Source organism: Manis javanica, chromosome 17 (genome assembly GCF_040802235.1).
Source record: "Manis javanica isolate MJ-LG chromosome 17, MJ_LKY, whole genome shotgun sequence".
Taxonomy (NCBI): domain Eukaryota; kingdom Metazoa; phylum Chordata; class Mammalia; order Pholidota; family Manidae; genus Manis; species Manis javanica.
This window is the reverse complement of record NC_133172.1, coordinates 4,892,904-4,964,814: the sequence shown is the minus strand read 5'-3', so window position 1 is coordinate 4,964,814 and position 71,911 is coordinate 4,892,904. Positions and strand designations below refer to the sequence as shown.

The window sequence follows — 71,911 nt, the reverse complement described above, 5'->3', positions numbered from 1 at the left end:
AAAAAGAAGAACACATGAGGCCTAAAGTCAGCAGAAGGAGGGACATAATAAAGATCAGAGAAGAAATAAATAAAATTGAGAAGAATAAAACAGTAGCAAAAATCAACGAAACTCAGAGCTGGTTCTTTGAGAAAATAAACAAAATAGATAAGCCTCTAGCCCAACTTATTAAGAGAAAAAGAGAATCAACACAAATCAACATAATCAGAAATGAGAATGGAAAAATCATGACAGACTCCACAGAAATACAAAGAATTATGAAAGACTACTATGAAAACCTATATGCCAACAAGCTGGAAAACCTAGAGGAAATGGACAACTTCCTAGAAAAATACAACCTCCCAAGACTGACCAAGGAAGAAACACAAAAGTTAAACAAACCAATTACAAGCAAAGAAATTGAAATGGTAATCAAAAAACTACCCAAGAACAAAACCCCGGGGCCGGACGGATTTACCTCGGAATTTTATCAGACACACAGAGAAGACATAATACCCATTCTCCTTAAAGTGTTCCAAAAAATAGAAGAAGAGGGAATACTCCCAAACTCATTCTATGAAGCCAACATCACCCTAATACCAAAACCAGGCAAAGACCCCACCAAAAAAGAAAATTACAGACCAATATCCCTGATGAATGTAGATGCAAAAATACTCAATAAAATATTAGCAAACAGAATTCAACAGTATATCAAAAGGATCATACACCATGACCAAGTGGGATTCAACCCAGGGATGCAAGGATGGTACAACATTCGAAAATCCATCAACATCATCCACCACATCAACAAAAAGAAAGACAAAAACCACATGATCATCTCCATAGATGCTGAAAAAGCATTTGACAAAATTCAACATCCATTCATGATAAAAACTCTCAGCAAAATGGGAATAGAGGGCAAATACCTCAACATAATAAAGGCCATATATGATAAACCCACAGCCAGCATTATACTGAACAGCAAGAAGCTGAAAGCATTTCCTCGGGAACCAGACAGGGATGCCCACTCTCCCCACTGTTATTTAACATAGTACTGGAGGTCCAAGCCACGGCAATCAGACAAAACAAAGAAATACAAGGAATCCAGATTGGTAAAGAAGAAGTTAAACTGTCACTATTTGAAGATGATATGATACTGTACATAAAAAACCCTAAAGACTCCACTCCAAAACTACTAGAACTGATATCGGAATACAGCAAAGTTGCAGGATACAAAATTAACACACAGAAATCTGTAGCTTTCCTATACACTAACAATGAATCAATAGAAAGAGAAATCAGGAAAACAATTCCATTCACCATTGCATCAAAAAGAATAAAATACCTAGGAATAAACCTAACCAAAGAAGTGAAAGACTTATACTCTGAAAACTACAAGTCACTCTTAAGAGAAATTAAAGGGGACACTAATAAATGGAAACTCATCCCATGCTCATGGCTAGGAAGAATTAATATCGTCAAAATGGCCATCCTGCCCAAAGCAATATACAGATTTGATGCAATCCCTCTCAAATTACCAGCAACATTCTTCAATGAATTGGAACAAATAATTCAAAAATTCATATGGAAACACCAAAGACCCCGAATAGCCAAAGCAATCCTGAAAAAGAAGAATAAAGTAGGGGGGATCTCACTCCCCAACTTCAAGCTCTCCTACAAAGCCATAGTAATCAAGACAATTTGGTACTGGCACAAGAACAGAGCCACAGACCAGTGGAACAGATTAGAGACTCCAGACATTAACCCAAACATATATGGTCAATTAATATTTGATAAAGGAGCCATGGACATACAATGGCAAAATGACAGTCTCTTCAACAGATGGTGCTGGCAAAACTGGACAGCTACATGTAGGAGAATGAAACTCGATCATTGTCTAACCCCATATACAAAGGTAAACTCAAAATGGATCAAAGACCTAAATGTAAGTCATGAAACCATTAAACTCTTGGAAAAAAACATAGGCAAAAATCTCTTAGACATAAACATGAGTGACCTCTTCTTGAACATATCTCCCTGGGTAAGGAAAACCACAGCAAAAATGAGCAAGTGGGACTACATTAAGCTGAAAAGCTTCTGTACAGCGAAAGACACCATCAATAGAACAAAAAGGAACCCTACAGTATGGGAGAATATATTTGAAAATGACAGATCCGATAAAGGCTTGACGTCCAGAATATATAAAGAGCTCACATGCCTCAACAAACAAAAAACAAATAACCCAATTAAAAAATGGGCAGAGGAACTGAACAGACTGTTCTCTAAAAAAGAAATACAGATGGCCAAGAGACACATGAAAAGATGCTCCACATCGCTAATTATCAGAGAAATGCAAATTAAAACTACAATGAGGTATCACCTCACACCAGTAAGGATGGCTGCCATCCAAAAGACAAACAACAACAAATGTTGTCGAGGCTGTGGAGAAAGGGGAACCCTCCTACACTGCTGGTGGGAATGTAAATTAGTTCAACCATTGTGGAAAGCAGTATGGAGGTTCATCAAAATGCTCAAAACAGACCTACCATTTGACCCAGGAATTACACTCCTAGGAATTTACCCTAAGAACACAGCAATCAAGTTTGAGAAAGACAGATGCACCCCTATGTTTATCGCAGCACTATTTACAATAGCCAAGAATTGGAAGCAACCTAAATGTCCATCGGTAGATGAATGGATAAAGAAAATGTGGTACATATACACAATGGAATACTACTCAGCCATAAGAAGTGGAAAAATCCAACCATTTGCAGCAACATGGATGGAGCTGGAGAGTATTATGCTCAGTGAAATAAGCCAAGCGGAGAAAGAGAAATACCAAATGATTTCACTCATCTGAGGAGTATAGGAACAAAGGAAAAACTGAAGGAACAAAACAGCAGCGGAATTACAGAACCCAAAAATGGACTAACAGGTACCAAAGGGAAAGGAACTGGGGAGGATGGGTGGGCAGGGAGGGATAAGGGGGGGGGAAGAAGAAGGGGGTATTAAGATTAGCATGCATGCGGGGGAGGGAGAAAGGGGAGGGTGGGCTGCACAACACAGAGAGGACAAGTAGTGACTCTACAACATTTTGCTAAGCTGATGGACAGTAACCGTAATGTGGTTGTTAGGGGGGACCTGATATAGGGGAGAGCTTAGTAAACATAGTATTCTTCATGTAAGTATAGATTAAAAATTTAAAAAAAAAAAGAAAGAAAGAAAGAAAGAAAAGGGGGATTACTCCTTGATAGCATAAAAGTATTCGTAAATCAAAGATCAACGCATGCTTTAAATATCCTTAATGTTGATCACTTAAAGGGTGTCAGATGATCAGCTATGGAGGTACTCTTTTCTGATAATACTCCTTTCTCTTAATAAAAAAAAAAAAAAAGCAGTTACTGTGTGCTGACCTCCAATGAGTTCTGCACAGTGGTATAGAGGGCATGTCAAAGTGTGGGCAAAGGGTCTGTTTGTTTCTATGCAGAAGATCAAGGCCTAGCTTGGATACCCAGAAAATGAACTAAGATACGATATGAGGAGGAGCTTCCGGCATCAGCACTCTCTGGAGAACTTGTGCCGGGGGATGATCATCAAAAAGCCTCCACAGGGATCCGGATGATGCTGCGGTTGTGGCTGCATCCAGCCCACCGTCTCCTGGACTTGCCATAGGAATGAGGAGGGAGATGTCTAGGCTGGCATGTGCATACAGTGAGACAACAAATTTGACCGGATCTGTACTGTTGGAACTCAACCAGGAGTTGGGAGGGGTGCAAGTTGTAGCACTCCAAAATCTCATGACTTTAGACTATCTATGGTTAAAAGAACATATGGGATGTGAACAGATCCCAGAAATGGGCTGCTTTAATTTGTCTGATGGTTCAAGTACAGTTGGACAATATCCATCATATCATAGATAAATTTTCACAAATGCCTAGGTGCCTAAATGGTTTTCTTGGCTTCACTGGAGATGGATGGTAATTATAGATTTGCTTTGTTTATGTCACCGTATTCCTATTATGTTAATATGTGTGTGCAAATTAGTTAGTAGTTTAAAACCTATACATGCTTATGTTACTCTACAAGAAGATATGTCAAAGAAATAATCAATCCTCCCATGTTTCCTTCATATGTTACATCTATAGCTTTTCTTCTTCCTTCCTAATTACAACCCTTAAATAGAATTCGTGCCTCATATCGAATTTACCGAGCATCATAATTCCTCCAGGTGGTAAAGATACCTCGAGACAAGTGCTGGGCATAGAAGCCACAGGGCATAAATCTGCAAAGAAGTAAAAAGCTAACCTTTGCAAACAATATGGCTTCTCTCTCACTTACCAACTTGACATTTCCCTGTATGGCCCCGGAAGATGACTGGTTAGCCAGAGACGGGTAAGATTCCTCAAGGGAGGAACAACCTAAGACAGGCACAGTCGCAGGGGGGCCATCAGGTGAGAATTTGGGGATCAACAGAGGTGAGGCTCAGAACCTCACCCCCCCTGCTTTGAGAGAAATCTTCTGCATCCGTGGATGTCTTGCTGCCCTTGTCTAGCCTGGATTAATACTTAGTCCATAGGCACACACCTGATCATCTGATCATCTACATTTGCCTTCTTACAGCACTAAACTATGTTTTCTACCTTTATCTTGCATCTACCTACCACTTCAGCATTTTATTAAAAATAAAAATAATAATAATAATAGGAGAAATGTGGGATCAACATATAAATCAAGTACAAAAATCAAACGAATATTCATATTTGACCTGATTGTTTATAGGTCATAATGCGTGATCAAAACCGAAAGTTTCTGTGATGAATGCCCTTGTACTGTTCACCATGTAAGAATTTATTCACTATGTAAGAATTCGTTCACCATATAAGAACTTGTTTGTTATGCTTCAGAAGATTGGAGACTGATGAGAATTAGGCTTGAGATGGATTAATGATTGTACATTGAGCGTTGACCCCCCCTATACTGAATTTTATTGTTGTTAACAACCATTTGATCAATAAATATGAGAGATGCCCTCAAAATAAATAAATAAATTAATAATAATAATAATAATAATAATAATAATAATAATAATAATAATAAAGGGAGAAATGTGGGATCAACATATAAATCAAGTACAAAAATCAAACGAATATTCATATTTGACCTGATTGTTTATAGGTCATAATGCGTGATCAAAACCGAAAGTTTCTGTGATGAATGCCCTTGTACTGTTCACCATGTAAGAATTTATTCACTATGTAAGAATTCGTTCACCATGTAAGAACTTGTTCGTTATGCTTCAGAAGATTGGAGACTGACGAGAATTAGACTTGAGATTGATTAATGATTGTACATTGAGCATTGACCCCCCTATACTGAATTTTATTGTTGTTAACAACCATTTGATCAATAAATATGAGAGATGCCCTCAAAATAAATAAATTAATTAATAATAATAATAATAATAATAATAATAATAAAGGGAGAAATGTGGGATCAACATATAAATCAAGTACAAAAATCAAACGAATATTCATATTTGACCTGATTGTTTATAGGTCATAATGCGTGATCAAAACCGAAAGTTTCTGTGATGAATGCCCTTGTACTGTTCACCATGTAAGAATTTATTCACTATGTAAGAATTCGTTCACCATGTAAGAACTTGTTCGTTATGCTTCAGAAGATTGGAGACTGACGAGAATTAGACTTGAGATTGATTAATGATTGTACATTGAGCATTGACCCCCCTATACTGAATTTTATTGTTGTTAACAACCATTTGATCAATAAATATGAGAAATGCCCTCTCAAAAAAAAAAAAAAGTTCCAGTTTCTGCAATGTTATTCTTAATATTAGTAAAGCAGCAAGCATTTTAGGAAATGCTGAGAGGAAATGTTTGTAGTGCCCAAGGACATGTTTTCATAATAAATGCAGCGTTCCCGTGTGACACCGTACTAGAAACGTACAGACATGAACTCACCACGTGTAACACCAAGTCTTTTCCCCCCTTAAGTCTCAAGTGTTCCTTGTTTTCAGTATTTCATGTAAATCTTTTATTACCTTTGTATGTTTAAGAAATAAGTCTCTAGAGACATACAAAGAATCCATCAACCCATGTCTCAGCATGAAGGGTTGTCTCTGGGCACTGCACAGGGTGGGGGCAGGTGGATGAAACATTCTCTTAACCTAAAGTAGATGTTCCCCCAAATGAGAAACAGCAGATTGACATTCTCAATAGAGATACGAGGACTCGTGTTTACCATATGACCCTGAATGTTCCGTACACACACACACAATAAATGGCGGCATGAGAAATGAGGCAGAAATCTCCTCCCCAAACCACATGTAATACAAAAGTACAGCAAATACAACTAATCCTAAAAGAGTGACCAGAAAGAAGACTGCAACAGATGGCCTACATCTGGGGAAAGAGGAGATCTCATGGAAAAGGTATATGGAGTCTTTGGTCTGACCCTACCAAAGGTTGGTATGAGCACAAAAGTCACTTCAACAGTCAGTTCGTAATGTAGGAGGATGTGGTGAAAGACCTCAGAAGTAGTGCCTTGAAAGCCTGCAAATTTCTGGGGAAGGAGTTGAGTGAGGAGTACATGGATGCTGTTGAGGCAAGCTCCGTGTGAGAACATGAAGTCTGACCCCCTTGCAAATTTTGAATATGCACCGAATGAACAAGTAGAATCTAAAAGAGGCACAGTTGTTTTCTTTGCAAAGGTGCCAATGGAGAATGGAAAGATCACATGACTGTTGAAGAGAATGAAAGGTTTGACAAGATTTTCCAAAGGCAGATGGAATATTTACTCTTGAAGTTCCATTGGGATAGAAATGAAGAATAGAATTCTAAGCTCAGCCCAAATACTTCAAGAAAGCATGTTCAGACAGAAGCATATGTAACGATACAGTGTAATCTTTGACTACTGTTGGGTCACTGTTGAAAACTTTAGTGATTAATACATACTAATACAGGGATTTTACATTTTTTCATATATGGCCTGTTTTCCATTTCCAGGGATTCATCACTTTCTGATGAAAAGAGGATTCCCTTTTTGTGTTAGCATGTAAGTATGGAAAATTTTATTTTACTTACCAGTAATTCCTTAGTTTTTGAGCAAAAGAGGAATTCATAATATGTGATCAATTTCCTATCTTAAGATGGAAGTCTTGACAGTTTTTAAGCACTGCTTAAAGCCTTTTTTCATGCTCTAGGGCTTGATGTTTTCATAACCATATTAGTAAATCTTTTGTTTTAAGGTTTTTAGGTATTGTGTTTAATTTGGGAGGGTTGCCATCACAAATATTTTCACGTATTCATATATCATGACTTCAACGGATAAAGATAATATTCTTATCTTGTAAGAAAACTACTTTTTTTAATTATAAAAAATTGACCCAAATTGTTTATTGAGTAGCCCCTTATTTTCTTACTGATTAAAACAGATACCATGTTCTAAATAATTGTATGTACATGAGTTGTGAAAATGACATATATTTTCTCCTAATATGCTTTTCTCTTACAAAATCATGACATTTAAATTTCTGAAATAAAGTTATAAACTCTCAGAAAAAAAAAAGAAATAAGGCTCTAAAAAATGTAGGCTTCTGCTGGCAAAACTGGACATCTACATGTAAGAGAATGAAACTGGATCACTGTCTAACCCCATACACAGAAGTAAATTTGAAATGGATCAAAGACCTGAATGTAAGTCATGAAACCATAAAACTCTTAGAAAAAAACATAGGCAAAAATCTCTTGGATATAAACATGACCAACTTCTTCATGAACATATCTCCCTGGCAAGGGAAACAAAAGCGAAAATGAACAAGTGGGACTATATCACGCTGAAAAGCTTCTGTACAGCAAAGGACACCATCAATAGAACAAAAAGGTTTCCTACAGTATGGGAGAATATATTCATAAATGACAGATCCGATAAAGGCTGGACATCCAAAATATATAAAGAGCTCACACACCTCAACAAACAAAAAGCAAATAATCCAATTTAAAAATGGGCAGAGGAGCTGAACAGACAGTTCTCTAAAGAAGAAATTCAGATGGCCAACAGACACACGAAAAGATGCTCCACATCGCTTGTCATCAGAGAAATGCAAATTAAAACCACAATGAGATATCACCTCACATCAGTAAGGTTGGCTACCATCCGAAAGACAGACAAAAACAAATGTTGGCAAGGTTGTGGAGAAAGGGGAACCCTCCTACACTGCTGGTGGGAATGTAAATTACTTCAACCATTATGGAAAGCAGTATGGAGGTTCCTCAAAATGCTCAAAATAGAAATACCATTTGACCCAGGAATTCCACTTTCAGGAATTCACCCTAAGAATGCAGCAGCCCAGTTTGAAAAAGACAGATGCACCCCTATATTTATCACTGCACTATTTACAATAGCCAAGAAATGGAAGCAACTTAAATGTCCATCAGGAGATGAATGGATAAAGAAGATGTGGTACATATACACAATGGAATATTATTCAGCCATAAGAAGAAAACAAATCCTACCATTTGCAACAACATGGATGGAGCTAGAGGGTATTATGCTCAGTGAAATAAGCCAGGCGGAGAAAGCCGAGTACCAAATGATTTCACTCATATGTGGAGTATAGGAACAAAGAAAAACTGAAGGACAAAACAGCAGCAGAATCACAGAACCGAAGAATGGACTAACAGTTACCAAAGGGAAAGGGACTGGGGATGATGGGTGGGAAGGGAGGGATAAGGGTGGGGAAAAAGAAAGGGGGGCTTACAATTAGCATGTATAGTGTGGGGGGCACGGGGAGGGCTGTGCAACACAGAGAAGACAAGTAGTGATTCTACAGCATCTTACCACGCTGATGGACAGTGACTGTAATGGGGTTTGTGGGGGGGCCTTGGTGAAGGAGGGACCCTAGTAAACATAATGTTCTTCATGTAATTGTAGATTAACGATAACAAAAACAAAAAAAAATGTAGGCTTCAACAACCTAAGTGTCCACAATAGATGAATGGATAAAGATGTGGTACATACACACAATAATACCCTTTAATCCCCTTCTCCCTCCCACCCACGCTCCCTAACCCCTTCCCTTTGGTAACCACTATTCTCTTGGAGACTGAGTCTGCTGCTGTTTTGTTCCTTCAGTTTTGCTTTGTTGTTATACACCACAAATGAGTGAAATCATTTGGTAGTTGTCTTTCTCTGCCTGGCTTATTTCACTGAGCTTAATACCCTCCAGCTCCATCCATGTTGCTGCAAATGGTAGGATTTGTTTTCTTAGGGCTGAATAGTATTCCATTGTATATTTGTACCACATCATCTTTATTGGATTCTGTCTTTTAAGGCTTTCAAGTAGGGCAAAGGTAAAGTGTCAGGGACATAGTCTTGTCAGGTGGTCTCATTTCATTATTATATCTCTGGTGAGAGACAATATGTCACTGTCTATAGCTAGTCCTCTAGGTAATTCTGTAGGACAAACCTTTTCTCTCTAAGATAGTGGCCACTCCCAAGTATTGGGAACACATCAGTAAAGACTGTTTACCTTGCCTTAAGGTAAGTCATTGGCTGAGTACCAAAGAATCTAACATCCCAATTCTCTTTCAAAGTGGAATCAAAGCTTAAGTAAGTCCTTCCTATTCTTGTTATGCAATCTCAGCATTTTTTAGGAAAATTGATCATGATGCTTGTCCCTTGTCTCTGCCCTACCTCACCTGCACTAGCTACAGCAAGCCTCAAGGTCAGCCCAGATTCAGAGCATGTGGAATGAACTCACATTGCAAAGGGCATGAGTCCTTTCTGGCTATCTGGCTTAATCTGATTAACTCCCTAAATTCTTGATGGTCCTCACCCTCTTTTCATCATGCTCATATTGATGTCAGGGTTCTTGTTTACAGAGTTGAAGAATGAACTTTGCAAACACTCAAAGTAGGAGAGAAAGTGAGAGGCTTTTATTTAGAGATAAAGTAAGAGGAAAGAGTTCCTGGCTTGAGCCAGGAGGGGACAAGAGAGCCCAGGGTGGTGCATTGTCTAGGGGATTTATAGGTGGTTGAGAGACAAAGGACTAGGGATGCAGACCTGCCAGATGGTCCCAAAATGTTTATTTTTTAAGAGATACTATGTTTCTTATCAGTGGGTTGTTCAAACTTAGCTTAACACAAGAAATTTACTACTGTGATTCTTTCCTAGGATAGCCTCTTTTAGATCTGGGAGCATATCAATTAAGACCACTTGTCATATTTCCAAGATGAGCTGAATTATTGTTTGTTTGATTTAAAATGCAATCTTAGCTCTAAGATAGAATTTTTCCAAAATAAGCTGAGCCTTTGAGCAGGCTAAAGTAAATCTTAAATGGTTATGTCCTAATTCACACAGTAAAAACATAGGCTATGCTGAGATACTTTTCTTTATCTAGGGAGTATGCAAATTTCTAGGCCAAGTTGCTCCTGGCTTTTTATTTTTAATTAATCTCACTGAAGAATGCTTATATTCCTAGTTTGATATTTTTACTTTAGAGAATTAATGTGACTCTGGCTTTGCTTAATTGTTTAATCCAGAGTTTGGTAGGGGTCTTTTCCCGGAGGCCCTCACCCTACTCTGTGTAAACCCATGGTCCCTGTCTCAAAATCTGTCTTTCTGCCTAACAGTATGACTTAAGTTGTATTTTTATTAGTTATATATTTCAAAAAGTTGAAGAACCATAACAAAAAATTAAATTCTCCATATGTGCAGCTGAAAGCCAGTGATAAAAACACTCATTAAGAGCAAAAATGGGGTGAATGGATAAAGAAGATGTGGTACATATACACAATGGAATATTATTCAGCCATAAGAAGAAAACAAACCTACCATTTGTTACAACATGGATACAGCTAGAGGGTATTATGCTCAGTGAAATAAGCCAGGTGGAAAAAGACAAGTATCAAATTGTTAGGGTGCAGGCTTCCGAGGCTTCCCCAGAGAACAAACTACACAGGCATAGAGATGTAAATTCAAGCAAAGTCTTTATTCAGCCAACTAGTTGGGGTCCAAGTCAGCCCGATGCAGTGGGTCTCAACAAGGACCCCTAGCACTCTGAGCCAAGGGTTTATATAGCAATTTCAAAGCACTTAACTCATAGCAATTTTCTATAACTATACATTATTCTTGCAAGACATATATCCTGGGGTTAAGCAAGGGCAGGGTAAGACTACTCCTCAATGGTTAGGGAGGTTCTGCACGATAAGCTTGGTATGGAAGATTTACTGACCAAGGTTAGCTGACCAAGGGTCACAGCTGCCCACCACCCGGTGCTCATGATTAACTTGTTTTTCAAGGCCTTACCCAGGCCCAGGGTTTGTTTTTTTGTTTTGTTTTGTTTTTTTTTCCTCTGAGTCACACTCTCAGAAAATGGTTTCTAGGTTTCTAAGATGGCTATGCTTATGCTAATTTACTAATCTTACTAATGCTTAGATTCTACATTTCCCCACTTTCCTTTGACCATTCCAATCATGGAATGTTTGTTTCTTCCTGCTGTGTGAGTGAATGATACTGCGGTCTCAGCATTAGCACCTGAACAGCACTCACTCTTTCCCTAACAAAGGCTATTAGCCGGTTCAAGATACAGGGACCTAAAGTGAGAAGCAGTATAAAAATAAGCAAGGGCCCTGCCAGGGTGGATATCAGGGTTGTAAACCATGGGGATTTAGTAAACTAGGATTCAAATAGCCCTTGGCTGGCCTCTCGCTCTCTCTTCCTTTGATCTGGTCTCTCTCTAAGTTTAGACATTGAATCTCTTACTATTCCGGAATGGCCTGCTGTTAAGGTTTAGCTAAGTTTTATTAGTTCTTTTTCCTGACTCTTAATGCTCTCTGCACTCCTTTACATTTCCCCCCTTTTCTTGATTAGACTGTGGAATCTTCCACAGCGGCATCTGGGTCCTGATACCTTTGACGAAGGACTAAGAGTTGGACAGTGTCAATTCTTTCCTGCACAAACTTAACAAGCCTGTTAATTATGCACGGGCCAATCGTAAACAGCAACAGCAGGATGACGAGCGGCCCCGCAACGGCTGAGAGAAGGGTAGCAAACCAAGGCTTGTATTTGAACCAAGACTCAAACCAGCCTTCGCTACTTTCATATTCTTTACGCCTCTTCTCTAAATCTTTTTTCAGTTTGGCCAAGGAATCTCTGACTGCACCTGTTTTGTCTACATAGAAACAGCACTCTTCTCTTCAGGCTGCGCATAACCCACCTTCCTTTAAGAACAAGAGGTCCAGGCCTCTTCGGTTCTGTAGGACAACCTCGGACAAGGAGGTGAGGGATTGCTCTAGGTCTGATATTGTCTGTCGGAGTTGTTCTAGGTCTCTGTCGATTGCCAGCCTCAGGGCTGTGAGCCCCTTTTCTCGAGTTACAAGGGCTGCAACCCCCGTGCTTGCCCCTGCCATCCCTAGGGTGAAGAGGGTTCCAATGGTCAGGGCGGTAACAACCTCCCTCTTGCTCCGGTGGGGGCTCAGCCTTTCTTCCCAATAAGAAAGGAGAGATTCATGAGAATGATACATTAGGCGAGGTAGAAGGGCCACCAGCACACAAAACTCACTGTTAGCATTGAACACAGAGGTGGATAGGGCCGGAGTGAGGCCTGTCTTTGAGCAGAGCCACCAGCCCGAGGAGGGTATAATCCACTTTCCCTGCTCCCACGTAGTGTTATTATAGGAGGAGCATAACTGGCTCTGGGTCGTCGGGACTGTGCCTACACACGTACCAACGACTGAGACTTGAGCGATTGTAAGTCCCCACGGTCTCCCGTCCCAGTAAGTGGGATGGGAGTTGTTGATAGTGTAGGAGCCATTTATCCCGATTGCCTCATAGAAGGGGGGTGAACCTGGGTAGCATAGCCAACAGGGATCGGTGAGGGAGGAAGTGGTGTGGTTAAGAGTCTCTACAACTGCCTGCACCATTTCCCACATGGGATTATCTAACCCGGAGGGGGTGTGCTGGGCCCATAACCCAGAGGTCGATGGACTCGGTCCTCTCGTGGGCTCTGGAGCAAGCGTTCTGGTCGGCATTTTCTCATCCTTTTTGCTCAGGCCCTTGTCCTGGATTGAAGGTTTCTGGGGATTTATAACCGAGTTGGGACCTACGGCAGCGGTGGGAGTTGACACGGTTAATTTAATGATGAGGGTCGAGCCAGCATGCCCCCCATATTTATAATACACTATTCCCCACGCTAGTCCATTTATCCAGCGCGATACCTCAGTGTTTTTGCCTGTCTCGGTGAATTGAACTCTTACCCAATCCTGGTCCGTTTTGTCACAAGCCTTGGTTTTGTAAAGGGTCATAGGCTGGTGACGAGGGATGCCCTTGTTGACATAAGTAAATTTGACAGAATCGATTTTTGTAACTGTCCATCTCCAATCCCCATCGTTCGAGGTTACACAGTCCCAGCTGGCACAAAAGAAGTCATGCCCCCCCCCACAGTGCCTTCCTTTACCTGTTCCTGGGCAAGCATAAAACCCATCAGAGCAAGCCAAATTTGGAGGGATGGATCGGTAAACGGGGTTGATCTGTCGAAAGCAGAAATACAGGTCAGGCCACCAGGTTCCGATTGGCGCACTGTGTTGTGTGGAGTTGATGACTTCCCCATTGTCACTATCAATCAGCATCCAGGTCAGGTTCCTTGGTTGATGGGGGTTGGTGCCTCTGATCCCCACAGATGTGGCTCTCGTGAAGATCCATACTAAGGAGCTTATTAGCAGGATCTCTTTCATCTTCGGCTTAAGTGTAGTTTTAGGGGATTGGCAGGATGCTGCTGCACCTTCCACTTTTCCTTACAGGCCCCTGGGTCTTTATGAGGCAGGACTTTTCGAACGTGGGTGTGGTGTACCCAGGGAGCGATACCATCAACCTTGAGAGCAGTGGGGGTGGTAAACAATACAACATAAGGTCCTTTCCACCTGGGCTCGAGAGTCTTCACTTGATGTCTTTTGACCCATACTATATCCCCTGGGACTATGCCATGTTCCGGGCTCGGAATTTTCCCGCCCTCATAATATGCTCTGATCAGGGGCCAGATTTCTTGCTGCACTTTAGCAAGAACTTGCAACACATTCAGATAGTCAGGGGCCGGGTCCTCTGCATCGGGAAGCTGCACTCGTCGAGTTATAGGTGGAGGGGCCCCATACATTATCTCAAATGGAGTTAAACCATGTACATAGGGGGAGTTCCGAGCGTGGAAGATGGCTAAGGGAAGGAGAGTCACCCAGTCCCCACCAGTCTCCAAAACCAATTTAGAAAGGGTCTCTTTCAAGGTCCGATTCATTCTCTCTACCTGCCCAGAGCTTTGTGGGTTATAAGCACAATGTAACTTCCAATCTACTCCCAAAGCTAGGGCTAGTCCTTGCAGGACTTTGCTAATGAAAGCCGGGCCGTTATCGGAACCTATTGCTTCAGGGACCCCATATCTGGGGATGATTTCTTCCATTAATCTTTTTGCTACTACCTGGCTAGTCTCATGCTTGGTTGGAAAGGCCTCCACCCACCCAGAAAAAGTATCTACCATAACTAGCAAATACCTGTATCCATACTTCCCTGGTTTTATTTCGGTGAAGTCTATTTCCCAATTCCTCCCTGGAGCCCTCCCCCTTTCCCGGGTACCTGCTGGGTGCAGCCCTCTTGGGGCTGGTCTTAGCATTGCACAGCTACTGCATTCTTTCATGATCTGGCGAGTCACCTCATTCTGGTGGGGAAACACCAACTGCGCAGACTGGAAAAGGCTGAGCAGTTTTTTTCCACCTAGATGGGTGGACTTATGCAGATTAGCAAGCAGGTACTGTCCTAATGCTTCTGGCAAGATCAATCTACCCTCCTGGTCCCTACCCCAATGTCCCTCTCCAAACACTTCCCCCGGGACTTGTTTCCTAATCCACTCAAGATCTTGAGGGGAATACTCAGGTTTGGGCGGCAGTGCGGGCAGTTCAGGTATGGGTATTTCGAGGGCCGCAAGCACAAGAGAGTCCGAGAGGGCTGCCCTTTTAGCTTCTGCATCTGCATGGCTGTTGCCGATGGCCTCGGGTGTCTTCTTTGATTGGTGGCCCGGTACATGTATAACTGCTACCGCTTTAGGTTTTTCAACAGCAGCTAATAGTCTTTGGACTTCTTGCAGATTCCTCAGTCCCTTCCCTTCCGCGGAACGGAATCCTCTTTCTCGGTAGATGGCACCATGGACATGGACAGTGCCAAAGGCGTATCTGCTATCTGTGTAAATGTTGGCCCGCTTTCCTTCTGCTCTTTCCAGGGCCTCAGTGAGAGCAATAAGTTCCGCCTTCTGTGCTGAGGTGCCAGGGGGCAGAGCTGTGCTCTAGACAACTTCCCCATCGTGGGTTACTACTGCTGCCCCTGCTCTCCTGACCCCCTCCTGCACAAAGCTGCTCCCATCCGTATACCAATTTAGCTCACAGTTCAGTAACGGTGTGTCTTTCAGGTCTGCTCGCACCTGGATAATTTCGGAAAGGATATCTCTACAGTCATGGATGGGGGTCGTCAGATCTGGGTCCGGCAGAAGGGTGGCAGGATTTAGGGTTACCGGGTCAGAGAAGGCAATTCGGGGAGAATCTAGTAGGAGCCCTTGATAGTGGGTGAGTCTTGCGTTCGTCATCCATTTTCCTGGAGGATGCTTGAGGATCCCCTCCACAGTATGTGGGGCTGTTATTCTCAGATTTTGGCCAAAAGTCAGCTTGTCTGCCTCTTTTACCAGTAGAGCGATGGCTGCTAGGATACGCAGACAAGGTGGCCACCCGGAGGCCACTGGGTCTAGCCGCTTGGACAAATAAGCCACAGGTCTCTTCCACGGGCCCAGCTGCTGAGCCAGAACTCCTTTAGCTACTCCCTTCTTTTCATCTACAAACAGGATAAAGGGTTTTTCTGGGTCTGGCAGAGATAGGGCGGGGGCCCGGAGGAGAGCTTCTTTTAGTCTGTCAAACGCCTCTTGTTGTTCCTGCATCCATTGCCAGCCCGGCCCTTCTTTGGTTGCTTCATATAGTGGTCGGGCTATTTCTGCGTACCCTGGAATCCAGAGCCTGCAAAACCCGGCTGAGCCAAGAAATTCTCTCACTCCCCGGGGTGAGGAAGGGATGGGGATAGCCAGGACAGTTTGCTTCATGGCCTGTGTTAGCCACCTGGCCCCATTAGATATTGTGTACCCCAAGTAGACTACTGACCTCTGACAGATGTGGGCTTTCTTGGCGCTGGCTCGATATCCCAGTTCACCTAGTTCAGCCAGCAAGTTCCCCGTGGCTTCTTCGCACTCTTCACGGGTTTCTGTGGCCAGCAACAGGTCATCTACATACTGCAACAACGTCACGTGGGGGTGGCTCCTGCGAAAGGGCTCCAAGTCCTGGCTTAGGGCTTCATTGAATAAGGTGGGAGAGTTCTTGAAGCCCTGAGGCAGTCTAGTCCAGGTAAGCTGCCCTTTTCTTCCTCCCCCTGGCTCTTGCCACTCAAAGGCAAACAAAGGCTGACTAACTTCAGAGAGTGGAATACTAAAGAAGGCATCTTTCAGGTCCAGAGTAGTATACCACACATGCGTGGGTGGCAGGTGGCTGAGTAAGGTGTAAGGGTTAGGCACTGTAGGATGGATGTCTTCTACCCTCTCATTGACTTTCCGCAAGTCTTGCACTGGCCTATAATCTTTACTGCCAGGCTTCCTCACTGGAAGCAGAGGCGTATTCCATGCAGATTGGCAGGTCTTAAGGATTCCTGTCTCTAACAGTCTATGGATATGGGGTGCTATCCCTTTCCTAGCCTCTTCTGGCATTGGATATTGCCAGACCCGGATGGGTAGAGCTGCGGCTTTGAGTTGAACAACAACCGGGGATAGGTGTTTAGCGAGACCAATTCCTCCGGTCTCGGCCCATGTGGAAGGGAACTTCTGTACCCAAGAGTCTATCTCTCCCTGGCCCCCCTTTTCTTGATCCGCCTGAAACAGACGATGTTCATCGGCCAGGGAAAGAGTTAACACATGCGCCGGTTGTAGGGGCTGCCCTTCTTTGTCCATGATTTTTATTCCTTCGAGTTCAAAATGAATGCGAGCCCCGACCTTGGTTAATAAGTCTCTGCCCAGCAACGGTGCGGGGCTTTCGGGTACGACCAGGAATGAGTGAGAGACCTGATGCCTTCCTAGGTCCACTTTTCTGTTAGTAGTCCAGGCACATTTCCTGGACCCTGTCACTCCCTGGACTATACTTGTGCGTCCTGGGTTTAGGGGGCCGTGGGCCTGGTTGAGAACTGAATACTGTGCCCCAGTATCTACCATAAACCCAATGGGAGTCCCCTCCATGCACAGGGTTACCCAGGACTCGGGGAGGGGTGCCGAGCCCCGTCCCCGTCAATCCTCCTCTCCTAGGTGCAGGGTCTTAACAGGGTTCCCTCTCCCTTGTTCCCTCCTTTGGGGGCACTCCCTCTTCCAATGTCCATATTTCTTACACAGGGTGCACTGATCTTGTCCTAGTCGGGATTGACGGGGTCCTGTTCCTTGAGGTGGCCTAGGGCCTTCCTTCACTCCGGCCAGGAATATCCTGGCCATCTCTTCCCTCTGCTTCTTGTTCTCCCTTTTCTGAAATTCTCTGTCTTCCTTCCTATTTTTCTCCTGCATTACCCATTTCTCTTTCCTCAGCCTTTCTTCTCTATCTTCCGGAGTTTCTCTAGCATTGAAGACCTTCTCTGCCTGCTGCAGCAGCTCTCTAATAGAGATCTCCCCTAGGTCCTCCCGCTTGTGGAGTTTTCTCCGGATATCGGGGGCTGCCTGGTTGATGAATGAGAGGACTACAGCTGACCTATGTTCCTCTGCTTCCGGGTTTATGGGGGTATACTGCCGGTAAGCATCAAACAGCCTTTCCAGATACGCGGCTGGGCTTTCCATTTCCCCCTGAACAATAGTTTTTACCTTAGCCAAGTTAGTGGGCCGTCTGGCGGCCGCCCGGAGACCGGTCATCAGAGTCTGGCGGTAGACCCGGAGACGCTCCCTACCTTCTGCAGTTCCGAAGTCCCAATCTGGGCGCGTAAGTGGGAACGCCTCGTCGATGATGGGCTGGAGGGTAGTGGGTCTTCCATTTTCTCCGAGGACATTTTTCCTGGCTTCATTGAGGATACGCTCTCGTTCTTCCGTTGTGAAGAGAGTGCGGAGTAATTGCTGGCAGTCGTCCCATGTGGGACGATGGGTAAACATAATGGACTCCACTAAACCTATAAGACACTTGGGGTCCTCTGAGAAGGGAGGATTCTGAGTCCTCCAATTATAAAGGTCACTAGATGAAAAGGGCCAATATTGATATTGCTGAGCAATGCCGGTACCGATGGCACGCACAGGCAGAACTGGCACTGCTCCTTCTGAGGTGGAAGAGGGAGCCTCCCCTTCTTGTTCCCTGGCCCCTCGAGACCTTAGCTGCATTCCTCCAGTTCTACCTGGCGCCCAGCGTGGGGCCAGGGCGGGGGAGTGTGAGGAAGCTCTTTCCGGCCTCCCGCCTCCCTCTGCTGAAGAATCTGGGGAAGCTGCAGCCGCCTGGTTCCTGCTGGGTTCCCTAGCCGCATTTTCTATCCCCCCGGCAGCTTCACCCCTCTCCTCTGCATACGGGGGTGGCTGCTCAATCGGCGGGAGGGGGTAAAGAGGAGAACTGTTGGGGAGGACAGGCGGCGCACTTGGGCACACAGGATTTCTGGCCCTGCGATCAGAGGGCTTTGATTTTTCCTGGGCAACTAGGATGGAGGTCTTTTGTGGGTCAGTATGAGGTTTCTCCACCAAAAAGGGCTCCAACCAGGAAGGGGGATTCTAGGCCAAATTTTCCCAGAGAAGAATATAGGGAAGTTGGTCAGGGTGGCCCTCAGGACCTGGCCGGGAGATAATGGCTTTGATCTTGCCAATAAGGTCCAAAGAAAGAGACCCCTGGGCCGGCCAGCCTACTCCGAAGGAAGGCCACTCGACTGAGCAAAAGGTGTCGAGCTTACCCTTCTTGATGCCAAGGCTCATACTTAAGGCCTGTTCCTTGACCTTGGGGAAATGGGAGAGGATCAGACTCTTAGGAGTAGCCTGAGTCTGACCCATGGTGAGAAAGAAGAAGGAAAAAGAATATGAGGGAGACAAAGGCGAAGGATGAAGATGCCACTTCAAACAAAATGACTGTTGTATGTGCTTATAAACGAGTGCCTGTCGTTGCACAGTTTTTCTTCCGCGGGGGACGTGAATTTATCTGGGATTCGCGGCTGTGACCCCCTTATCCTGTCACGGGAGTCTTCTAGCGGCGGGCGCCCTAATGGCTCTTAATTGCCTGACCCGTGCCCACAGGAAATGATGTAGTGGCAGAAAGGAGGAACAGACAAACAAAATGACTGTTGTATGTGCTTGTGAACGAGTGCCTGTCGTTGCACAGTTTTTCTTCCGCGGGGGACGCGAATTTATCTGGGATTCGCAGCTGTGACCCCCTTATCCTGTCACGGGAGTCTTCTAGCGGCGGGCGCCCTAATGGCTCTTAATTGCCCGACCCGTGCCCGCGGGGAATGATATACTGGCAGAAAGGAGGAACGGAGAGAGCAGGAGAACCTTAGAACAAGGAAACTTAAAATGAGAAGTGCAAAAAGAAATATAAACCAAAACCAAAACACAGTAAAACAATCAATGATAACACCAAACATACACACCACATCTGATCGCACTCGTTCGGACCGGTCCTTCTCTCACTCTGGTGCGCACCACACTCACCACTTTCAGGGTCCTCAAAAACTCTCGTGATTCTCCCGAAGGGCGTCCACTCGGACTGCCGCAGGGTGACGAGCTCGATCTTTTCCTCCTCGGGTGCCAGTTTTCTGCCGATCGGATTTGCCTTCCTAAGGCCGAGTCACTCGGACCCTAGGGCCAGGATTGGTTACCTGGACTTTTACCCAGGGTCACTAACCTGGGGGCCGGGACTACCAGCCCGGACTTCCTCACTCGGGACCACTAACCCGAGACCATACACGGGATGGCGACTCCCGCTTTATAATGGATTTATGCAGACACGAGGGGGCGACCCTCGAATTACACTGCCCCGTCCGGACAATTAGACCTTGCCTCCAGCTGTCCTTTGTTCTCAGGGAATCCGCTCGAATCCCGGGCGAGCCCCCAAATGTTAGGGTGCAGGCTTCCAAGGCTTCCCCAGAGAACAAACTACACAGGCATAGAGATGTAAATTCAAGCAAAGTCTTTATTCAGCCAACTAGTTGGGGTCCAAGTCAGCCCGATGCAGCGGGTCTCAACAAGGACCCCGAGCACTCTGAGCCAAGGGTTTATATAGCAATTTCAAAGCACTTAACTCATAGCAATTTTCTATAACTATACATTATCCTTGCAAGACATATATCCTGGGGTTAAGCAAGGGCAGGGTAAGACTACTCCTCAATGGTTAGGGAGGTTCTGCACGATAAGCTTGGTATGGAAGATTTACTGACCAAGGTTAGCTGACCAAGGGTCACCGCTGCCCACCACCCGGTGCTCATGATTAACTTGTTTTTCAAGGCCTTACCCAGGCCCAGGGTTTGTTTTTTTGTTTTGTTTTGTTTTTTTTTCCTCTGAGTCACACTCTCAGAAAATGGTTTCTAGGTTTCTAAGATGGCTATGCTTATGCTAATTTACTAATCTTACTAATGCTTAGATTCTACATTTCCCCACTTTCCTTTGACCATTCCAATCATGGAATGTTTGTTTCTTCTGCTGTGTGAGTGAATGATGCTGCGGTCTCAGCATTAGCACCTGAACAGCACTCACTCTTTCCCTAACAAAGGCTATTAGCCGGTTTAAGATACAGGGACCTAAAGTGAGAAGCAGTATAAAAATAAGCAAGGGCCCTGCCAGGGTGGATATCAGGGTTGTAAACCATGGGGATTTAGTAAACTAGGATTCAAATAGCCCTTGGCAGGCCTCTCGCTCTCTCTTCCTTTGATCTGGTCTCTCTCTAAGTTTAGACATTGAATCTCTTACTATTCCGGAATGGCCTGCTGTTAAGGTTTAGCTAAGTTTTATTAGTTCTTTTTCCTGACTCTTAATGCTCTCTGCACTCCTTTACAAAATGATTTCACTCATCTGTGGAGTATAAGAACAAAGAAAAAAAACTGAAGGAACAAAATAGCAGCAGACTCACAGAACCCACGAATGGGCTAACAGTTACCAAAGGGAAAGGAACTGGGGAGGATGGGTGGGAAGGGAGGGACAAGGGGGGAAAAGGGGTATTATGATTAGCACACATAATGTAGTGGGTGGGGGGCATGGGGAGGGCTGTACAACACAGAGAAGAGAAGTAGTGATTCTAAAGCATCTCACTATGCTGATGGACAGTGACTGTAATGGGGTATGTGGGGGGACTTGATGATGGGAGGAGTCGAATAACCATAATGTCACTCATGTAATTGTAGATTAATGATACCAAAATAAAAATAAAAATAAAAAAGAGCAGAAATGGGGTACAATATCATTATTTTTCAGTACTATTCTGAAAATGTTCCTAATATAGTTTGATAAAAGAATCAAATTAGAATTATTATTAGTGTAGAGATTAGTATTATTAGCATTGGCTCAATATGACTATGTAATGGCAAGTCATATTGAGTTGACTTGAACACCAAAAATAAAAGAGCATTGTTAGATGACTGTGGGTAAAATTATATTTCCAGAATATTTCACCTGCCTTTAGTACATCTGCATATCAATAGGCATTCAGAGGTGGAAAGAAGTATGGCTTTATTGTATTTGCATATCCTCAGGGGTGGAGAGAAGTTCATCTCCATATAATGGGTAATTATCTGGGCAATGGAGGGCTTATCTGTACCTGACAGGTGAGAGGAGAGCAGATTTTGCTTCTGCAGGAGCAGGAAAGAGAGAAGGTCCCAGACTGCAGTTTGTAAGCAATAAACAGATTTTAAACTTTATTTCTCCCTTTGACTGATTTCAGTTTTTAGAGGTATTTTGCCCTGGGACTTCCTTTCCCTGGACTTACATCTGGCATAGTCTGCAGGATTCCTCTCAACCCAAAATCTGTCATAATGGGTGTGACCTTTGGGAGGGCCATCCCTATAAATGATGGGGAGAAGTGGCGCTCATGCCATGTGTCTACACTCATGTGGTCGTGGAGGCACCACCACTGCTGCTGGCTGTGCCGACACTGGCCTGTGGTCCAAGCCTCTGCCACTGCTGCTGCTCCTGGGGGCAGCCATCTTTTGAATATTTGTCCCACAGAACAGAAATGGTTGTTTTTCCACCACTAACCAGGATGGCTTGAGACAGTGAAAAGGCACTGAACTGTTCCCCCCCAACAACACTTCAACTTCTGAGTGGTGAGGTTGGAAGGCTTGCAAATAGTGCTACAGAAACTGTGCAGATTTTCACAGGCTGGAGCTTATGTGAAGCATACTTGGTATGGGATGCATCCAGCTCGTCCAATAAGAAATTGTTAGAAGTGAATGGCCCCATGAATGTGGCCCTCTGTGGGTAAAATTATAATATTTGCAGAATATCTCACCTGGCTTTAGTACATCTGCGTATCAACAGGCACTCAAGGGTGGGGAGAAGTATGGCTTTAGTGCATTTGCATATCCTCAGGGGTGGAGAGAAGTTCATCTCCATATAATGGGTAATTACCTGGGCAATGGAAGGCTTATCTGTACCTGACAGGTGAGAGGAGAGCAGACTTTGCTTCTGCTGGAGCAGGAAAGAGAGAAGGTCCCGGACTGCATTTTGTAAGCAATAAACGGGTTTTAAGCTTAATTTCTCCCTTTGATTGATTTTGGTTTTTAGAGGTATCTTGCCCCGGGATTTCCTTTCCCTGGACCTACACTGTCTTAGAGGAATTTCAGGTGTGGGTAATGCAGAGGACAGGCCCCGAGAAAGAGAAGAGGAAAACAGACTGCTAAGCTTGGATAATGAAAGGGCTCAAGACAAATTCTGGCATCTCAGCCAGGGAGGTTATACTTAGAAGGCACGAGTTAGGGTCAAAATTTAGTACCTTTTCATATTAGTTGGATATTCAGCCACCTCTTCTGTGAATATTCGGCCATTGATTTTTACTCTGTTGTCATTTTCTTACTGACTCATGAAGAGCTCTTTGTGTAGTCTAAGTTTTCATCCTTTTTCAGGTAAATGTTGCAAATATATTCTCCCAGTCTGCAGCTAGTGTTTTGGATGTCTATTATACAGAAACATCTTTGGCTACTTCCTGGCTTTGTTCTGTTCTGGTTGGGAAGGCTTCGACCCAGCCAGAGTACGTACACACTATTACTAGGAGGAATCTGACTCCCCTGCTTGCCTGGACATCTGTGAAGTCTTATCTCAAGGTCTTCAAAGGGAGCAACTCCCAGTCTTTGGACACCAGGTGGGAGTCGTGGTGCAGACCGAGTATTATTTCTGGCACAAGTTACACACTGTGTACTCACTGCTCGGCACAGCGCTGGTAACTGGCTGACGTAGTATTGCTTTTGAGGAGGGCCTCCGGTGCAGTTTTTCCCAGGTGGGTGAGCTGGTGGTATTTGCTGACTAGTTGCCTCCCGGTTGCAGTTGGGACAAAGATACGTCTGTCTGGCAACATCTACCATCCATTTTCAGTTAAAGTGTCTCCTTCAGTTATGGCCCAGTCTTTCTCCTTTTCAGCATACCTGGGTGGAGGGGCCTCTACCGGGGGTGTTAGGGCCACAGTGAGGGAAGGAGCTTCATCTGCCACCTGATTCCCCTGTGCTGTAGGGTTGTTTTCCTTTTGATGATCTTTGCGATGCAGAATTGCTACCTTTATTATATACAAAGAGGTTGAAGGGCCTTTTCATATCTGGCAGGCCTAGGGCTGGTGCCTGTTCTGAAGCAGTCTTTATTTCCAGGAAGGTGGCTCTTGCCTCTTTGGTCCAGAGAGGGGCTTTCAGTCTGGCCTCTCCAGGAGGTTGCAGAGGGGCCTTGCCATTGCTGACAATCCGGAAATCCAGATTTTTGCAGAACCCGGCGACCTCTAGGAATTCTCACATGCCCCCCTTCGTCCTGGGCTGGGGTGAGGAGTTAATGACCTTTTTCTTCTCTGGCCTTAGTGCCCTTTCTCCCTGGGTGAGGAGTAAGCCTAAGTACCGGACTTGCTGTTGGCAGATTTGTGCCTTTTTTTATGAGGCTTGGTATCCTGAGTCTGATAGGAGTTGCAGGAGGGCCTTTGTACCTTTTGCACAATTTTCCTGGGTGTCACTGGCAAAGAGGAGGGCACAGCATGTGGCATCTCTCGGAAAGCTGGCAAGGTCTGCAGCCAATGCCTCTCCAAAGAGAGTGGGTGAGTTCTTGAACTCTTGTGGAAGCCACCTCCATGTTAACTGCATCTGCCGCCCTGTATCTGGTTCAGTCCATTCAAAGGCAAATAAGAGCTGGCTTTGGGGGGCCAGGCGGAGAAAGGCATATTTAAGTCTGGGCAAGTGAACTATTTGGCAGACCCCAGGATCTGGCTGAGGAGGGTGTACAGGTTTGGAACCACTGGGTGTAAAGAAACAGTCACTCTATTAATGGCTCGCAGGTCTTGAACAGGCTGGTACTCTCCTCCTGGCCTTTTGACTGGCAGAAGCGGGGTGTTCCAGGGCAACTGACACTCGATTCGAATGGCTGCCTCTCTGAGTCTGATCAGGTGTTCCTGGACGCCTGCCCTCACCTCTGGTGAGAGGGGTGCTGCCGCTGTCTTTGTGGCTCTGAGAATAGTTGCAGTCTTTTTCACTGAAGGGGACTACAGGGAGAGTGACCACACAGTGTTCTGCCCCTATGTTAACTATAAAGTCATGTTTTGGCCCCCCCACTTTCATTCTGACGTGGGCTCACGGGGACCAAGTGCGAGAGGGCCTGGTCCTTGTCAATCTGAGTCTGTCCCTGCCCGGCCAGTGAGCCTGTCCCCGTGGGGCTCCTGGCAGGGACTGGGTCTCGGGGCTTTGCCTCAGTTGGGGCATTCGTTCTTCCAATGCCCCTTTTCTTTACAGTAAGCACACTGGTCCCTGGCTAGGGGGGTCCTGGGCTTCCCTCCTCTTGGTGACTGGCTTCTCTCTGCCTTTTGCTAATCTCTTTCTTTTAAGATAGCTGCCAGGAGGCTGGCTTTTTTCTTCATTTTTCTTTCAGCCTCCCTGTCAGCTTGAACTTCTCTGCTCATGTATACTTTGGTGGCCATTTCAATCAGCTGAGTGATATTCGCCCCAGCGAAGCCCTCAAGTTTTTTGGAGCTTTCATCTGATGTCTGGGGCAACTTGGGCTATAAATGAGGTGTTTACCATCTGCTGGCTCCCTGGTGACTCAGGAGGGAAGGGGGTGTAGATGTGATAAGTTTCACACAGTCTTTCATAATAGTCCTCAGGAAACTCTCCTGGTTGTTGAGTGACTGAAGAAACTTTAGTCATGTTCATAGGCTTTTTGGACCCAGCTTTGATCCCCTAGAGGAGGGCACCCTGATATTGGTGGATCTGGTGCTGTCCCTCAGGGGTGGTGAAGTCCCTCTTGGGGTGCTCCTCAGGGACAGCAATTCAGCCTATGCACCCCGACCAAGGACCCCAGCTGCCTCCTCTTTTCCATTGTGAACAGGGTGCGGAGAAGCTATGGACAGTTTTTTTAGGTTGGCTGATGGATTTGGAAAAGGGATTACATAAGATCAACCAGGGCTTGTGGCTTTCTGACTGGGTGTCAGTTGTGGAGAAGGGCTGATAGTAAAACATGGACAGGCTGGGCTGGATGGTCCTATACTTACTATGTCTTTCAGGCTCCCGCATCTCTTGCACTGGCATCTGAAGGGCACCTGCTCCTGGCTGAGGGTGCAGTCTGGCTGCTGGTCTTGGTGGGGGGGTTCACTGGTTCTGGAGTCGGCAGGGAGGCTGAGGGCGGCAGGGCATGAGGGACCAGGGGCGGGGTGCTAACGGCCTTGGAGGCACATAAGGTGGGGCCAATATTAGCTCTTCCTCTGGGTCACCAGTAAAAATTTACGGAGGCTCAGGCTTCTGTTCATTCTTTGCAGGCTTCTTTGTTGAGGAAACTGAGACCCTACCCTGTCCCTGTCTGCTTCAAGCGAATCGCACCCAAGGGGGAGCGTCTGGGCAAGTGTGGGGACTGATTAGGATGACCTGGATCTCTAGGGATGACCCGCCAGGCTCAGCAGATTGTTGGGACATCTAGGGGTCCTTCTGGAGGCCACCCTACACTAAAGGTGGGCAATACAGATTCCCACAGGGTTTTCAACCTGCCAGGAGTTAATTTTACTCTGTTTTCTGAAAATCCCTTCCTGAAATTCTTGATCATAGTGTCAAGGACTGTGCCCTGACCCCATGATGTGTCCATGGACGGTGCCGTGACAACAGACAAGGGAGGGGTGCCTCCTCTAGAGACCAGTCAGATGCCCGTCCATTCGCGCTCCTTGTGGAGACTATGGCCAGCCTTGGCTAAGGTGCACCCGTATTAAGTCCAGGGCCAGGTCAGCCAAAGCCAAGTCACCGATATGCCCTGACGGCTGACCACGAAAGCGGATGAGGGCCCACGCAGATTCCGTAGCGCAGGCCGTGGAATCACATTCAGTGCAGACTGAATGACTGCAGCTGCCCTGCACACACACACACACACACACACACACACAGAGTTTAAACATTCTCCCCCTGGGAATATCTAGAGGTGATCAGGCTCCCCTTCCACCCCAAGGGGTGGGACTGGCTGGATCAGGTGCCCTGGGGACTTACTGGATTCGACATCGGAACCAGGTCCTCACCTGCCAAGCCTCCTCGAGTCCGACGGGAACAGCAGAGCGGGGCCAGCCCAGGGCAACTGGGTGGGAGACTGCCAAGGGGTCAGGCGGAGCGCGCCTTCTCCGTTGCCACGTCCTGTTCCATCATGGCCCCCTATTGCCCCAAACCAGTGGCAACGAAGGGCCAGCGCAGTTGGGTTTCCCACTCAGGGAAACAATTGTTACGGAAAATACTGAAAAAACCTGGACTGGATCACTGACGGAAAAACCGAGGGGCCCTCGGAGGTCCTGGAGTGTTGAGGCTTTATTTCACACCGGCGGGCTCAGAGGGGAGTCATCTCCCAGACATCTGAGCCCTGAACAAAGGCAAGGGGAGCAATATGTATCTTTCTGCTTCCTTATCTGCAACATTCCGATGTGCCCAGCAAGCAAGCAGGCAAGCGGGGAGGGAGTGAACCTTGGGAACCAATGCTTGGCAGAGCAGGAAACCAAGGGAGTGACTTGTGTTGTGTTGAGGGGTGGAGACAGAGGGGAGCAGCCTGCTAGCCCTCCTAAATTACTCCATTTGTAAATCTTCCCTATCACTTGTTCATAGTTCCTGTGGTTCCTGCAAAACTTCACCTACTGGGACCCTGTCTAGTATCTTGAACATTTCAGTAAGCTGGGAAGTACTCACTGTAGGTAATGATTTCTCAATGAATGTGGTTTGGGGTGGGAATGGGTGAGACAGTGTGTGGGCCCATTTCAGTAAAATACTTTTGCTGTGTCTCAGATAAGAATCTGTCTTCAAGAGAAGAGCTCCCTAGCCAACTCCACAGGCTTTACACTCAGGACAACAAAGAGTTCTATCATTCCTGAACAAATCCTTTGGAGATGCAGACAGCAGAACAGTGGTATTTGTTTCCCTAATCAGTGTCACGTAGTACTTTAGATCACCTCTCATGCCCTCCAAGGTTCTCAGACCTTCCCAATGTGTAAGACTACTGATTCCTGAGTTTGGAAGAGAAAGTCTGTCAGTGTCCCTGAGATTCTCTGTCAGCCCTTCTTGTTCTTTGTGCATTTTTTTTCTCATATTATCTTTCATTGTATTGCTTAAAGTGCAAATACCAGCTTGTCTACATTGCTTATTAAAAATATGAAGATGGATGGTTTACCTTTCACAAAGGCTGATTCTGGCATGTGACCAGTGTGTATAACACAACCTCAGTTACTTGGGCCCTGGTTCCCCTGAAACTGAGATACTTCACGTATTATTTTGGTGGCTTGTGACTTGGAGACGTATAATGTTCTGTGTTAAAAAGGTCCCCTGAATCTGTGCCTGCATGCTGCAGAACACCTATCTATGTCTTGTTTTTCCCTCTCAGGCTATAGTCTTTCTTGGAATCTTACATAAGTGTGATTTGTGGAGTCCTGTGAGTCCATTCAGACACTGCAACTTCACTTGCAGTTCCATTTCAACGTGAATCATGTTTGAAAAGGAAACCTATTTTTGTAAAATTAAAATCAAGCTCATTGTATCTTAGAATTTAATCCTCACTTAAGAATCTGAGATTTTCAGCTACATTCTAGAGAGGGATTAATAAAAACACCTCTGAAGTTCAGATTATGCTCCTCCTAAGGGAAGCATATGAAGGAAATAGAAGCCTATTTTATTTAACCACAGAACAACCCACATTACCCAATCAAGCAATACCAGCACTAAAACTAATACTTAATTCCCACCTTCTGATATCAGGGACTCTCTCCAACTGTTTAGAACTCGATGGGGCATAAAACCTGTGAATAATCATCTTAAACCCTAAATATTTGGCTGGTTTAGAAGAAGTCTAAAAAGATTTAGACTTCAACTGCATTTCACCCAATTGCATGCAATAAAATACCTTTGGTTAAGTGACACACCACTATTTTATGTGTACTAAGTTCTCCATTTAAATATATCAAACCATCAACTGTATGTTATGTTTTAACTTTAGTCTAGTTAATATATGGTTAATGTTTCCACCTTGGAATCAATGCAAAAGTTTTACTTAAAAGAGACTACAAAAATCTTCCAGGCCCATTTACTCATACCAGCAAATGGGCAAAGAGGAGAGAGAGAATAACCATACTTAATTATTAAGATTTCTTACTAAAATAGTGAACCATGTACTTCAGTTTCAATTTATATAGCATTCTACTGATACAAAGATTCAATGCGTGTATCCTATGCTTAAGTTTTATGTAGTTTTAAACACAAGTACTAGGGAGTTACCATTTTTATGCTAACATGCAATTCCCAAATGTGAACAATCATTTTCATAATAAAAATACAGAACACTTACATATTCTCACATAGTTCTAATTTTTACTGTTTCCTGGCAGGTGTATTTACATATTCAGTAATTTCTATAATGCTGCTTATATCACAATAGCAGAAACATGACTTCTCATAAAATGATACCCATGAAAGCATGATCCCCAGATCCTTTAATATAGAATTTTTTCCTCAGTATCAATTCTGACACCAGTACCGCTCTGTGTCATGCCAACACCACTCCCATGATCAGCACATACACAAATGTTCCCATTTTGTCCCTCTGGGGTACATTCAGTCAGCATATACAGGGGCAGGTTTCTTCCTGTCTGGTATTCTGCCCAGTATCATTCTCTGATGAGCAGCGAGGTGAGATAGCGTGTCCCCACCTGCCAGTCTTAAGGTTTCACTCCTGTCTATACTCTGGTATAATAAACGTCTGGATATTTGCTTCATGATTTCTCTCCTCTGTGAGTTTTCTGATGTAAAATGAGGCTGAGTTTGTGGGTGAAAGCTCTCTGACACTCACTGCATCCAAATGGTTTCTCACCTGTGTGAGTCCTTTGATGTACAATCAGATGCGACTTCTGGGCGAAAGATTTCTGGCATTTGCTGCATTCATGGGGTTTCTCTCCTGTATGTGTTTTCTGATGTAAAACAAGCCTAAATTTGATAGGGAAGGTTTTCCCACACTCGTGGCATCCATAGGGTCTCTCTCCTGTGTGGATCCTCTCATGAATGATGAAGCTAAACTTGTGAGAGAAAGCTTTTCCACACTGGAGGCATTCATAAGGCTTCTCTCCCGAATGAATTCTCTGATGAATAAAGAGATACGACTTCCGGGTGAAGGCTCTGTGGCACTCACTGCATTCGAAAGGTTTCTCTCCGGTGTGAGACCTCTCGTGAATGATGAGGTGTGACTTTTGGGTGAACGCTTTTTGACAGTAACTGCACTTGAAAGGTTTCTCACCTGTGTGAATTCTTTGGTGTAAGTTGAGACTAGACTTGATGGAGAACCTCTTTCCACATTCACTACATCCATAGGGTTTCTCTCCCATGTGAGCTCTCTGGTGAATATTGAGGACTGATTTCACACGAAAACCTTTTCCACACTCACTGCAATGAAAAGGTTTCTCTCCTGTGTGAATTCTCTGGTGTTTCAGGAGCTCAAATTTCTGGATGAAGCCTTTCCCACATTCACTGCAGCTGTAAGGTTTTTCCCCTGTATGGTTTTTTTGATGTAAAATGAGGCTAAACTTGTGGAGGAATGTTTTCCCACATTCACTGCAACTGTAGGGTTTCACTCCTGCGTGAGATCTCTGATGAGCAACGAGCCGTGACTTAGTGATGAAGCTCTTCTGACACTCACATCTGTAGGGTTTTTCTCCTGTATGAGTTCTTTGATGTAAATTGAGTTGTGACTTGTCAATGAAGCCTTTCTGACATACATGACACTCAAATTGTTTCTCTCCTGTGTGAATTCGCTCATGTTTACTAAGGCATGACTTATCAGAAAAAGCTTTTCCACATCTGTTGCATTCATAAGGTCTCTCTCCCGTGTGGGTTCTCTGGTGTAAAATGAGATGGCACTTCCGGGTGAAGGCTTTCTGACATCTACTACAACCATAGGGCTTCTCTCCTGTGTGAGTTCTCTGATGTTTATTAAGGCATGACTTATCAGTAAAAGATTTCCCGCACGTATTACATTCATAAGGTCTCTCTCCTGTGTGGGTTCTCTGGTGTAAAATGAGATGGCACTTCCGGCTGAAGGCTTTCTGACATCTACTACAACCATAGGGTTTCTCTCCTGTGTGTGTTCTGTTATGCTTACTGAGGTCTGACTTTTGGGAAAAGGCTTTCTCACAATCAGTGCAGTTATAGTGTTTCTCTCCTGTTTGAGTTTTCCAGTGTTTAGTAAGTTGTGACTTACGGTTGAAAGCCTTTACACATTCATTGTATTTTTCTGCAGTATGAATTTCCTCATGCTTAGTATAAAGAAATAATTTGTCATATCTATTAAATTCAGTTTCACTTCTTGCATAGCTTTTATTCTGAAGAATGTACTGTAGATTAGGTTTCAAATATCTCCCAAGTATGTCAAGAGTATATCTTTGTGCTAAAGGGACATCAAGGCTTACGCCCAGAGGAGATATTTTTCCTACTGCACTATTTTTCTGATGACTCTTTATAGTTTCAAGGTTGCCTTGGTTTCCTTGATGCCAGTCTGTATGATTGTCAATTTGCCAGGTGTCTTCTAGAAAGGAGAGCAATGAATCCATGACTATGTAATAGAAGTACAATCTCATAGGAAAGGCCAAGGAGAGAGGAGGAAATGAGACTGTGGGTATACAGTAAAAGTCTGAGATATATTTAAGTGGAAGGAGAAAAAACTGGAATAAACTACAAGAGGTATGGGAGATACACAACATGGAGAAGGGAGGGAGAATTTATGAATGCTTGGGTATATAATAAAAGACAGCTATAATCATAGATTAGGGAGATGGAGACAAAGAGAAACCAGGAACACTGAGGGAACCAGGGATAAGGATTAATTAGGAGAACAAGTTCCAAGATGACCTAGAGAGAGATCTGAACAGAGTATATAAAAAAGGAAATGTATTAAGCAAGAGTCTTAACACAGATTAACGAGGGGAGTCAATATTAATAATATATGTGGCAACTCACGTCAGTTGCTCTCCGAGTCACACTCGGGACTTAAAAAGTTCAAGACAATTTCTCAAAATACTTCAGAGGAGTCTCCCTACTTCTGACCAACTCAGGTTTTATATCCACTTATGCCACAGGGCTGGTTTTACACTCACCTGGATGAGTCTGACTTCGGGTTTCTTCCACTGCTATCCACGGCGTTCCTGGCTCCAACAGGTAGACTCCATCTGCTCTGGTAACTTGGTGCCCTACTCAAGGAAAATCATAGCAGACCCACGGACCCAAACACACGGGCTACAAAGCCACTGAGACAGTGGGGAAGATCACATCGAAGGGGTTGGACAGTTTTCATCTGGGCCAAGGGAAGACTTTTTACTTTGGAAATAAGCAGAAAACACTCTGCTAGAAACCAGAAGGCACTCATGTGTGATGTATGAATCTCAAGTCTAAAAAGGCAAGGCAATGTGATGAGAGAATAGGCAGCAGTTTGCCCACAACCGAGGAAAAGTGCTGCTTACCCACTGATACTAGGTTGCTGTAATTTTCTAACATCACGTTTTGATACAGGTTCTTCTGACTGGAGTCCAGTAACTGCCACTCGTCCCAGGTGAAAACCACAGCAACATCCTTGAATGACAGCGAGCCCTGTAATAGAACATTTCTATTCATTCTAAAGGGATTATCATTGGTAGCACTATGAAAATACATGGGAATTTCTTACAGTTTTTCCCATGTTAAGTCATTTGACTGTCTTCCATATAACTAGTTCTACATTATACTTTGCAGAAAAAAAACAAATTTTACATTTTAAATATTGTATCTTTGTGCTTCCAGCCAGTCTTTCACTGACTCACATGTTCTTTCATTTGCAAGAGAGAAATAGAACAGGGCATCTTTGTCCTTTAATCTAGAAACCATCTACAACCTATGTGTATGCTGTACTGGGCATTCCTTTATAAATAAGACTCACAGCTATCCTGAAGGAGAATATTAGTTTTCAAAGAGAGAAATATAAGTGTACATGAGTACAATGCATTTATACAGAGCAAGTAAGAAATATATACCAGGTGGGCACCAATGGGAAGGAGAAAAGTCATAAAGGTTGGACTTCACAGGTGAATCTGAAATGTATTCTTATGAGATCAATTCTGTGTTTTACAGTGAGCTGCAGAGGGGAGAGGTGGCATGGCATTCCAGAAAGGAGTAACATGACAGTAACATGAAGCCAGGAACCTTCCAAACACTGCAAATATGTTTTCCCCTAAGGTCCTGTGAAGTTAAATGAGTGAATTTAGAGCAGGTGGGTACTCAAAACTTTTTTCACTTACTATTGTTACTTACATACTAATATGGAAGACTTCCAAGGTACCGGGTTAAGTACATGTAAGTTACAGAAAAGTGCATAAACTGTAACCTCAAAGTTATGACAATGCGTACACATAGGTTCTGAGCAACTCAAATTCATACCAATTCACAATGACATATGTAAACGCTGACAAGGGAAGGCAGAATATAAGTTTTTAGACTGTTCACCTGGATTGATGGGGGATTTTAGAGTTTAGCTCTAAAAACTTTTGTACTGTTTGAAACTGACATTGAGAATATTTTAAGCAAGATTGGGCATTTTAAAAAATGAAATAGACTAAGAACTGATGATGCTACATGTCTGGATGTGAAGAAATTACGAGGGAATAGTCTAAGACTTTGCTGATGGATGGAAACTTAGAAATGTTTGCTAACCAATATAAACTGGTGTTTCTCAGCCGTGGCACATTTTGACACTGCGGCCTGCATTAATTATTTTGTTGTGGAGGCCTGTACTATGTGTTATAGGGTGTTTAGCAGCAGCCCTGGCCTCTAATCATCCGATCCCATTAGTGTCCCTCCCCAGTTGTGACAATCAAAACTGTCCCCAGATATTGTCAAATGTCTCCTGGAGGTATAAAATCATCCCCAGTTGAGAACCACTGGTTAAATACAAAACCAGATTTTGAAGGCTGTTTGTGGAAAACCATTTGATAGTCACAGAATCCATCTACCCTTCTTGATAATCCGGGTTTTACCTCTGGATAAAGTCAGACCACCAGGAGGCTGTGGCCTGGGGCTACAATGTTTTGAAACCTTGAAGCACTCTGATCGCCGAGTCTGACTGTGGTCAGACACTTCTGGCCTATCTGAAGGCGGGTGAGCACAGCCAAAGAAAACTTCCCGCTTTACTTACTAGTGGTTTGCTGTTGAGGACACTGAACACTGGATGACCTAAAAAATGACTCAGCAAAAACATTTCTTCTTACGTAAGTGACGTAACTACTTTTCTGGAGGAGCTTTCTCCTTAAGGCCGTTAAATCATCAACAATTTTTTATTATGGTCATGTGGTAGGTTACCCTATTTCCCAGAGATGACCACAATAACATCTCCCATTCCCAAAAACATTTCCAGCACGACCTTGGCACCCCCGCCATCACGAGGTGGAGCTTACTCCCTTCCCCGTGAACCCAGCCGGTCGTAGTGACCTGCTGGTAACCAGAAGGGACAGTGCGTGACTGCCAAGGCTAAGGCAGAAGGGTCCATGTCGTCTCCGTCTGGTTCTCTCAGCATGCAGCATCATGCTGGGGAGGCCCCGGCCACACGGGAGGCCATGCCTAAGTGCTCTCTCTAGTCCACAGCTTCGGCTAAGCCTGGTCCTTGAGTCACGTCATCCTGGGACATAATCACAGTTATGAAGAAGACACCAGATGATTCTGGCAGGGACAGTCCGGTTCGGGGACGCAGGAAGTCAGAGGGGTGGGGGGGAAGGCATTCATCAAAGCGAGGGTCAGGGAAGGACATCAGAACGGTAAAGGAAGTTCCCCGAGCAGCTCCTCAGCGTGGGGCGCGACCCCTGCTAGCTCCCTAAGCCAGGGTCCCCTGGCGTGCAGCCTCTGCCTGGATCTGCACCCCTGGGGACTGAGTCCCCACCACCCCAGGCTTTGGGGGAGCCGCAGAGCACTGGGTGGGGGGAGACTGCGTTCTGCGAACTTCCTGTAGGTAAAGAAGGGAGACCCTCAGGCAGGTGACTGAAGAGCATGACAGTGAACCGCGGGCCCCGGCCACCCAGGCGACGGTACCTTGCAAGCCCAGGTCTGAGCTCCCAGCAGCCCCTCCCTGCGTGTCCGGGAGAGGACAGGGGGAAGGCCGAAGCCGGAACGCGGAGGACTGGGGTGACAGAGCGAAGTAATAAGACACTCACTCCCGGAAAGGCGCAGAGACAAGGCGTTTCAGTGAGAAGCTTATTTAAGGCAAAAGGGGCACTTGGAGAAAGGGGGGTACGGGCTGCCCTGGAGAAGAGGCGCCCCTGAAAGGTCGGGAAAAGGTGAAAAGGATATGCACCTAGAAAGTGCGGGCGACCCCAGAGAGGGGCGCCCTGAAAGGTTGTGGATTCCCCCCGTTTAAGGATTCTTTAGGAATGTGACTAAGGGCTGGGGGTGCAGACGTGTTAAGTGGTCTTTGAATACTTAGAATTAACTTAACAATTCCAGCTCCCAACATCCTGAGTCTTCCCAGCTGAGGTTCCAGACATCATGGTGTGGAGGCAAGCTGCGCAGTAAAGCGCTAACACGGCACGTCTGCATAGTCCACCTCCTGCATCTGCCAAAGAAGCTGGTTCTTGCCTGTTTATGGGAAGTAACCTCTAAGCCCTTGAAATATCTTTATTTACCAGGAGCCCTGGGCCACACCAGATAGTCTAAGCTATAGTGTGATTCTGGGACAGGGACGATGGGCTTCGACAGAATAGGGTGAGGGCCCCTGGAGGGGGCAGGGCAGGATATTTGCAGCCAGAGCAATGTACCTACGTGCAAGGAAACCCCCTACCAAAACTCTGTGTTAAACATTCAGCTCTAGAGTCATTCTTCAGTGAGATCAGTTGATATTCCCCAGATAAAGGAAAGTAGCCCATGTTTTTATTATGCTAATTGTAATCATGTATAAGATTCATTTTAGCATGCTAGAAGGGACTTAATGTCTCATCAAAAACAAACATCCTAAGACCACTTTTAGCAAGTCCACACCCTGAGCCCTCTATCAGTTCCCAAAAATCCTCAACTGCCTATAAATCCCCTAGACAACGCACCACCCCAGGCTCTCTTGTCCCCCTCCTGGCGTGAGCCGGGAGCTCTGTCTTTCTGACTGTACCTCTAAATAAAAGCCTCTACCTTGCTCTCCTACCTAGAGTGTTTGCGAAGTTCATTCTTTGACTCCGCAAACAAGAACCCCGGCATCAATTTATGGCAGGGGTCTTAGGCCACCAGTAGCAGCTTGACTTCAGAAAGGGCTGGAGACTAAAGTCAGTCATTCATGTGATCAGCCTTGATTATGTGACCAACTTCAGACAGAAACCTTGGACACTAGGCTCATGTGAGGTTCCCTGAGGAGCAATACTCAGCATATGTTATTATAGTCACTGCTGGGAAGATTAAACACTGCCCACAGGACTTTACTGGGAGGACACCGGAAGCTTTCATCTCTATCTTCCTAGACCTGACCCTGTGCACCTCTGCTGCTGCTTTTGATCTGTACCCTTTTGCTATAATAAACTATAATTGTTAGTATAACACCACTGCTGAGTACTGTACAAATCACGAAGTCTGAGGGTGGTCTTGGGAACCCAAGAACATACAAGCCATCACCAGGGGGCCTTGTCTCACTTCCGGAACCAATGAATCAATGAGGATGATAAAAATAAATGTGCACCATTAGGTTTGGGGGTGGCCTATTATACAGCAATAGATAACAGAACAGGGAATACTAGAGACAAGTGTGCAGATTAATTTTTTTAACTATTTAGACACATGGACTATAATCTATGTTCTAACTTGAGTATAAATCTATGATTTATATTTTTTTATTACAACCTGGCTATGAAATTGATCTTTCATCTCAGTACTTTCCCCCAAACTCTGACATTTATCTTCTCATGCTGTATCGCATATAGAGTCCTCATAAATATTGAATAAACATATTCTTTTAATATATCTATCATTAAGCCTCCTCAAATCCACTGGAAAGCCAAAGGGAAAATAAATATATAAACAAAAACTCACTTGGGACTTTGACATTTTCTGGAGCAAGCACAGCCAGCAAATGTAACATCTGTTCTATCCTTGTTTCTGGGCTCTTCCGTGAAGCTCTATTTTGAGGTCTCTGGTGAAGGATGTAGTGTTGCTTTTGGTACCTTTACCTCCTTCCCTTATAAGGAACTATTCTATCCCAGGAAGTCACGACCTGGGGATTACAGACAATAAACTGTAACTATAGCACAGTATAGATACCCCAGCAGTTAACCTTGCTGTAATTTAGTTCCTGCTTCACCTTAATCTATAGCCGAAACTAATCTAAGATAAAAGAACAATAGGTGCTGCGTCTTGGAATCTGGTGCGAGTCATGAGCGGTGTGACAAAGACTGCAAACGGTTCTGGCGATCCTTCCGAGGCAAACCCAGATAAGGAACACGCCGAGACTCACGTGGCCGGAGACTTGAGACATAAGAGAAACCTTAAGAGGGGTAGTTTGCAATTGTTTTAGCTTGATTAAAAAAACTTTTCCTATAATCCTGTCTTTCTGCTTGCTGTAACTTAATACAAGCGCAGGGGAGCGCTGACTTGGTGCTTAGTCTCCAGAGGAAGTCAGCTCTCTGCATTAAACATCATTCTGACTCGGTTTCTCATTTTTGTGGTTCCCAACTGCAACAACAGAGTTGTTGAGTTCTGCCAAGTCCTTATTTGTATCCAAGTAATGTGTTTTAGATAGACACACACATATAAATATCTAACATTTAACTGTGTTTTTTAGGTGGTAGTTAATAGGATACAGGTAATATATGTTACCTAATGATTTATTTTACAACACAAAATTATATTATAATACATACAACAAAGTTACCTTCATTAAATTGTGTAATTTTACCAGGACAGTACTGGAAATCAAGTCTATATTTAAAGAAAGACTGTCATAAAGAAATGGGAAAAAAAAGTCAAACGAGAAATTCTTAAATGACTAAAAAACCCAGAGAGAAAGGTATGAATACTGGTTAGCAAGCAATTAGTACTGATCTTTTTTTTTAGCAAATGAGAAGAATCTCAGAGAGGTTGAGACACTTGCCCAGGTTCACACAGTACCTAGGTATGCCAATCCAAACTCCATATTCTTTTCTCCAAGTTAAACTTACCTGCTGGTGTTCTCACTGCTGGAAAACCTTATAAGAATCAGTTGAACCATATTAATTCAGTAAATAAGAATTCCTTAAAGAGAATGTTTCTTTTTTTTTAATTAGCTGCTTTTGTAGCTACAAGAAAATTAAAAGTTCAAGAAAAAGAGAAACCATTTGCAATGGTTTGATATGACCTAGGAATAAACTTAGCAAGCAATGTCAGACCTAATAAGGCATGTCTCTCCAAATCACTGCGAATGTTTAACGGAACTCCAGTAAACATTAAAAAGAGATGTGCATTACAGAATGCCATACAGGTATCAACAAGACTTTGTGCCAAAGTCGCTAATACTGGAGCAATTTGAACCTCGTTCAGTTGAGTTTTTCACAAAAGCAAAAGCAAATTATAAACCACTTAGGCAGTGTTGTCACCCTTTGGTAATAAAACAAAGCACAGAAAAGCGTGCAAAAGGAAATACCAAACAATTAACAGTGTGTATCTCTGGCTGTTAGGATTTTGGGTGTGAAAATGTCCTCTCATGTATCAGAAGGACCTAGAACAGAAGATCCCCCAAAATATGCAGTAAATTTGAAGACCAGAGGGCCAGACACCACTCTTGCAAAATAAGCTTTTACCTTAGATCTGTTTAGACCTTGATCATTTCAAAGCGTCTTTCATTGTTGTGGAAACAGAGGAGGTGCTCTGAAGGACAGAGGAAGCTGAAAAGGAGGTTTTGAAGAAGACACCGATGTAACCTATGAGAAGTCAATAGCCTTTTAAAACTCCAATGCCCTCTAAAAACGCACACTTCTCGAGCTTCAATTCCCATACATCTCTCAGATGTCAATGCCTAACGTCATAGCCAAAGCGGGCTACAGGGCCACTTCAGTTCAGAATTCATGAATTCTGTCAGCAGATTATCACTGGCCTATCCAGATCCGAACACCCCGGACTCCCATGATTCTCGGTAACCACTGGATACCTTCAAGACAAGAAACAAGGCTGCCCGTGCACTGACCTACCCACAAGGCCACCCATTCAGTAACCACCCCCAAGTATGTCTCATTCACTGACCTAAGCCCACAGACTCTGCAAAAGGTCACTCGGTCACTGATCCCCCACCATGAACACTGCAATCAGTGACCCCTCTCTCCCGAGTGCGTCCCAGTCACTGAAAGTTCCAAGGATCCTGCCGCTGACCTTCCTCCAGGGATGCTCCAATCACTGACACCTCGCCTACGCTGTCCTAATAACTGATATTCTCCCACAAGGCCTTTTCAGACACTGACACACTCTCAAGTCACCCCAATATCTGACTTCCCTCAAGGACACCCCAATCACGACCTGTCATTCGCCCCCAATCACTGACCTATCCCCCAGGTACATCCCGATCACTGGCACACCCACTAGCTCACGCTGACAACTGATTTGCCTCCAAAATGGCCTCAGTCACTGAGCGCTACCCCGAGCTCTAACCTTTCTCCAGGACACTGTGATCCCTGGCCATCCCCAAGCCGGCACCATTTCCAACCATCCCGCTCCCTCAGACCCGAAATGAACCCCCCGCCCCACGACAGCTTGCCCCTCCCCCACGGACTCCCCACAGCCACCCCCTAGCACAAACCCCAAATCTCCACAAGTCCAGCTCAACCTGATTCAGCTCCCAGAACGCGAAACCGAGATCTCTTAGATCCTTTCTGCACCAGCTGGGTGTATAGGAAGAGGGATGGCCCATCACGTCCACTTCGGACTCATTAACGCTGCCGTCCCACCTCACAGTCAAGTTTAACCTCTGTAGCGTCTGAGTCTGTACACCGCCCACAGACGAAGATTCCGTTCAGTTTTTTCTCTTAGACAAAGACCCTTTGACAGAGTATGGCGGCGCCGTTTGCCGATTTATGTGGGAGCCGCCATCTTGGAACAACTGCCGTACAGCCGCTTTTCCTAACTAAAATGCGTCTGTCCGTCGGCAGCGTCACAAAGCGCCCAAGATGGCCGCCTCCGTTCCGCCGCTTGTACGTGCCAAGCGGCGCAACATGACAGCGGGAGAGGCCTTCTTGAAAGAGATGCGCATGTCCGTACAGGGCAGCGAGGGTCTTTAGGAGCCGGGAGCCGGTGGGGCTCCCCTGGGGAAGGCTTCTGCAAAACGGTGGAGTTTGGAGACGCCAAGGGGGTGCGAGAAAGGCTTCACGGTGCTCAGAGTAAATGAGTGTAGCTGAAGGAAAAGATTTCCAGCCAGGATCTGTGGTGGCGGTTGGGTGACATCTCCAGGCTGAAGGGTGACGGGGCGGGTGGGAGGGTAGAGCTAACTGGGAGGTGGAGCGGGGTCGACTGGGGGGGATGGAAGACCAGAAAAGTGCCGGTAGAAATTTCTCTATGGGCTTTATCTTGACTTCAGTGTTTTCACATTTAATCTCTAGGGAAGAAATTTTTGTAATTTGGAGTTGTCTAGCCAAATTTAATGAACTTTTAAAATTTGGTAGATAATTCCACATTGTTGTCCAAAAATTGTTCTATTAATGAATACACTTTACTGTTCCCATATGCTCTAGCGTCATCTTTGTGTGTGTGTATATATATATATATATATATATATGTAAATATATAAATATACATATATATACAAATACACATATAAAAAATAACAGAATTAAACGTAACAGTAATAGTAGTATAACTCCATTCAGATTCCCGGGACCGATTCCAATGTGTTTAAGTACGTGGGAGGAGGGTCTGACACCAAGTAATTCTTGAACACCAAGCGGGGTGTTGGAGAACTCAACTCTGATGCTATCTGCCCAGGGGCAGCACCAGACTCCCCCCGTTAAGGGCTCCGTCCTACAGGACTGCCCTCCACCCCCGACTCCAGATGCTGGTCACAAGCCCCAGGCAGTTCCCGTGCTTCTGACCTTCTGGTCAGGTTTCCACGACCTCCCCCTTAGGTTCGATTAATCTGCTAGAGCGGCTCACAGAACTCAGGAAAACACTTACCTTTACCGGTTTAATAAAGGACACCATAAAGGATACAAGTTAACAGCCGGATGGAGAGAGACACAGGGCAAGGCCCCAAATAAAGGAGCTTCTCTCCGCGTGGAGCTTGGGGCCTGGCTCCCCAGGTATTGAGGCTCTCCGGAAAGGACTGCAGGATCTGACCGAGGAGAAGGCACAAGCCATCAGCTCTTCTCAGGGTTTGTGAGCGCTTCATTGCATAGTAATGATTGACTAAATTATTGGCCATTGGCTGATTCAACGTCCAGTCCCTGCCCTGGGGTGGGGAGTGGGAGTCCAATCTAACTCTCATTAACAGGACAAACACCCATTTCACCTTAAAGACTGCAGTGTTTTCAGAACTGTGAATGCAGACCAAATATACCTAGGAAATACATATTTGGTTGGTCATATGAATGACCAAACATGTATTTCTTACGATTCATTATATTGCACCACACCAAGCAATTTTCCAGTTAAAAATTCTCCAGAATGAAAATATTTGTTTTATAAATTGCTTATTTACTTTCTCCAACCCCCATTTCAGGTTGCTTTTCTTAATTATATCACGGTTATTTATACCTGTCAATTATACACCCATTCTTCCCACCTTTAAGCAACCAGTAATCTACTTTCTGTCTCTATAGATTTGCCTTTTCTGGGTACTTTATAAGGAAAATAATATACAGTCTTTGTGATTGGCTTCTTTCACTGAACATGGTTTAAAGGTTCATCTATTTTGGAGCACATTTTTGTACTTAATTCCTTTTTATACCTGAACAATATTCCATTGTATGGATATAACATTTTACTTTTTCCTCCATCAGATGATGGATCTTCGTGTTGTTTCCACTTCTGGCTATTATAAATTATATATATATATAAAATGCTGCTATAAACATTTGTGTACAAGTTTATGTGTGTACTTACGTTTTCATTTCTCTTCGATATAAACCTAGGGGTGAAACTGTTGGGTCACATGGTAATGTTTAACTGTTTTAGGAACTGCCAGACTATTTTCTAAAGTAGCTGTATAAAAGGAACACCAACAAAAGGAAAACTGTTTCTTCTACCGTGTGATACTTATGACACCAAATATGTGGGTTTGTTTCCACACCAAGCAATTCTCCAGGGATCTGGGAACACGAACTGAGTGTCCTACAGTTCAATTCAGTTCTGACACTGCTGGAGTTAGTACAGACCCCAGATGTTAAGGGGCCAATCCCACAGTAATGTTCCCCACTTCAGACACCAATTGCAAAGCTGGGCCTCCTGTATTTCTGACCCACTGGTTATATATAAATCAGGAAGTCCCATGACCTTCTTCTCAGGTTTCATACTTTGCTAGAATGGCTCACAGAACTGGAGAAAACAGTTTACTTACTCAATTACCAAATTATTATAAATGGATACAATTCAAGAATAGGCAGATGGAAAAGAAGCATAGGCCAAGGTAAGGGAGAAAGGGCATGGGCTTCCTTGCCCTCTCTGGATGCCCTCCCAAACCTCAATGTGTGCAGTCCGGAAGCTCTGCCGGCCCGGTTGGTTAGGGTTTTTTTTTCCTATGGAGACTTCGTTGGATAGGCATGATTGATTGTATCATCCACCATTGGTAATTAACTCAACCTCCAATCCCTCTCGCTTTGCAGGAGGTTGGAGTGGGGAGAAGGGAAGATGGGTCTGAACGTTCCAACCCTCTAACCACAGAGTTGGGGGGAGCCCTGGCAACCACGCCCCATCCCTAGGGATCTGTTCATTTCGCTTGGATCAGATTTGGTGTTTAGATTGTCATAACCACGTAAATACGATTCACAGCTCACCCACGTAGGGCACCACTATGAACCTTTCCTTTCTCACTCTCTTTGACATATTTATGAAATGCTGGCCTTTGGTTGTCAGAAAACTCCGCCCTTGATACCGGCTCCACCCCTAGGAAAACGAAAGCCAGGTTTCGGGTGTAAACAACTCCCCGCCTCCACATTACATTCCCTCTTCCCATTGGCTCAAGACTGCTCACCAAGACTGCTTAAATTTAAGAATTTGAATTCTACCTAAATGAAGGCCTTTTAAAATTAAATTCTTAAACCCACCTTGTCCCAACACCAAAATCCGCCAAGTTTCTTCCAGACGCTGTTTCTGACTTTCTTTGATGGCGTTATCACGCTCCCCGTGCTTTTCTAGAGCTTTCTGTCCTTAAACTCATCCACGTCCAGCAAGAAGCGTTCCTGGTGTTATTTGCCTTTGGGCCTATACGTTTGCGCTTTTTCCAACATTGAAGTCTTTTTTATTTTATAGGGACACCTAACTTTCAAGATGGCTGCGCCCACTCTGTCGTTTCTAAGTCTTTCTTTGTGCAAAGGGGATTCCTTTCCCCGCGCGAGTTAATGAAAATCAATGCAGTTTGTGGCGCGGGGTTGGAGGTGCCAGGAAACGGGGGTTAGTTTTGGTACCTTTCCACCGTTCTGATCCCTCCTTGTCCTTTCGTACAAGTGCTGAAAGATGGCCGTCCCGGGCGTCCGCGGACATATTCCCTCCCAGGAGAAGCTGGAAGTCCGGTGTCCGAGTTCCGTACAAATGCCGCAGAGCCTCGTCGGCCGCCGTAGTCGGCGCGGAGGCTCGGAGGACTCAGTACCAAAAGAATTCGCGGAAGTGCATCTTGTAGGAGCTGGCGGTGGCCTCGCGAGAGAATCAGGTCTGTGTGTGGGTCTCTCCGTGAACCGGGAGGAGAGGACCCGGTGTCTGCGGGACCCTGGGTGGGCGGGGCCGTGGGGGAAGCAGGTGGGGGCCTGTGGCTGGGGTCGCCGGGGCTGGGGTGCCCTTGGAGTCAGTGCCGAAGATTCCGGTGGTCCGTGATTACAGGCCTGTGGAGATCAACGATTGGAACTCCGTTGTCAGGGGTCACTGTCTGTCGGTCGCCCTCAGTGAATGAGGACTGGGGTGCAATGAAAGCGGTGTTAGCTGCATTCGGAATTTAATACCGGCACAGTGGCAGGAGCTGGGGCGCACGGTCAGTGAACGCGCAGTCTGTGGTCCGGATTATTCCGAGGGGGTGTGGCCACCGTTTCGAGGGAGGTCCAGGTGTGTGAGTCGTTGAGAGGTTGGGAGGGCGGAACCTGGCTGGTCGGTGGGCCGAGGGTCGGCCGCTCCTTTCCCCGCAGTCCTTCAAGTCTAGGCCCCTCGTAAAGGGTTGGACTGCAGGTCGCCTTGGCTTGGTAGCTACGTCTCTTCCTCTCCACCCCTTAGATGTGCACGCTTTGCTGCAGGTTGAGGCATAAGCACATCTAAAGTGGTAAGGTTTCTACTAAACATGAGGATTTTGTCTTTCCTGCAGGTTTACTGTACGTATGTGTGCACAAGCGCGCGCACACACACGCTTGTAAATATTTTTCTTTCAACCTCACCCTAACGCAAGTAAAATAACATCTGATTCCCAGTTCTGTTCTCCAATGGTAATGTTTGTTAACTTTTTTCGTGTATTTCCATTTTAGTTCTTCATTTTTTTTATGGTGGATTCTCACAGGGCCAGTAAACTGAAACATTGGTATAATTTGCATTAGTATTTTATTTCATAGCATAAACATTCATATAGTAAACAATGTTTTTCTTTGAAAATTGTTTTTTTTTTTATTTCTGTAAGTGTATCATCAAAGGCAAACCCTTGTTATCATTGGAAACAATCAGTGCCTTCCTTCATTTAGGTATAATTTAAATTCTTACATATTCAGTTACCACTTTTAAGAACAAGTTATGATTCTGTTTTTACTCATAGATGTGGCGGCTCCCTTACCCTTATCTCAACCTTGACTTTTAATTTTTTTGCCCTTGTCAACAGTGTCTTTTTTTTTTTGACCTTTTTGTTCTCTGCTTTCAATTTATTATTACATAGAAGAGTAATTACATTAAAAACATTTCGTTTTTCTTTACCTCACTGAACTCTTACTAGGAGCTTTCCTGTTCCCCATAATTTAATTATGGAAATTTGAAACAGTAAAGTTTATAGAATTTTGCAATTGAATACCTGTATGCCTACCACCTAGGTTTCATCATTGCCATTTTGTTGTGTTCCCTTTACTACATATCTTAACATATATGACCCCTCTACTTGTCATTCATCTTTTTACATTTAAAGAAAAGCATTTCAAAGTATGTTGTAGACATTTATACATTTCCCACTAAATATTTCAGTAAGCATATAATTAGAGTTTACTTCATAGTTTTTTTCTAATAATAGCTTTATTATTCACATACTATACAATTCTTCCATTTAAGGTGTGCAAACAGTATATTTTTAGTACGGTCAGTTACATGCAGCCATCTGCAGCATTAATTTTAGGACATTTTCATTACCTCTGAAAGAAACCCATTATACTTTAGTGTCTGTCTCTATAGACTTGGCTATTCTGGACATTTTCTGTAAATACAGTCACATAACGCAGTCTTTTGTGACTGGTTCTTTCACTCAGCATAATGTTTCTGGGGTTTATCCATGTGGCAGCGTGCGTGTGTACTTCATTCCTTTCATACCTGTGTAATATTCCATTGTATGGCTATAGCACCCTTTATCCTTTCGTCAGCTGATGGATACTTGCGTTTTGTCCTACATGTTGCCAGTATGGATGCTGCTGCTATAAACATTTGTTTACAAGTTTTTGTGTGGACTTGCTTTTGCTTCTCTTGGATGTAAATGTGACCTGGAATTGCTGGGTCATACGGTAAATAGGCTTAACTGTTTGAGGAACTACCCCACAGCTTTCCAGCGTGGTTGCACCGTTTTATAGTCCCATCAGCAGTGCATGAGGGTTCCGGTTCCTCCTCATCCACATCAACGTGTCCTTCTCATGTTTTTATTATAGCCCTTCTAGTGGGTGTGACGTGGTGTCTGATACATGCTTTGATTTTGTGTTTCTCCGAAGACTAATGATGTTGAGCATTTTTCATGTGCTTATACTATACATGACTTTGAGGTGCGTGTCTTTTCATTAAATATAGATTGTTAGCAATTCTAACAGTTGCTTAGTATTTCACTGGATATGTGTACTTTTACTCATTCAGTGAATTCTCTATTTGTAGACCTCAGTAATGCTTTTACCATCAGCTTTGCATGCATGAATTTCTAAAATGAATGTTTGGATCTAGTCATATCTCTGTTGAAAGCATTCAATATGAAGTGTTCCACTATTCCCCCAAAATATTTGGTCATGTAACACACTATAAAACGTGTGTTTTGAAATGTTATCAATGTTTAGATATAAATTCTGTAATCAGCCATCTAACGATCTCGGACTCTAATCATATTGGGGGTCCTTTCTTATAATTTGTTTCCTCTTCTCTGATACTGATTCTTTATCAAATTAACTGGTAGCATTTCCAGAACAGTTAAGAGATAATGGGGTTGGCGCTGCTCACGCTTGCCTTGAACTTGGCTTGAGAGAAAGTATTTACATTTCACTAGACATATAGGATATATTTAGGTTTTTTTTTTCAAAGTGAAATTCACAAAGCATAAAATTAGCCATTGTAAAGTCAACAATTCAGTGGCTTTTAGTACCCTTAGAATGTTGTGCAACTACCACTTCTGTCTGGTTCTAGAACATTTTTATAACCCTGAAAGGAAATCCTGTAGTAAAATTACTCCACATCTCGCCCTCCCCCAGACCCTGGCAACCACCAATCTGCTTTCTTGTGTCTGGATTGCTCTATTCTGGATATTTTATGGGTGTAGTCAAACAGTGTGTGACCTTTTGGGTCTGGCTACTCTCACGTAGGATAATGTTTTTGTGGCCGTGTGCTGTGTCCTTCAGTCCTTAGCCAGACTGTTTACAGCTCTTAGCCTCCTTTCCTGCTTGCACTGAGCATGGCGATCAGCCAGTAGGAAAGCCTGGGGTCTTCCCAGGTCTTTTCTGAATAGGTGTCCTGGCCTTGCATGTACGTGGCTTTATAAATTCCCCAGTATATACTGGCGCTTTTGAATAGCTTCAGTTCTCAAAGAAACTCTCTTCCCAGATTTCCCTCCCAGCCTTTTGGCTCTGCCTCAACTGTAATCTTTTGTCCCAGGCAGCTACAGGTTGTCAGTCCACCTTAACAGTGTTGTTGAGAAATGCCCACTGCTTTTTCACCCTGAGTGAGTTCCTAATTGGAGGGGTGAGCGCATTGCGTCAGGGAGCCCCAGACGTGTCGAACAGACACACACAGTTCTCTGCAGATAGTCTGCTCTGCTCCCTCCAGGGCCAGGGACCAGGGCCCCACACTGGGAGTGGTGGTGGCTCCTCAGGACCACCAGCAAACTGGGGAGGGGGCGAAGCAAGGGCAAATTGGATGGCATGGAGCTTCTGTACCACTTTCAAGATGCCTTTGCCTCAGTGTTCACTCTGTTGCTGTCAATCTTTGGCTGCTTTTCAGAGTCCTGACACAGTTCTTGTTTTGATGCTGGTAGTTTTTAATTGCTTTCTTGATGTTTCCGTGGAGGAAGGAGCCCTGAGAACTTCCTGCCCTGCCATTTTCACTCACCAGGATTCTTCTCCTGATGTATCTGACTGTTTTTTTGTCACTGGTCCTTGTGTGAAGAACTCAGTGGATGCAGATGCAACGGCAGTGATATCCTCCAGCCCATCCCCTCTTCCCTCCCCAGAGAGAATGGCTTTCTTGAATTCGTTTTATATCATGCATGTTTTAATGCTTTTACTAAATGCATCTATGTCTGCAGATAACAGTCTTGTTCTATATGCTTTAATTTGTTTCTGTTGATTTTCCTTTTTGCTTTCACATAATGAAAATGGTCTGTTAGGTAATGTGCTTAGTAGATCTGTCTTCAAACTGAGGTGCATCTACACATTAGGTCTACAAAGACTTGAACAGGTGAATGAGCACACGTGGTTTAAAGGTAGTCGATGTTCAGAGCCTCACCTTTTATGTGTCCTCTTCCCAGAAACTGACCTGGGAGGTGTCCCCTGCTGTGTGGGCATCGTGTGCGGGCTCTCCCTTCCTATCTCCTCTTTCACAGACACCCATTTCCGCTTCACAGAAGAAGGTCCTTCTTTCCACACATCTGATGTCCCCTTGCTCCAGAGAGCAGTCGCCTCTGGGGCTCCAAATAAAGGAACAGATGGCCTTGAAATCAGGTGAGTGACAGTAGCAGTGACATCTGGGCCCAGAGGAAATGTGCACTCAAAATGAACTTGCCTTCCAGCACACAGGTCCAGGCTCCAGGAGAGGTCCGGCACATGAAGTGAGGACGGGATTTCAGGACCCGGATGCCATCGTTTGCAGGGACGCCGCTGACTGGCGATTCAGACTTCTAACCAGAAACTTAAGGCAGTTCAAGAAGAGACTGGAGACACAGCATCCGACTGGCCATTTCCCAACAACAAGAAAATGGTCAAGGACCAGGTAACTTTCATTTTTTGTTTTTTTTCTTAATTCTTTCCTTCATTCTGTGATTGATTTCTGGAGAACTTTACCACTCAGTTGAATTCAATGGAAACATATAAATTGGCAAAGTAGGATTTGTCCAGAAATAAATTAAGACTCTAACTTCAATATCAAGGCAAAGCTTGAACAGGTGAACTTCGATATCAAGGCTCAGGAATAGGTTGCTCACGGATGCACATTAGGTGACGAGTGCTGGAACATCATCCGTGACCGGAGCATCCTACGTACGGGTCCCCTGAGCTGTCGCCTTAGTTCTGACGTCTCTGACAGCCCTCCCAACCAGGGGATCGCGGGGACCGCAGGATGCGCACCAGCTCTGGGGAGAAGGCAGACAAGTTCCTCGGAGGATGTCACTGTGTAGTTCATGGCACTCAGGTCTCAAGACCTTTTCTAACGGGTCTTCCCAGCAGTGACAGGGTGGACAGTGTCCTTAAGTTCAGCCTTCTCAGAGACGCCTTTGACGATAGACTGAGAGCTCAGTGGGCACAGTTCCTCATGGGGCCGTACCAGGGCCACCCACGGACAGCCTTTGGCTGTTAGGGTTGATCAAGGAATAAAGCCTAACTGACCCAAGACAATGGAAGGGTCCCGTGACTATTTCAAAGGCCTTGTGTAACAGGTGGCTGAGCTGGTGTTAGAGTTCAGAGTAGGCCGCGGGCAGCTGACAGTACTATGGTCTGGTAAGCCGGTTTGCGTTCAAGCTCCTTACCTGAGAACACGCTCGTTCCCCGTGTTCAAAGCCAATTACTCCTGCCTCCTCTTTTACTACCTTTTATAATTTAATCATAAATTTGCATGCAAACATTTTAAAGGTAAAAAAATACCTCCAATGATTACAAAATCATACAGTCAGAAAGTAAGATTCCTCCTCGTAAGCTTCTCTCCTCATGCGGAAGCCCTGGGCAGTAGTGTGAGCATCTGGGTCCGCATAGCTGCTTACAGATGCGGCGGTCTTAGCCCTTCGATCCTGGGATAGTGCCTTAGCCTTAGTGTAGTTACTCTTTCATAAACTGAATTGGTAAACCTTACAGCTCACTGTCTCCTCCATGTTTATCATTCTGCCTTGTATGTGTCCCCTCATTTTGTCCTTGGCCTGTGTTTTGAGTAATTTCCTCAGATCTACCTTCCAGTTCATTATCTCTTCAATATACCTGATAATGCTGTGAACCTTTCCAGTAAATGTAAATTTCACATATGTATATACATGTGTGTGTGTGTGTATATATGCAGGTGTGTATGTATGTATGTACATGTTTTTTGAACGATGCTATTTATTTTTTTACTCTGCTTAGCTCTCTTTAATAGTCTCTGGTTCTTTGGACATGTTTTAGCAAGTTATTCCTCCTAACATAAAATGCACTTATTTAATTGCAGTATCTTGTAAGTATAGTTTCTGCAGTTTTTTCATGGTTGATTGTTGTGTTTTTATTTCACAACAATAGTAATACAGCTCCTTTCAGATTCCTGGACCAGATGTGCATGTGTGTGGGAGGGGGTCTTTGTACACACAACACTCAATTCTCGAACACCAGCAGTATGACCCGAGAACCCACCTCCATTCTGATGCTCTCTGCCCGGAGACAGCGCCAGGGTCCCCAGGGGAAGGGCTCCGTCCTGCAGGTCTGCCCTCTGCCCCCCACTCCAGATGCTGGTCACAAGCCCCAGGCTGTTCCCTGTGTCTCTGACCAGCTGGCTACAGATCAAAGGTTCCAAGAAGCTCCCTTTAGGTTCAATTAAATTGCTGGAGCAGCTTGTAGAACTCAGGAAAACACACTTACCAGTTTAATAAAGGATGTTGTAAAGGACACAAGTTAACAGCCAGATGGAGAGACGAATAGGGCAAGGTCCCAAAGAAAGGCGCTTCTAGCCGCGTGGAGCTTGGGGACTGGCTCTGTGGCACATGGAGGCGGTCTGGCTCCCCAAGGCCCTTTCTGTGACAGAAATTTCTCTGACAGAGAAGCAGAATCTAAGAGAGCCATATGCCCCCCTTTGGGGTTTTTGTAAGGGCTTCACTGCATAGTCCCAATTCACCCAGTCACTGGCTGTTGGGTGATCCAGCCTACAGCCCCCACCGTTGGGTCCAAAAGTCTCTCATTAACATGACAAAACACCCATTTCACCTTTTAGACTGCAGTGTTTTCAGGAACTGGATGAGGACCAAATATAAATAACCTGGGAAATACATATTTGGTATTGAATGACCAAATAATGTATTTCTTATAACTCATTATATCACAGTTGTGGTAGTGGTTATGAAGATTCATAGTGAATGTAGGAATATGTTTTATTCGTCCTGATGTCACTGGAATATTCTTAATGCATGGCAAATATGTGCTTGCTTCGAAAATATATTGATACAAATGCTTCGCATAGCTATTTTGCAAATGTTTCTAGCTTAGCAAAATGGTTTAGTGACTAATTACAGAAACTTCTGATTTGTTGAACGATGGTTTACTGCCTAATTACAAAGTATTTTGCTAGAAAGGTTTAAGCATGGATAGATTTTACCTCTATAATAACATAGTTTAAAAAAATCAAAACACCTCAGTTTATAGATGCAACCTGAAAATGAGCAGAACAACTTTTTCATGTTGCTCCCACGTCAGTAACTCATATTACCAAGGACCCTGTCTTTACAGGAGTCTCTGACCCTGCAGGATGTGGCCGTGGACTTCAGCCGGGAGGAGTGGCAGCTCCTGGGCCCCGCTCAGAAGGACCTGTACCGGGACGTGATGCTGGAGAACTACAGGAACCTGGTGTCAGTGGGTGAGGACGGCGCCCCTGTGTTGCCCAGGGGGCCCCGGTCAGTGGCCTTGCGTCTCTCAGCTGCTGAAAGCTCTGGAATGTCAGTGGTGCTCTGAAGCAGTGATTCTTAGACCCTCTTGGGTCCCAGATTAGAGGGTATAATGTCCCCTTCCTGAGAAAAAAGCCTTTACCTTGCCAGCCTGCAAATGGCACCGTTCCTAAAATACATTCTTCGGTGCTGGCAGACCACAGCCCAAAGCAAAAAGCCTTCCTCTTCTCTCATTTCCCGTGAACAGGCTATCAAGCCAGCAGGGCAGACACACTGCCCAGACTGGGAGGAAGAGACCTGCGGACGGCGGGAGAGGAAGCCCGCAGTCGGATCTGTCCAGGTGGGTGGGTGAGAGCCAGCCAGGAGGGCGGCTGAGGAAGGCCTAGGCCAGTCATTCAGCGGTGTGGCGGCTGGGGGCGTCCAAGGACAGGGAACCAGTCCCGTGAATCCCCCACAGAAGAGCTCTTCTTTTAGGTGTTTGGAGGAACATATCTTTTTGGGTCCATTCCCTATTTATTTCATCCAGGTCTTGATTTCTTTTTTTCCTCTAGGTTTCTTAGAATTCTCAGCTCTGACTGTCCTTCTTCCCCCAGCGCTGTATCACTGCCTGTTCCTACCGCCTTTCTTGCTGGGGAATTCCACCTTCCATGCGTCTCTGCAAAGGGAGATGTTTGACTTGAGCCCAGTCTCAGACTCCTGTACCTTCCTGCCCATTTGAGGATGTGGAGGTCCCTTCCTAACATCCACTCCCATTTCTGACTGGCACTTAGGATGCCAGCATACAGATTTGCAGGGCACACAGACATTCGGTCTGCAGTGCTGTGACATCGGTGACACCGATGCAGTGGTGTATTTCTTCCCTACATGTATGTATCACAGTAACAATATTATACCCAGCAGTAATAGTGTAACTTCATTCGGGTACCCGGACCCAATTCCAGTGTGTGTAAGTATGTGGGAGGGGGTCTCCCCACACATGTTTATAGCAGGCAGTTCTCCAACCCAGGCAGTTCCCTGTGCTTCTGACCTACTGCCTACAGACTGGAGGTTCCCACGACCACCCCCTTAGGTTCAATTAATCTGCTAGAGTGGCTCACAGAGCTCAGGAAAACACCTTTACCAGTTTAATAAAGGGCACCATAAAGGATACAAATTAACAGGTGGATGGAGAGAGGCACAGGGCAGGGTCCGAAATAAAGGAGCTTCTATTGTCCTGGAGCTCGGGGCCCGGCTCGGTGACGTGTGGAAGCGTCTGGTTCCCTGACCAAGAAGCAGGGTCCCTCATAGCAGAGCGCGGAGAGAGAGGCTGAAAGACAACTCTTCTTGGGCTTTGTGAGGGCCTCATTGCATAGCCACGATTGACTGAATTATTGGCCATTGGCTGATTGAGCCTCCACCCCTCCTCTTTTGGGGGGGGGTTCAAGTCTCTCATTAACATGACAAAGCACCTGTTTCACCTTTAAGACTGCAGTGCTTTCAGGAACTGTGGTTGACCAGTAAACCTGGGAAACATGGATTTGGTCGTGACCAAATCTGTATTTCTTAGAACTCATTATATCCTAAGCACTGTTATTTCTGGCGTGTGTCCTGGCCGTGTTGGAGAAACCTCAGTCCTCCTATGTTTCTCCTTTACTCTCATGTTGCTGCCACACTCAGGATACTTCTGACACCAGGTGTGGGGGAATCGTCCCCACAACAAGCAGTTCTTGGTGACCCCAGCTGGATGTCCTGTTGGAGCTCGGTTCTGACATGGTCTGCTTGGAAATAGCATCAGACCCACACGTTCCTTGAGGGCTCAGTGCCATGAGACTGCCCCCCATTTCAGAAGCTAATAATAGTAGGTCCCACAACTTCTGACTTGGCTACAAACTGGAGATGCCTATGACCCCGTCAAATTTGTGAGAGCAGCTCACCGAACTCCGAAATACCTTAAATGTATCTGTTTATTATGAAAGGACGTGATAATGGATACAGGTGAGCACCCACATGGAAGAGCTGCGTAGGGTGAGATGCGGGGAGTGGTGGGTCACCCATGCCCTCTCGTAGCACCGTCCTCCCAGCACCTCCCTGTGTTCACCCGCCCGGAGGCTCCTGGAACCCTGCGCTATTGGGGTTTTTATGGAGGCTTCCTCATGTAGGCTTGACTGAGTATGAATTCCCTTTCCAGCCTCTTTCCCCTTCCTGGAGAGTGGGGGTGTGGGCAGAAAATTCCAAGCTTCTGATCATGGCTTGGTCTTCCCGGGGACCAGCCCGCACTCCAGGACCCCACCGGAGTCACATGACAACGAAAGATGCCGCTGTTACCCAGGACGTAGGAACTCTTGGGTTTTAGTTTCTCTTAAATGATATTACTGGATGCGTTCCCTTAAATCTTTTATTTTCCTTATGATGGTCAATGACATTAAGTCCCAATTAATTACATTACCAGTCATATAAAGTGGAAATCTATCTTCTGTCACCCATCTCCACCGTGCAGCATGCGGCATCATCTTGAATATACAGCCTTTGTTTTCCTTTTCCTAAACTGAGGGTCAACAGTACTTAAGGGACCTTACCCAGTATGTTCCATCCATGAGAATCTTCCCTCAGTACATTGTTTTAAGTATTTTTTTATTCCCTTCAATGTTCTCTTCACATTCGGTTGCACACTGGCGCAGACAACCATGAACAACACCAACAGAATTCTCCTTGGAGATGGCAATCTAAGATGAGGAGACACAAAATTAATAAAAAATAAATACATAAGCATGGTGTCTTACGAACAGTGCCAGGAAGATCAGTAAAACAGCAAGAGAACAGGGAGTGAGGGGCCAGGAGCTGCTCTCAGCAGCTCGGAATCTTGTGTCGGCCCTCTGGTCTCAGGGCCTCTGGCGTGGGGGTGCCTCTTGGGCTAGATGCCTTTCAGCAGCTATGAGGGGTAGGAGTAGGTCTCTTGGACGAATCGTGTTGCAAGCAGACACAATAGCAAGTCCAAAGGCCCGAGACAGAATCGCGTTGGAGAAACCTCCAGGAAGCCCGTGTGCACACGGGGTGAGCCAGACGGACAGTGGTTGGAGGCTAATTGGAAGACAAGGGCGGTGTGGTCATAGCCAGGGTTTGGAGTAGAACTGGGCATGTAAGACCTTTCATGGGCATTTCAAGGACTTGATTTTTTAAAATAAGATGAGAAAATGGAGTTTTCAGTAGAACAGTGACATGAAATTATGTTTAAAGCAGTCACTTTCGCTGCTTTGTAAATAGGAGACCGGTAGAGGTTTAAGCCTGAAATCCATCTGGGAGCCCCTTGTTGTCCAGGACAGTGCTTGCCTCCCGTCTAGGTGGAGAGAGGGTTGGTCAGCTTCTGAATATATAAAGGAGGGCAGAAATGATTTCCTGTTGGAGTAGAGAAAGGGTGTGAGAGAAAAATAAAAATGAAGGATGATGGTAAGTTTTTTGGTATGAGTCCCAGTAGGAGAAGAGGTGCCATTTCTGAGATGAAGGCACATGAGAGGAGAAGGAGTTGCATGCTGAGAAGTCAGCGTTCTGGTTTGGACATTGTAATTTAGACGTGTTTGTTCCAAGTGCAGCACTCTGCTGCCTTTGGATACACCCAAGGAATCCAGGGAGCGTTTAGGACTGGAGAGAGAGACAGATCAAGTGAGGTCTCCCGTGATATGAGTACGGGAAGAGCCTTGGACAGCTATCAGTCAAAAAGATGAGTAATTGTTAAATGCATGATTTTCTAATATGTGTAACAAGATCACTACTTTTGAGAGTTGTTTCTGTTAGATTGGGCTGATGACCTGGTTTTATACAACTTGTAATGCTGTATGTAGGCCCTCTGGAGCCTCATTGGTGATCCACAGCCTTCATGTACGGTAGAAGCGATTGAATTTAGGGAGAAATAAAGCAGTGCATTGCAGGAGAAAGATTTTAGCTGCTACTAGAGGACAAATCTGCATGTAATGTGTCGAGGGTCAGCTTCTAAATGAGACATCTTTTGCTACATTTCAGGGCAGTGTAAAGTTAATTGTCAAAGTGAACAGTAAAGATGGGGAATACTTTAGAAATTTAGGGGAAGCAGTGCTTACAGTGACATAGAATGGGAGAATGATGACATGACGACATGTAGTAGGCATCTCTAGGACTTGAGTAAAGATGACAGTGTAAAGAATGAAGGTGTGATGTTGGAAATGTGCAAGACCATATGATTTTGGAAGAAGATGCTGTTAGTGGCAAGATGTGAGTTTGGAGATCATGACACCACAGGTGGGTTGAGGATCGTTGCACTGAAATGGGAGCATTTAAATATTACATGTGTACAAGTTCAAAAAGTGACTGAAAGAGGTGGCAGTTGCCTAGAATGATACCGTGATGTAAAAAATTTGGCCTTGGTTCCTGGTTCCTGGCACAGAGCTCCTAAACCCTTGTAGTTACCTGAGTATAGGAATGTTTATTTCCTTTATCAGTATAGACAATGCTTGGTGCTTCCCAATGGACTTTTAAAAATGCAAACTTAAAATTATAGTAACTATCAACTTAGTTCCATGCAGTCATTTCATCCAGTCCAATTTTACATATTTATTTACTAATGATTTATATTTAACTTATATATAAATGTTGGCTTATAAGCATTTATATACTACCAATTAGACATCATTTCCAATCAAGACCTTACTCAAAGTTTATACATCCAGTTGAGATTTTCATGCCCATACTGGATATGTGAAAGCCTGTCTGAAGGGTGATAAGTTTTGAAATGCACATTGATTTCCCCACATTGCAAACCTCAGTAATATTTCCTATCTCTTTAAAAGGCAATGACCCACCTATCCAGTGGCCCCAGATAGTGAGGAGCCATACCCTACTCCTCACATTTGAGCCCCCCGTGTTGAAACCATGAGCGAACCTTGTCTTTTCTTCCTCCAGATTATATTCTCAAATCCTCCGCCTTGCTCTCTGTGGCTCCTTCAATCCACTTTTCATATTTTGTACCTACCTGCTCTTTCATTGCTTTTTGGCCAGTTTTTCTCAACTAGAATGTATGCTCGGTAAAAAATAAGGAAGGTGCTTTCGTATCCTCATCACTAGCACAATGCTTCGTACACAGTCATAATTTAAGAAGGATTCATTTCATCATTTTGAAACAAATACTCCTTTATCTTCTGTGGTCTAGCACTTAGAGTAATTTGATTTTTTTTCCACTATCTCAGCGTGCTGTGTAAGGTCACTTTCAGAAATCAGCCAAGTATATATTTGTTCGTTTTGAATGATCTAACCTTGTTTATACCTTTTTTCCTTTTGTTTACTGTGTTTTACCCTTGTCTGAGTGAAAGTAAACATACTTGCTTGTAGTTTCTTTGAACTGAGGTAATATAGCCAATAAAGATCCCGCTGACACAAAGCCTTTTGTGAATCAGTTTTATTCTATACCCAAGCTCATGGGGAGATTCATTCTTCTCTTCTTTCCTAGGAATCAAGAAAGATGATAGTCATCTGCAAGGGCACTTGGAGAATCAAAGATGGCCAAGGAGGATGGAGCAATGCCATGAACGTAACACATTTGGAGACAGTGTTCATCAGAGTAAAAGTTTTCCTCTAAGGCAAAGTCATAATATGTTTGACTTACATGGGAAAACACTGAAATCAAATTTTAGATTAGTCAACCAGAACAGAAACTATGAAGTGAAGAATATTGTTGAGATTAATAGAGATGTAAAATCCTTCCCTCCTGCAAAGCATGGACAATTTTGTACTGAAATTAAATTTCCTGAACGTGGAAATTCTGTGAACTCAAAGTCACAGTTCACTAAGCATCAAAGAATTCAAAAGGTAGATAAGCCCCATATATGCATTGAATGTGGGAAAACCTTCATTAAGAAGTCTCGCCTTATGGACCATCAGAGAGTTCATACTGGAGAGAAACCTCACAGATGCAGTATATGCGGGAAAGCCTTCTCCAGAAAGTCCAGGCTCACTGAACATCAGAAAACTCACATAGGAGAGAAACGGTATGAATGCACCGAATGTGGCAAAGTCTTCCCCAAGAAATCACGGCTACTTTTTCATCAGAAAACTCATGCAGGAGAGAAACCCTATGTATGCAATGAATGTGGGAAAGGCTTCGTCAAGAAGTCTCGGCTCATTAACCATCAGAGGGTTCATACAGGAGAGAAGCCTCATGGGTGCAGTCTCTGTGACAAGGCATTTTCCAGAAAGTCCAGGCTCATTGAACACCAGAGAACTCATACAGGAGAAAAACCTTATGAATGCACTGAATGTGACAAAACATTCCGCTGGAAATCACAGCTCAATGCACATCAGAAAATTCATACTGGGGAGAAGTCGTATATATGCAGTGATTGCGGAAAAGGCTTCATTCAGAAGGGCAATCTCATTGTCCATCAGCGGACTCATACGGGAGAGAAACCCTATATATGCAATGAATGTGGAAAGGGCTTCATTCAGAAGGGCAATCTCCTTATCCATCAACGAATTCACACTGGAGAGAAGCCCTATGTATGCACCGAATGTGGGAAAGGCTTCAGCCAGAAAACATGCCTCATATCACATCAGAGATTCCACACTGGAAAGACTCCCTTTGTGTGTACCGAGTGTGGAAAATCCTGTTCCCACAAGTCCGGTCTCATTAACCATCAGAGAATTCACACAGGAGAGAAACCCTACATATGCAGTGACTGTGGGAAGGCGTTTCGTGATAAGTCATGCCTCAATAGACATAGGAGAACTCATACAGGAGAGAGACCCTACAGATGCTTGGACTGTGGGAAAGCCTTCTCCCACTTGTCGTGCCTTGTTTATCACAAGGGAATGCTGCATGCAAGAGAGAAACGTGTACGTTTAGTCAAATTGGAGAATTCTTTCTCAGAGAATCACAGCTCATCACATTCAAGTGGTATACAGGAGAAAAACCCTGTCAATATGGTGACTGTGCAAATGCCTTCTGTAGCAACTCAGACTTTGGCGAACATCAGTGGGTTCCTGGCAGATGGGAATGCAGCCAGTGTGGGACAGCCAGGTGCCAGGTGTGCACCCTCAGTAAATAACGGAATTCACACAGAGATACCTTATGAATGCAGTGAGTGTGGTAGCACCTTCAGTGATCAATTACATCGTATTTTATGTCATAGGAAACACCCAGGTATAAACTGTGATGCAATCAAGGTGGAGACCCCTTGAATAAATCATTCCAGCTGACTGTAAGGTGGTGTATACTGAGACAAAGGGTATGAATACATACACTGGACCGCCTTTTGTGGGAAGATAGATCCTATCGGTGCTTCCCAAGTCCCATATCATCTTTGAGCTCATAGCTGGTAGAAATAAATTGACCGTGGAAAAGTCCTTCCCAGAAATAAGACTTCATTGGGTTTCAGGGTTTACCCAGGAAAGACTAACCTTTGAAGGCAGTGAGTGTGGCAGGGCTGTCAATTTCTGCATTCTCCATTGGTAGAGGAAATCATATAGAAAGAAAACTGAACATAACAATGGCGGAATACCTTCACAAAATATCAGAGAATGCACGATGCAAGTAAGCCCTCTGGGGATGAAGGCTATCTTAAGAGATTTCTATCACAAGTCTATTATACATCAGATAATATACAGTGTGTATTTTAAGACAGCATACCTTGAATCAGACTCCTAGTTGACTCAGTGACTTCTTAGTTCAGTGGAGGTGGTATGTATTGCTCATCATTGGTTAAAGTTATAACATTGCAACCTCCCATTTTTTAGGAGTCATAAGTCTTTTCCTAACCAGGATCTTTATGTGGCTAGCTCTTGCATTTCTTTTGTTATAAATGTATTCACTTTGTTATCTCAAAGGGAAACTGAATACATTTAATTCAACATTGGACCACAGCGTGTTTAGGTATGTTTGTTTTATAAGTGTCACCCAAAGGAACAAAGTTCAAAACTCATGAGTAATCTATCAGCTAGATTTCTTTCCCTAGAAGATGGTTCCCCATCTCATACACATACCACTCAGAAAAACTTCATAAATATTTCCCTTAACTGGTATTGTTCTAGGACTGTGATGAACTAAACAAGGAGTCCTTGCTACCTTTAAGTTGGTACTTTTTAAAAGCTGGATTATATGCACATAGCAATTTTACTCTAGTGCAAATAAAATCAGGGCTATATACACCTACATTACATGGAAGGCACACCAGTATAATGCACAGAGTATACTGATGACTTCTTGTTGAAGGGCCATATTGTTAGTTGGAGGGGGCAGGGGGCAAGGTTCATACAGTTTTTCATATGTAAAATAGAATATGGATACTTTTGTAAAAGAGTCATGTCTTACCTCACAACCTAGTTTATAAATTTCTTGATAGTTCTTAAATGATATATTTCCCAGCTCACAGCAAAGTACAAATGAATTATGTGGAGCTTTGAAAGGTGAATGAGGTGATCAAGGTGTCAATGGACAAACGGACTTATTTTTGTCCCTGAAAGAATGGAGCTCCTGGAAACAAATTCTTTAAGGATCAATATTATTACAAGAAACATTTTTTTAGAAAATCCTGAATTGAAACTCCTGGCAGTATAAAAGGGGCAGATAAGAGAAGTAGTATGAACCACAGAATATGCCCAATTAACAGAAGAAAATGACTTTGCTCTAAGAATGGAGGACATGTGAGACCGGTGAAGGTGAGGTCCTTTGGAGGTCATGGAGAAAATCCCTGACGTTTGTCCACAAGCCTCACCTTTCGAATTACCATCATTTTGTGGCTGCTCTCTGACAGTGAATTGAGACTTGATTTGCCCTCATCCTGCCCTGCCCTTTCTTCTATACTCAGGTTTTCCCCTTGATACAATAAAGATGTATTCAGCTTAGAATAATGAAGGGGAAAAAGAAGAAATTTGCCATGAAGTGGCAGTCTCATAATTGAATTCCAAACTCTGGGTTTTTGAGTAATTCACTGCAACAACCAAAAACATTTTTTGAGCATCTGCATCCTGCCAGTCACTGTTACTGACATGGGATATACTGATGAATAAAACATGCAAGTAATGGCCTCTAACAGGATGGATTCAGGATAGATACTGTAAAGCAAAGAATCAGGAATGGATTTGTCTTCAACTCAGACTTCAGATCTCTCTACTTCTTGTCAATCTTCACATTCTATCATGGCAGTCATGGCATCTTTCGCACTGAAATAAGCAGTCAGGGTCCCTAAATGGGCTGCCCAGGCTTGCCCTGGACCCTGAAGACCAGGTGCTGAACTCACCTTTCAGAGGCTGGCATCCCAGGTAAAAAATGTTAATGGATAGGTAATTCCAGGTTACCCTCTTGAAGGCCAAACCAATTTATATCTTAGATTGCTACACACTCTTGCCTTCATAAAAATTGTACTTAACAGTATTAAAAAAGTGTGCTGTTTGCCAAGCAGTAACTGCATAATTTGGTATGCTGGGTTAGAGGTCAGGGTTTGGGGGTCTCAGCGGGTCACTCTGCTTTGAATGGCTCAGTGATGGAGAACTGGAGTTGAGGGTGTTGTATTAGTTGTCTAGGGCTATCATAAAGTGCCATGACTGAGGGATTTAAGGAGCAGATTTTTTTTCCCTCACAATTCTTGAGGCTAGAATCTGAGATTAAGGTGTCAGCAGGGTTGGTTTCTTCTGAGAATCTCTCCTTGGCTCACAGATGGCTTTCTTCTCCCTGTGTCTTCAAATGGTTTACCCTCTCTTATGTCCATATTTCTTCTTGAAGGACAACAGTCATATTGGATTAGGGCCCACCCTGATTATCTCACTTTTATCTTAACTACCTTTTTAATGACCCTACCTCCGAAGAAGCCATGTGCTGAAGTATATATTTAAACAGAGATTTTGGGAGAAGAGTTCAGCCCACAGTGGTATTTGTTAATGAATACCATTCAAATTTGGAAATTTATATCGGCTAACTGATGAAGCGGGCAGGTCACCATGAATGGTGATGTCTTTTCCAGGTTTGAGGATTTGTACAGGTCCGTGTGGTCAGTCTCTGGGGAGGCCCATGTGTGTCTGTGGTTGAGAGGCTGAAGTTTTAAGGAGGCCCAGGACCCCTCGGTGGCTGGACACACCTGGTGAACATTACTTTCCCTTCGGTCCTTCAAATAAGCTTAAATCTCTTCAAGGACTGGTTTTATATGTGTATGTATTATACATGTATATCTCCTTGCATATATCTCACAAGCACACACAGAGACGCATGGATTTTCTGGAAAGGCAGTTGGTCCCTTTGGGGACAGTGGTTAAGATGTAGCCTCTATAGGTAAAAGAGGAGATTCATTGTACTGAAAGTACTTGAGACTTAAAAGCAAAGTGGAAGCTCAGCAGCTGTTCCTCAGGACTGCAGAGGCCTGCGGGGAAGGGACAGTTGACTTTTACAGGAATGGATCTCAGCGTCTCTCAGAAGTTGCCTTCATCGATTTCTGCCCATGGGTGTCACCACAGGTAGCTGCGCACCTTTTCCTGTGTGGTGTCGTGGAATGAGGCCCTGACCAGATCGTCGTGATGGCAGAGGCAGCTTGGGTGGTGAGGTCCATCCTCCTGTGAATTTGGAGGATGTGGAGGCACAGGGAGCTCATCAGCATGGCATGTGGCCACGTGGTGGCAAATGGGAACAAGGTGATGGCCAGGAAATGATGGTCTTCCCTTGGAGTCTTTCCCCCAAGCTCTGGAGTTTGGGCTGCAGAGCCAGGAGTCCCGGAGTCGGGTCTGCTCCTTTGGGGGCAAAGCGTGGAGCCTGTAGTCTGTGTGTTCTGTCTTCATTGGAAAAAGTGGTTTTGTGAGCCACTGAATGTTAGGTAATTTCGGAAATTTAGGTTGTATGTCTGATTGGCGGTCCTCCAAGAGGCCTCTGGGTAGTAAACTCCTTGAAGTAGCAAGCGAGCTGTGTTCTTAGGAGGCTAAGGGGCGATCTGGTAAAGGGAACACAGCCACTGTGCGGTCATGTGCTTGTGCCAGGCAGACCTCGGTTCGAACTAGCTCAGACACAGAGCTTTGACATTTAATCACAAAGCCTGAGTGTGACATAATAAGAACAGAACTCTGTCACAGTCAGGTCACACTTACTGTAAAAAGGATAGAGATCGGGCGAAGGAGACGGGAGGAGCGTCGCTCAGTGCGACTCAGGGTGGGCGCTGTGGGTCACATGGCGTCGGGAGTGGCTGGGGAGGGAACATGCACAAAGGCGACCTACCTGTCCTACCAGGCTGAAGGGGTCAAGCCCAGTGAAGACTGGGTGCCCAGGCTCAGGTGAGCCTGCCCAGGTGCCAGTGCCCCCTGCCTCCTGTCATGTTTATGCCACAAAGCAACACTGTCCACATGACTCCATTGTCAGGGGCAGCTGGGATTCCACGTCTGGAACTTTCCTGGACTCTGACTTTTCTGCTGGTTGCCTTGGCTGGTGTCAATCTGTATCCATGAACTAATAAACCATGACAGCAGAACTGGGCTCAGTGGCTTCTCAGTCCCTCTGCGAGTTACCTAGTCTTAGGGAATATTCTGTCTGACCACAGGAGTTCTGTGCTGCCTTTTGGGTAATTTCTCGTTCACCAATTATGCCTTCAATACCTTTGATGGGCTTTCTTTTTTTATTAAGGTGTCATCGATATATACTCTTATGAAGGTTTCACATGAAAAACTATGTGGTTACTACATTCACCCATATTATCAGGTCCCCCCATATCCCATTACAGTCACTGTCCATCAGTGTAGTAAGATGCCACGGAGTTACTACTTGTCTTATCTGTGCTACACTGTCTTTCCCGTGACCACCCCCCACACCATGTGTACTAATCATAACACCCCTCAGTCCCCTTCTCCCTCCCCACCCACCCTCCCTCACCCCTCCCACACCCCTCCCCCTTGTAACCACTAGTCCCTTCTTGGAGTCTGTGAGTCTGCAGCTGTTTTGTTCCTTCAGTTTTGCTTCACTGTTATACTCCACAGATGAGGGAAATCATTTGGTACTTGTCTTTCTCTGCCTGGCTTATTTCACTGAGCATAATACCCTCTAGCTCCATCCATGTTGTTGCAAATGGTAGGATTTGTTTCTTTCTTATGGCTGAACAGTATTCCATTGTGTATATGTATCACATCTTCTTTATCCATTCATCTACTGATGGACACTTAGGTTGCCTCCATATCTTGGCTATTGTAAAAAGTGCTGTGATAAACATAGGGGTGCATGTGCCTTTTTGAATCTGAGAACTTGTATTCTTTGAGTAAATTCCTAGGAGTGGAATTCCCGGGTCAAATGGTATTTCTATTTTTATTTTTTTGCTTTCCACAATAGTTGAACTAATTTACATTCCCACCAGCAGTGTAGAAGGGGTCTCCTTTCTCTGAATTCTCACCAGCATTTGTTGTTCCTAGTCTTTTCAATGTTGGCCATCCTAACTGGTGTGAGGTGATATCTCATTGTGGCTTTACTTTGCATTTCCATGATAATTAGCGATGTGGAACATCTTTTCACATGCCTATTGGCCATCTGAATTTCTTCTTTAGAGAACTGTCTATTCATATCCTCTGCCCATTTTTTAATAGGGTTATTTGCTTTTTAGGTGTTGACGTATGTGAGTTCTTTATGTATTTTGGATGTTAACCCCTTGTCAGATATGTCATTTATAAATATATTCTCCCATACTGTAGGATGCCTTTTTGTTCTGCTGATGGTGTTGTTTGCTGTACAGAAGCTTTTTAGTTTGATGTAGTCCCATGTGTTCAATTTTGCTTTTGTTTCCCTTGCCTGAGGAGATGCATTCAGAAAAAAGTTGCTCATGTTAATATTCAGGAGATTTTTGCCTATGTTGTCTTCTAAGAGCTTTATGGTTTGATGACTTACATTCAGGTCTTTGATCTATTTCAAGTGTACTTTTGTGTATGGGGTTAGACAATAATCCAGTTTCATTCTCTTGCATGTAGCTGTTCAATTTTTCCAACACCAGTTGTTGAAGAGGCTGTCATTTCCCCATTGTATGTCCATGGCTCCTTTATTGTATATTAATTGACCATATATGCTTGGTTTGATATCTGGGCTCTCTGGTCTATTCCATTGGTCTGTGGGTCTGTTCTTGTGCCATCACCAAATTGTCTTGATTATTGTGACTTTGTAGTAGAGCTTGAAGTCAGGAAGTGTAATCCCTCCTGCTTTATGCTTTATTCTTCCTTCTCAGGATTGCTTTGGCTATTCGGGGTCTTTTGTGGTTCCATATGAATTTTAGAACTATTTGCTCTAGTTTGTTGAAGAATGCTGTTGGTATTTCGATAGGGATCGTTTGATTGAGTCTGTAGATTGTTTTAGGCAGGATGGCCATTCTGACAATATTAATTCTTCCTATCCATGAGCACGGGATGTGTTTCCATTTATTGTTGTCTTATTTAATTTCTCTCATGAGTGTCTTGTGGTTTTCAGGGTAGGTCTTTCACTTTGTTGGTTAGGTTTATTCCTAGGTATTTTATTTTTGATGCAATTGTGAATGGAACTGTTTTCCTGATTTCTCTTTCTGCTAGTTAATCATTACTATATAGGAATGCAACAGATTTCTGTGTATTGTTTTTGTGTCCTGTAACTTTGCTGGTCAGTTATTAGTTCTAGTAGTTCTGGAGTGGACTTGTTAGGGTTTTTTTATGTACAATATATCATCTGCGAACAGTGACAGTTTAACTTCTTCTTTACCAATCTGGATGCCTTTTATTTCTTTGTTTCGTCTGATTGCCATGGCTGGGACCTCCAGAACTATGTTGAATAGAAGTGGGGAGAGTGGGCATCCCTGTCTTATTCCTGATCTCAGAGGAAAAGCTTTCAGCTTCTCGCTGTTCAGTATGATGTTGGCTGTGGGTTCATCATATATGGCCTTTATTATGTTGAGGTACTTGCCCATTTTGTTGAGAGTTTTTCTCATGAGTGGGTGTTGAATTTTGTCAAATGCTTTTTCAGCATCTTTGGAGATGATCATGTGCTTTTTGTCCTTTTTGTTGATGTGGTGGATGACTTTGATGGATTTTCAAATATTGTACCATCCTTGCATCCCTGGAATAAATCCTATTTGATTATGATGGATGATCTTTTTGATGTATTTTTTAATTTGCTTTGCTAATACTTTGTTGAGTATTTTTGCATCTATGTTCATCAGGGATATTGGTGTGTAGTTTTCTTTTTTTGTGGTGTCTTTGCCTGGTTTTGGTATTAGGGTGATGCTGGCCTCATAGAATGAGTTTGGAAGTATTCCCTCCTCTTCTACTTTTTGGAAAACTTTAAGGAGGATGGGTATTAGGTCTTCACTAAATGTTTGATAAAATTCAGCAGTGAAGCCATCTGGTCCAAGAATTTTGTTCTTAGGTAGTTTTTTCATTACCAGTTCAATTTCATTGCTGGTCATTGGTCTGTTCAGATTTTCTGTTTCTTCCTGGGTCAGCCTTAGAAGGTTGTATTTTTCTAGAAAGTTCTCCATTTCTTCTAGGTTATCCAATTTGTTAGCATATAATTTTTCATAGTATTCTCTCATAATTCTTTGTATTTCTTTTGTGTTTGTAGTGATTTTTCCTTTCTCATTTCTGCTTCTGTCTATGTGTGTGGACTCCCCTTTTTTCTCTGATGTGCTTTTAATGTGCGAGTGTGTGTGTTTCTTCAGATAGACTTTTTTCCAAATGTGCCTGCTTGTTTCTTTATAGATCCTAGTTTTCTAGACATTTTAAAATACTTTATTCCTTCAAATAGTTCAAATACACTATTAAATGTGCCATCCCTTGTGATTCTAGCATCTGTTGTGTCTGCATGGCTGATTCTGATTCACCAAGTCTGGGAAGGCCCTTGATGAATCATGTTTTATTAATCCTGATGTTATCCCACCTGTGAATAGTGTTTGGCAAACAAATGTTGGTGTGTGTATGATTTTTGATTAGCAAGAGGATTTAAGGGCTACTTATTACAGAAACTTCTGCTTTGTGGGATAAATGGCATACTGAATGTAAAATTGCAGACTATTCCAATAGTATTTTCCTTCTGTAGCATGTTGTTTTTGGAAACTGCCTGTGTTGATGCAGCCTATATGGTGAAAATAAGCAAACTCCCCTCCTTTATGTCCCTTCTGGAGCAATGAATGGACAAACACCCATGGTGGACAGCAGCCAGGTTATCACAGGAAATGCTGTTATTCAGCGATGTGGCTGCGGACCTCCCCTGGGGGGGAGGGCAGCTCCTGGCCCCCACTCAGAAGGGTGTGATGTTGTACCAGGACGTGATGTTGGAGAATACAGCGACCTGGTGTCAGTGGGTGAGGACAGCTCCCCTGTGTCACCAGGGGGCCCCCTGCGGTGGCCTTTTCTCCCAGTTGCTGAAATCTCCGGCATGTCCAGTGCTCTCAGCAGCGGCTCCTCAGATCCCCTGGCGTCAGACAAGCACATATACTGCTCCCCCTCTTGACGGAAGTCTCTGCTTTGCTGAAGTGCACACCGTCTAGTCCCTAAATGTAGTATTCTCCCATCTTGACATCCCAGCCCAATCCCGCAGGTCTAAGTCTCTCGTTATTTCCCACCAACAGGGTATGAAGCCAGCAAGCCAAACACACTCTTCAAGTTGGAACGAGGGAAGAACCGCGGATGGTAGAAGACGAAGCCCACAGTCGGGTCTGTCTGGGTGAGCGGGGCAGAACCAGCCAGCTGGGCAGCTGAGAAAGGCATAGTTGGGTCGGTCAGAGAAGGCTCCCCAGCTATGCGTGTCTGAGGACGTGTAGACAGCTGCTCCTTGTGTGCTTCCCATGAGAGAGCCTTCTCTTTGTAGGAGTCTAGGGGGGAATACACCCCTTGGTATTCTGAGAGCTGATCCCACCAGATCCCTGTTTATTTTAGGTACATCTTGATTTTGTTGTTGTTTTTCACCCAGTTCTCTTCATCCTACATTTCTCAAATCTCCTTTTTGTCCATTGTCACTGTGTCTCTGCCTATTTTTTTCACCTCCCTTGCTGTGAAATTCCATGTCCACTCCTCACTCCAAGCAGGTCCTAGAGTTCAGGACAGTCTTCTAACTGGTCACAGTCCTGCTCTCTGAGGAGTGACTTCCCTTCCTAACTCTCAACCCGCCTTTGGATGTTGTGCCCACACCATAAGCTTACCTCTGTCTTTATATGGTTTCATAGCTTCTTGCTATGAAGGTCTTGTGTTCCACTGAAAATTTGTTGAAATCGTAAACTCCAAGGTATTAGTATTAGGAGGCAGAGCCTTTGAGAAGTAATTCGGCCTAAGGGCCCAGAGAGACGCCTCGGCGCCAATGCCATGTGAGGCTCCGGCTGAGGAATCAACCTCTCACCAAACACCACGTCTGCTGGCGCCTTGATCTTGGACCGACCAGTATACGCTGTTGTGCGGTGTACTTGGTGACTCACAGCTGAAACACTGAATTTCAGGAGAGGTGAAGAAATACTGCCTAGTAGCAAAGATTCTTGTGGCAAATGTATGGCAGATACAGGTTTTGAACACAGGGTATTGCTGCTAGAATGGGGGGAATTTATATGTCAAAATGATTAGTGTAGATGGCATGTGGCGACTCTTTAGAGCCTGTAATTACATAGGGAGCATGGGGAATGGCGGCATGGTATGTAGGGGGTGTGTTTAGATTTTTAAGTAAAGAAGATAACAAAGGGCAAAGAATGGGGGCATGAATAGTAGGACCTGTGCAGGGCCGGGTGAGACGGCCGAGGGATTGGCCTGAAGCCTCCGCATGAAGGCCAACATCAGAAGGTATTTTCAGGAACTAGTGACGTGGAAACAGGCCCACGGGGTAAAGGCAACATTAGCTTTTATCACCAGGCTGGCCGGGTTTTGTGCATTAGTGATTGAAGTCTGGGTAGGGCTGTGATGGATGGTCAGGGGGTTTTCGTCATTGTTCTGTTTCCTGTCTCTGGGTAGTCTTAATTTTGATCTGGTGGCAGCTGTGTAGTAATAATAATAAGGAACAGCCAGAGGTTCTAGGAAAAACTGAGGGTGGAGCTGACGTGAGTCCTTGTCCTGCAGGGGGAAGGTGGTCCCTCAGGCTGCTTCACTGATGCCACCACGGAGGCCTGAAGGTGGTCATGGGAGAAGATGCTGTGGGCTACGAGGTGAGGGGTCAGGGTGTTAGGACTGAGAGGGAACACGTCCAATGTGACGTCTGTATAGGTGCAGCACACAGAATGCGCCTGAAAAAGGTAATAGTTTTTTTTAGTCCATTAGAGGCACATGTGCTTCTGGAGAACTCTGCGTGGGCCGCTGACCTATTGAAAATTCTTAAATGAGTGTTGTTTCTCATCTTTCCCTATTTCTCTAGGAATGAATAAGAATGTGCACCCAGCTAGACAAACGCTGCTCATACTGAGAATAAGAGTTTCTCTCTAATCGTGTAATCAGCGCTTTGGGAAAGCTACTGTGGGTGCTTCACAGATTGTAGAAAAAGGATACCTTTTAGAAACAGGCTGACCACACAGGAGTATCACAGATATGCTGAAATCAAATACTGAGGATACAATAATATTCTGAATTGCCTCTCTGAGATATTTGTTCCAAACCAGTATTTAAATATACTCTTAATCAGTGTAGTCACTTAATTTCCCCTTACTGGGATTTTCCAAACGGGAAGTCTGACTGTTTGAATGACTAAAGTCTTGGTCCTAGGCCTTCACTGTCTTTCAGTTCTTGCCTTCTCTGAACGTGATCTTAGCCAGTCTTTTATCCTTTATAAGCTGACACTTCCCACATGCTCTGTCCTCTGAAGGCCAGTCTCAACATATGTAAATCCACCTGCGTACTTTGCTCTTGGGTAGCTAATAAAAATCTCAGTGCTTATATGCTTCAAAAGTCCACTCATTTCCTCCCATTCTGGGCTTCAGTAATATCCACCTTCTCAAAGGCAGCTCCCACTTACTGCCTGACTCAGGCAAAATAACTGAGGAACAAACCTGAATTCTTCACTCTCTTTAATCCCCGCCTCTTTGAGCTCACCATGATATATCCTCATTTCCTCCACTGCTTTCTGACTCCTTTACTCCTTCAAACCACCTCTCCCAGTTTTTTTACTTTATTTTATTTTCCCTAACTAGAATGTAAGCTCAGTGAGAATAAGGGAAATGTTCATGTCCCCAACACCAGCACTCTAGCCCCCATGTAATGGGCATTTTAGGAGGATTTGTGGAGTGACTGCTGTCCTTGTAGATTTAGATGAGGTGTCCCTTCCATCTCTATTTTCTCTTCCAACAATGAGATTCTCTCTTGCTTTTTACCCGGTATGTTTTGCAAGGCACCATTTAGAAAGCAGCCAGTCTGTATTTTTTTCATTGTGGATTATTCAAGCTTGTCTGTACTATTTCTGCCAGTTGATTTTTGTGTATCATGTTTTTATCAATGTCCAAGAAATAAAGGAACAATATTGAAGATTGTTTGCATGGAGATCACGCAGTCAACACTGAAGAGCCAGCGTGCACCTGGGCATTCACTGGTCTTTCCTTTCCTGGAAGTTGAGGAAGTTGGTGATCATGTGCAGTGCAGACGCTGACACTTGTACAGCAAAGGTGTCTAAGGAGAATGGAACAATGCCACAAACGTGATGCCTTTCAAAATACCGTTCATCCGGGCCAGCATCATTTTTTTTCCTTCAAGGCAAAATCATGGGAAAACTGTGAAATTAAGTTTAGTCAGTCAGAATGGAAGCTGTGAAATTAGAACCCTGTTCGTGTAGTGGAGATAGAAATCCTTTCTCCTTACAGAGCCGGAGCAGATTCATACTAGAATTGCCGGAAAGCTCAGCACCAAGGCTCACTTGGGAAGCATCAGTGAGCTCACGGAACAAAACCCAGGAGTGCGGTGACTGGAGGATCCTTCATCGGGAAGCCCCCGCTCAGTAAGCATCAGAGTTCCCCTGGGGGGGAGCCCCGTGACAGCAGTGTGTGTGGAGCAGCATATACCACAAAGTTCAGACTCAACACCAGAAAATTCAGACAGGAGAGAGCCTTATTTATGTGCTGAATCTGGTAAAGCCTTTTCCAGGAAGTCAGAAGTCATTATATGAAAGAATAATGAGAAATGAAGGGGTGGGGGGAAACCCCACCGATGCACTGAATGTGGCATAAATGATGTCTCATTTTATACCGGAAAACTTTCTGGAGAGAACCCCTCCACGTGTGATGGTCGTGGGGAAGGCTTCACCCAGGTCAGTTTCACTGTACATTGGAGAATATGCAGGGAATGTGGACACAGCCTCATCCGGAGGCAGGCCTCAGCCCTCACCAGGGAGCTCAGGCACACAGCACTCCCTTTGTCAGTAGTGACTGGAAAGTCTGTTCTCAGAGGACATGTTTCATTAAACACCAGGACACCTGCACCGGAGAGAAACCTCAGTGGCTTGTTGTGCATCAAAGAACTCATCCAGGAGGGAGAGCCCATGAATGCACTGAGTGTGGGAAAGCTTTGCTTACAGGTTTTGCCTTATTAAACATAAGAAAATACACGCAAGGGGGAAGTATGCAGACTCAGCAAAGGTGGAAAAATCCTTCCGCAGAGTCACAGCTCTTTACATACAAGCGAAATGCTGTTCATTTGGTGATTGTGCACATGGCTTCTGTCATTCCTCAGACATCGTTAAATATCAGTGGGCTGCCAGCAAATAGGAACTTTGGTCCCATTGGAACAGCCTCTTGTCTCGTTGAGGCATCCTGCACGTGAGTCTCGGCGTGTTCCTTATCTGGGTTTGCCTCGGAAGGATCGCGAGAACTGTTTGCAGCCCTTGTCACACCGCTCATGACTCGCACCAGATTCCAAGACGCAGCACCTATTGGTCTTTTCTCTGATTAGTTTCGGCTATAGATTAAGCAGGAACTAAATTACAGCAAGGTTAACTGCTGGGGTATCTACACAAAGCACCTAAGAAACAGCCTGACATTGAATCTATGTTCATTCAGTGAATATTTATGAAATACCTTTTCTGTAACCAGTTATTATTGTACCAGCTGAGGACACAGTGGTGAATGAAACAGGAGAGTCTTTGCCCTCCTGAAATGAGCACTGAGTTAGCTGAGTTATATGTAAGTGGCATGTCCACACTCCCATCTAACATACTCATAGTATGTAAACTCTATGCCAGGTGAAATGGGCATGAAGTAACTGGATCAAGGAGTTTGTATTTTCAGATGAGAGGGAGTTAGAAAAATCCTGAAAAAACTTTCCCCAAGAAGAGGATTATTTGAATGGGAGATGGGGGAAGGGCTCATATTAACAATGTATAAGTATCCCAGGATACAAATAACGTTTTTATATATGCCCATGTCTAAATCTCCCCTCACTGATTATACATTCCTTGACAGTTTTGCACTAATTCAGTAGCCACTAGCCACATGTAGCTATTTAAATGTAAATTAACTAAAATTGCATTAAAACCTTAGTTCCTCAGGATCACTGGCCACAAAGCAAGAGCTCAGTCGTCCTGTGTGGCTGGGGACCACCGTCGTGGACAGTACGGAGGTGGGGTGTCTCCACCACCACCGGATAGTCGGTCAAAGGGTGCTGCTTTACAGTCAGACATTTCTTGTGACAGGAAAATTTATATAGTCGTTTTGGAAGATGTGTTGAATAGACTAAAGGAAAATGTATTTTTGTCTAAAATAGCTGTAAAGAATGAAGTTGTTCAAAATAAGTTTTGTGTATGTGTGAATTACTAGACTCAATGTCTGTCTGACTATAAAATGAGAGCAGAAAAAGGTACAAGATACCTGGAATAAGTAGAATAAAAACTTACTTTCCTTGGTCTAAGATGGAGGAAAGCAAAGGATATGGGAGAAGGGCAAAATTCCTCTCTGGTATTAGAGAAGAACCCTTAACATTTATTTCACAGAC

At 44.4% G+C, this 71,911-nt stretch overlaps 2 protein-coding genes across 17 annotated transcripts; one reads left to right on the top strand and one right to left on the bottom strand.

Annotated features, from left to right (window-relative positions):
• Nucleotides 1–29,024: 29,024 nt before the first annotated feature.
• On the bottom strand, nt 29,025–43,391 carry LOC108395778 (uncharacterized). Of its 16 annotated transcripts, none has more exons than XM_073225846.1 (7): nt 42,930–43,391; nt 40,843–40,999; nt 38,487–38,606; nt 36,745–36,925; nt 32,181–32,307; nt 31,818–31,910; nt 29,025–31,249 (listed from the first exon to the last, which is right to left on the bottom strand). In XM_073225846.1, the coding sequence occupies exons 4-7, from the start codon at nt 36,757–36,759 to the stop codon at nt 29,448–29,450; spliced, it is 2,037 nt and encodes a 678-aa protein (XP_073081947.1). In that variant the 5' UTR covers nt 36,760–36,925; nt 38,487–38,606; nt 40,843–40,999; nt 42,930–43,391; the 3' UTR covers nt 29,025–29,447. The 16 variants fall into 16 exon arrangements, with proteins under 16 accessions (XP_073081947.1, XP_073081951.1, XP_073081948.1 ...); XM_073225850.1 differs by having other exon boundaries at nt 36,745–37,176; nt 38,487–38,570; XM_073225847.1 differs by having other exon boundaries at nt 38,487–38,570.
• A 471-nt stretch (nt 43,392–43,862) lies between these two features.
• Nucleotides 43,863–71,711, top strand: ZNF613 (zinc finger protein 613). Its single transcript, XM_037025817.2, is given in 7 exon segments — nt 43,863–47,957; nt 48,026–48,225; nt 50,907–51,033; nt 51,309–51,401; nt 56,514–57,926; nt 57,929–60,319; nt 66,598–71,711. Coding segments are annotated over 5 exon segments (1,827 nt in total). The 5' UTR covers nt 43,863–47,957; nt 48,026–48,210; the 3' UTR covers nt 58,108–60,319; nt 66,598–71,711.
• The last annotated feature ends 200 nt before the right edge of the window (nt 71,712–71,911 follow it).

Coding starts and splice junctions, on each gene's coding strand:
- LOC108395778 (XM_017658319.3), bottom strand. CDS start 39,586: ATGGGCCATCCCTCTTCCTATACACCCAGCTGGTGCAGAAAGGATCTA. Junction 31,911..32,180: donor CAGCAACCTAGTATCAGTGG/GTAAGCAGCACT, acceptor TTCCTTGAGTAG/GGCACCAAGTTACCAGAGCA. Junction 31,250..31,817: donor CCGAAGTCAGACTCATCCAG/GTGAGTGTAAAA, acceptor TCTCCTTTCTAG/AAGACACCTGGCAAATTGAC.